The sequence below is a fragment of the Pelophylax lessonae genome (genome assembly GCF_965119305.1).
Source record: "Pelophylax lessonae genome assembly, chromosome: 3".
NCBI lineage: Eukaryota > Metazoa > Chordata > Amphibia > Anura > Ranidae > Pelophylax > Pelophylax lessonae.
In genome coordinates this window covers 84,811,588-84,875,506 of record NC_138770.1, presented here as the reverse complement: position 1 = coordinate 84,875,506, position 63,919 = coordinate 84,811,588, and the positions used below count along the sequence as shown (strand labels likewise).

The following is a 63,919-nucleotide window of genomic DNA, read 5'->3' as shown; positions in this document are numbered from 1 at the left end:
ATGAAAATTCATAGAAAATCAGAATCAAGTGCCACTTGATTCTTGATTAAAATTCAATGTAAATTAATGAGAGCCGTCTTAATATGCACTACTGAAGTCGCTCCGACTTCAGAAAAGGTTCCTGTACTACTTCAAGGCGACTTCTATCCGACTTGTGCCAATAGACTTCAATGGGAGTCGCCTCTAAGTCGGATCCTTATCTATTTTCAAGCAACTGTGATCAGACTTTCCAGGAAGAAGAAAAAGATTATCCAGGCATTCCTCACAGACGAAGTCGCCTATCATTTAAGTCACTTCAAAGTAATGCACAAGTCACGCTCCTTCATGGGGCGACTTTCTGGTCGCGGTAGTATGAACCGGCTCTTACCAATTTGCATACGGATGTTTCAGGCTTATTAACCACCATCAGTGCAGGACAGACTTCATGGTGTGGGACTTGTAAATCCAGGGGAACAGTAGAAGTGGGGTGATACAAAAGGAACCAAAAAGCCCATTTATAAAATATTGTAAAATACAGATTTGCTATATATAAAATCACTCCCATTCAAATTCATTTTGCACATGGACACAAAATTATTTCTTCAGAATAACAAAAGATAGGAAACTGTATCAAAGCTTGTTAATTCCTTGCAATGTATAGATCACTAAAAAAAAGGAATGTTTTTTTCCCTCAATAAAAAGGGAGTTGCTGCCTACATTACTTATAGTTATTCCCCTAAGCTAATCACTAAGCCTTCGATAGCTCAGCTGGTAGAGCGGAGGACTGTAGAGGAAATGTACAGACATCCTTAGGTCGCTGGTTCGATTCCGGCTCGAAGGAAGTGTTTTTCCTCAATTTACACATGCAAAAGTATGCTGATGAATTCATTGTTTTGTGTATTTTTGGTATTAGGCCTATGGTCTGTGTTACTTTGTTATCTATATTATATGGTGCTGATCTTCTTGTAGGATAATTACAGTCCTGCCAGTGCCTGCAGTGGAAATACAAAATACAGCCATTTTAGACCTCTACTGCGTGTCTGCACACTGTACAAGAGCAAACTTCAACATGAGTCCCATATGGTCTAGCGGTTAGGATTCCTGGTTTTCACCCAGGCGGCCCGGGTTCGACTCCCGGTATGGGAAGCTCTCTCTTTTTTTTAATATAAAATTACAAATACGTCAACTGACTTAAAAACATGGGTGTTTTCATTGAAATTTCTGAATATAAAACCTCAACGCTGTATCATGTTGCTAGATGATTGCCTGTTTACGTGCTGAATTAAGTGTTTGCATATTAACTATTAACCCTTTCACTGCTGAGCCAAGCGTTTTTTGATTTTTTTTTTTTAAATACGTTCAATGAGAATTATGGGCCTAAAGACTGATTAAAGCCCACAAAGCATTATATATTTTCTGTAAGCAGAGACCTTAAAGAATACAATGGTAGTTCCTATTTTTCATGTTACATGATTTTAAGGCAATGGTTTATCAAGTGAAAATTTACAGTAAAAATACACTTAGGCCTCGTTCACATGGTCATACTTAAAAGTACACCCTTACTTAAGCATACACCCATTTGAAGACTGTGTTTCACCACCACGGGATGAAGATTTTTTTTATACAATCTGCAGAATTTTCCTATTTTCACTACTTATAACTGTAGTTAATAATTAGTAAAGGCCAGCAAATGTATGAAATATGCTTCATTATTTTACAATACTTATCCTGTTTCCTTTCATAGGTTTTGTTTACACATGTATATTAATGTATGTATCCTTATTAATTTAATAATATAATAAAAATACTTAGATCCGTTTTGCATAGGAGTAAATTCTACACTGAATCCTTTTTTTTTTTTTTTTTTTTTTTTTTTAATATTTTAGCTATAGACCTATCATCTTTAGCTGAGGTTTTATTGGAAGTTCATCCTAAAGCTGAACTAAAACAAGCAGAACTTGTGAGCCAGCAGGCTCTCTATTGCAGAGAAGGCAGGCTATGGGGGAATTAGGAAATCATTTATGTACTGGTCAGAAACAGGTATAAGAATCTGTCAGTGCCTACAATGAGGTTGGAGTGTCCAGACTGTCTACTCCTTCCTCAGTGCTCCTGGCTACCCCCAATCAGATACGCAAGAACAAAAATAGAAGGGGATCCACTCCTTTCCATCTTGCTGGATCAGATCCATCCATTCTGCAGACTTCTCCTTGATATTCCTTACCACTATGGACTAATTCTTACCTAATTTGTTTTAAGAATATCTTTTTGTTTTTTGTTCCCCTGCCCCTGTTATTGACCCGTTATGGTCCACCTTATAGCTGTCAGTGAGTGCTGACTCACACATTACTTGCCAGTTCTGTGTGATATATTGCTTGTATTCCTGTTCTCTTTATACTGCTCGCTTTGTGTGAAATCCCTGGTGTTCCTGCCAGTCCCTCTGCTTTCCTATTAAAAACTGACCACACTAAGCAGGAGAGCCCAGTGTGGTCAGTTCTCTGGCTATGCTGGGAACTCAGTGTACTGTCCTTCAATGATTAGACTTGTCCTGACACGCCCCCACTGTACAGTCTGTCACTGGGAAGCTCAGTGTGATGCTTCTCCTCCCCCCAGCTACTATGCAGCTGAAAACAGAGGGAATGTGATCACTTAAAAAAAAGGGAAAAAGGATTTTTTTTTATATCTATATAAAACATGTTTTGCCTTTCATTTCTATTTTTAACTGAATAGGTTGTTTTACAAGGTGATCATTTACAATCACTTTAACCACTTGCTGCCCAGCCGCCGCACATACACTGCAGCCGATCGGCTCTCTGGCACAAAACGACTTACCTGTACATCGATTTGTGTAATAGCCAGTGGGGACCCGTGTGCCAATTGGCCAGAGGGGGAGCCAATCAGCAGGTCCGACAGACACGATGTCTGCCGGCCACCCGCGAACGTTCCCCATAAAGACAGAACGGCGGTCTGCCTATGTAAACAAGGCAGACTGCCGTTCTGCACAGATGGACACACAGGGATCCTGTGTTCCTGCTATTCAGTAACACAGATCTCTATGTTCATCTAGTGAGCCCATCCCCCACACAGTTAGAAAGCACCCCCTAGGGACACATTTAACCCTTTAATTGCCCCTGGTGTTAACCCTTTCCCTGCCAGTGTCATTAGTGTGCATATTTTTAGCACTGATCACTGTAGTAACGTCACTGGTCCCCCCAAAAGTGTCAGTTAGGGGTATGATCTGTCCGCCACAATGTCGCAGTCCCGCTAAAAATCTCTTAACGCTGCCACTGCTAGTAAAAAAATAACAAAATAAATAAAAATGCCATAAATCTTTCCCCTAGTTTGTAGATGCAATAACTTTTGTGCAAACCAATCAATATACACTTATTGGGATTTTTTTTTTACCAACAATATGTGGCAGAATACAATTTGGCCCAGTTCAATAAGTACAATAAGTCCCAGTTCACATATATGCGATGACAGACATCGCATGTGATTCGGCGAGCACTGCTCTGAAAATCACATGTGATGTCTGTGCGATGCAAATACAGATTGTAAGGCTAAATTCACATTGCATTCGGACACAACTCACACAGGACCCTTTTTTGGGTCTGCACCAAAATCCGATCACATGGGTGCTCACACCTATGTGATCCGATTCATGTCACTGACAGTTCGCACTGCAATATGCGAACTGATCTGGGGGTGTTGTTAACCTAGTATTAACACCCTCAGCGATTTGCATATGGCTGCGAGTTGAATGCGATACGGCCATTCACAGGGTTCACGCAGTGGATTCACAGGGTTCCCGCATCGCATATGTGTGAACCAGGACTAAATTGATGAAAAAATTTTGATTTTTAATTTTTTTTTTTATTGGCTGTGTTATATAACAGAAAGTAAAAACATTTTTTTCGTCGCTCCTTTTTTGTTTCCAGCGGCAAAAAAAAACAAACGCAGAGGTGATCAAATACCACCAAAAGAAAGCTCTATTTGTGGGGGAAAAAGAGGACGTCCATTTTATTTGAGTACAGCATCGCACGTCTGCACAATTGTTAGTTAACCATTTACGGACCGCCTGGCACAGTTTTACGTCGGTACTTTGGCGTTAAATACCGGGGTTATGGCAGCAGATAGCTGATATTTTTTTAAACTGCGGGCGGTCCGCTTTAACATAAGGGTGGTCCCAACGGCAGATTACCGGAACCGCCGGCAGCGGGGAAAACTATCTGGTCTGCTGTCCCCTCAGGCAGAAGGACTCTATGGCCTTGGAGGACGTCATATGTCGCTTCCTAGCAATGGATTTAAAAAAACTTTTTTTTTTTCAAGATAAAAAAAATAACTTTTTTTTTTTCTTTTTTAGTGTAGATGTGAGATCTGATGTCTTTTTGACCCCAGATCTCACATTAAAGAGGACCTGTCCTGCTTATTTCTATTACAAGGGATGTTTACATTCCTTGTAATAGGAATAAAAGTGATCAAAAATGTAAAAAAAAGTGTAAAAATAAAAGATAAAATAAATAGGAAAAAAAATTAAAGTGCCCCGTCTTTAACCACTTTAGCCAAGGAGGATTTGGCTGCTCAATGACCAGGCCCTATTTTGCGATTCGGCACTGCGTGACTTAAACGGACATTTGCGCGGTCGTGCGACGCTGTACCCAAATGAAATTGACGTCCTTTTTTTTCCACAAACAGAGCTTTCTTTTAGTGGTATTTGATCACCTGTGCAATTTTTATTTTTGCGCTATAAACAAAAAAAGATCGACAATTTTGAAAAAATAACAATATTTTTCACATTTTTTTATATGAAATTCTAAAAAAAAAAAAGTAAAAATCAAAATTTTTTAACATTTTAGGCCAATTTGTTTTCTGCTACATATTTTTGGTGAAAAAAAATCGCAATAAGCATATTTTGATTGGATTGCGCAAAAGTTATTGCAGTTACTAACTACGGGAAAGATTTATGTCATTGTTATTGTTTTTTTTTTTTTACTAGTAATGGCGGCGATGTGCAATTTTTTTTCCGGGACTGCGACATTGCGGCAGACAGATCGGACCCCTAACTGACATTTTTGGGGGTACCAGTGACATCACTACAGTAATCAGTGCTATAAATATGCACTGTTACTGTAATAATGACACTGGCAGGGAAGGGGCTAACTATACTGGTGATCAAGTGGTTAAATGTATCCCTAGGGGTGTGATGCTAATTGTCAGGGGGCGTGGCTTGTGAAGTAATCACAGAGACATGCAATCCTATATAACAGGATCACATGGCCTCTGTGATCACTTCAGGGAGAAGGACAGACGGCTGTGTTTATATCAGCCATCTGTCCTTCTCTGTCAGCGGGGGGCGAGCGCTAGTGGCCGGGGGCGGGGGGCGGGAGTGCGCCGCCGGTGGCGCGCGCTCGCCCCTTACAGTCTCCTGAGCGAGCGACGTAGTACTACGTCACTTTGCCCAGGAGCGGCTGCCTGCGGTGGGCAGGGTGGAAGTGGTTAATGCAAACGCATACGCAAGTCGCCCCCTACATACTTCTTATTTTTTAATTCAATTAAGTGAATTTTTTCCAAAAAAATTGCGTTTGTAAGATTGCTGCGCAAATATTGTTTGAAAAAAAATATTGCAACGATCTCCATTTTATATATATATATATATATATATATATATAAATATATACAATGTTTGGGGTTCTAAGTAATTTTCTAGCAAAAAAAAAAAAAAAAAGATTTTAACTTGTAAACAACAAGTGTCAGAAAAAGGCCCGGTCCAGAAGTGGTTAAAGTAACGCAGTGCCCAATTGCAAAAATGAGCTGGTCATTAAGAGGGTAAAACCTTCCAGTCCAGAAGTGGTTAAAGCATTAAAGTTAAAAGCTAAGGCATAAAGTCTCCTTTAGAGAAGACAACATGAAGGCTCGGTGTTCAAATTACCTGTATCCCTAGTTTTCCTGTCTGGTGATATTACAGAACATTGCTCAGTCCTCAATGAATGGATCTCAGCTGAGGTAATTGTCATACAAAGGGTTACCAGGGAAGGATCCAGTCAGACACCCTCCTCCTGTTCTCCTCACAAAGCTCTGAGAAGAACAGGAAGTGATGTCATCTATCAGCCCTGCCCCCCTTCCCTCTGCTCAGCTCTAGTACAGCCTGGCTGCTTCCATTCAGTGTTTGCAAGGAGAAGCCAGCATGAGTTTTGTAGCCAGAAGAAAAGCCCGGGCAGCCCTGGCTATAGCCATGGTGAACTGCTACAAGAAGCTGAAGAAGCACAAAAGGCACAGGGCCTTCTGGACCAAGGACTACCTGGCCACCCGAGACTCCATGCCCCAGACGTCCATCCTGCCGGAGATCCGAGAGAACGATCCCGACGACTTCAGGAACCTGCTGAAGATGTCCGACGACAACTTCAATTACCTGCTGCGTAAAGTCACCCCGCTCATCCAGAAACAGGACACCTGCATGAGGAAGTCCATCTCGGCCGAGCAGAGGCTGGTGGCGACTCTGCGTTTCCTGGCCACCGGCAGGTCGCTGGAGGACCTCAAATTCTCCACGGCTATTTCTCCGCAGGCGCTGGGCGTCTTAATTCCAGAAACGTGCCATGCCATAATCCAGGTGCTGAAGGGAAAATACTTTAGGGTAAGTGGTCTTTGCATCTATTTTAGGGCACATTCACACGTGTCGGGGGTGGGTAAAAGCAGGCGGTGGAGCCATGGTTTTACTAACCACTCTAAGGCTTCATGTACAGGGGACATTTTAAAAAGTCCCTGGAATGCTTGGAATTTAAGGACGTTTAATATGTCCGTTGTGTCGCGTTTGCACCTGCGTTTTGCGGGCGTTTGCATTCAGAATCGTTTCTAGAGGTCAAAAAATCATTCCTCTTTAAAATGGAAAATGGCTTTTGTGTTTGAAACGCCGGGAAACACACGTTCGAACGCAAATAATTGCTTTCCAAAAAAACGCCACTGAACTCAACTGCCTGTAAATGACTGCAAACGACCCTGTGTACATGGACAGATAAGATAACATAGAGGAGGGTTCAGGGGCTTCTGGAAAAAAAAAAAACGCCCAACTGCTCCTAAACGGCCATTTACAAGTTGCAGTGTACATGGACCCTAACTAGGGAACAGGGATGTGTTCGAGTTTGTACGTGCTCGATCCGGCCAGGAAGCCGGAAGCCGACACTGCACTCAGCTAATCGAGACATTTCCCGATCTGCAGCTGCAAAGATTGGAAAATGTCTCTGCCTGGGATTAGTTGAGCGCAGTGTCGACTTCCTGGCGGGATCGGGCACGTACAAACACGCCCGAGCTCATCCCCACTAGGGAATGCAGATGTTCAGGGCTGCAGTCATGGTGCTTTGCTGCTGCAACAAAAATTAAAGCGGTTGTATACCCCGCTTTATTTTTACCTATAGGTAGAAAAAATGAGTAATACTAGAATAAGGCTTACCTGTAGGTGAAATGAATATCTCCTAAATGTACACTGTGCATGCAGCCATTGACGTCAGTGGCACGTGTGCTCTGAAGGTCCGGCATATCGTGCCGGAGCTTCCTGCTGGAACAGAGGGCATGCATGCGGGAGTGACGTTGTCGTGGCTCTGGCCACTCACAGCGCCAAAGCCCATGAACCCCGGAAGAAGCTCCAGGGGAACATGTCGGCTGGGTATACAACCACTTTAACCATTTTACGACCACCCGCCGCAGATGTACTGCGGCAGGCAGCCCCTCCCAGGCAAATCGCCGTACATGTACGGTGCTCGCTCTCGGGAGGCTAGGGGGCACGCGCCACTGCTGCAACCCCGCTCCTCAGCCGGGAAGCTGATGCAGGTGGCTCCGATTGCTGCCTGACACCCGAGATCGTTCCCCACTGAGAGAAAATGGTCAGCTATGTAAACACAGCTAACCGTTCTTCTCCCTGGAATGATCAGAGCCCATGTGATCCTTCTATATAGGCTCACATGTCTTTATGGTCATTTCAGAAGCCACGCCCCCCCCACAGTTAGAATCAATCCCCTAGGCTCACATTTAACCCCTTGATCACTAGGGCTGTGCATCTTCACTTACCTCACGATTCAATGCGATTACGATTATTAGGGTCGCGATTCGATACGATTTGATTCCGCGATGCATCACGATTACTGCCCAATGCCCATGCCCAGCCCACTGCCCAATGGTTTTCAAAACTTTATCAAAAAAAACAAACAATCAAGCAGTCACAAATAAAAGAATCCTTTTTATTTTCATTTGCTTCAAAGGACACTTTCCTGGACCCTGTCATGGCCTGCAAGCCCTGCATACTTTAGTGCACTTGCACTGCAAACATATAGGAAGGTCTGAAAATGCAAACAGCATAGCAGAGACAGACAACAACACTAGTATTTTACTAGAAGTAACAGTAAAATTAGTAAAAAACTGTAGTAGTGCAGTTTACTGCTTCATAAAAGAAAATATTAATATAAGCCAGGCCTATCACCATTTAAAGTACAACTAAAGGCCAAACTTTTTGGATTTTGGATAAAGTTTGGCCTATAGTTGTACTTTAAGGCAAGCAACATCTTTCATAAAATATGACTGTCTGTCTGTCAGACTCCCTTCCTTGCATGCACTGAGCCAAAACCCCCGGGGCCCCCCCTTACCCCACAGCTGCCTGTGACAGTGACACTGACAGGGACCCCCCACAGCTGAGCTGACTGCAGCCTGACACACTGACAGAGACCTGGGTGGATGTCCCACACCTTCCCCAATCCCCCACAGCACTGACAAACACTGAGAGTGAGTCCCCCCCCTTGCCCAGACCCCCACACTGACAGAGACCTGGATGTCCCCCACACCTTCCCCAATCCCCCACAGCACTGACAAACACTGAGTGAGTCCCCCCCTTGCCCAGACCCCCATAGCTGACTGACACTGACTGACCTCCCTGGCTGCCAGACTGCCACAGCAGAACAGTACTCCCGGGCCCCGACCGACCGTCCCCTGTCCCAGGCCCCCCCCCATCACAGACATCCCCCAGAGATACAGACGAGAGACCCCCATGAATGATTACACAATTATTTGTTCGGACATACCTGCTGTGTGACTGTGTGGCTTGTTGTGCACTGCATTGCAGAGGAGGACAGGTGCTGTGCTGCTCTCTGGGCTCTGTGGCGGGCGGCTGGCGTCACTCGCAGTGGCGTGGCGGCTGGGCCTCCAGGGCCTGTCGGCTACGGTGAGGTGAGGCTGGCGGCGCTGGCTGGCTGCGATGGGGACGCACTTGGGGTTCCTCGCTCCTGTGTGTGGACTCACTGGACTGGCGGCTTCTGGCTTGGCTGGCTGGCTTCTAGGCCGCAGGTGGGACGCCGATACACGCGGGGGATGTCTTGCTGCGCCTCGGCCCGGGTCAAAGAGGCGGAAGGGGAGGGGCGGAGCCTTTTTATTAAGCTCCCGCCACTAACCCACCAATCAGCTGCCGATCCTGCGATCTTGTGATTTTTTTTTTTTTTTTTCCCTTGCGCGATAGGGCGTGGCCGCGGCTGATGACGTCATTTCGTATAATCGATTATGCCGGCAGCCCGCATCGATGCAGAATCGCGAAGGGTCGAATCGCGATGCATCGATCTTTCGATTATATTCCCCAGCCCTATTGATCACCCACGGGGTTAACACCTTCCCTGCCAATGTCATTATTACAGTAACAGTGCATATTTTTAGCACTGATTACTGTAGTTATGTCACTGGTCCCCCCCAAAAGTGTTAAATGTCAGTTAGGGGTCCGATCTGTCCGCTGCAATGTCGCAGTTCTGCAAAAAATCGTGGATTGCTGCCATTACTAGTAAAAAAAAAAAAAAAAAAAAAACACAATAAAAATTCCCGTAAGTAGATGCGATAACTTTTGCGCAAACCAATCAAAATACACTTATTGCGAATTTGTTTTTTACCAAAAATATGTAGCAGAAAACAAAATGGCCTAAAATGTTAAAATATTTTATTTTTTACTTTTCTTTTTTTGAGAATGTCATATAGCAGAATGTGAAAAATATTGTTGTTGTGGTTTTTTTTTTTTCTTTTTTTTTTTTTTTTTTAATTGTTGCTCTATTTTGTTTATAAAGCAAAAAAAAAAAAAAAAAAAAATCGCAGAGGTGATCAAATACCACCAAAAGAAAACTCTATTTGTGGGATAAAAAGGACATCAATTTTATTTGGGTACAGCGTTGCACAACTGCGCAATTGTCCATTAAAGTAACTCAGTGCTGAATCGCAAAATAGGGCCTGGTCAGGAAGGGGGTGAAATCTTCCGGGGCTTAAGTGGTTAAAGGGGTTGTGAAGTCAGGTTTTTTGATCTTAATGCATTCTTTGCATTAAAGTGATTGTGAAGTCTCGTGTGTTTTTTTTTTTTTTTTATAACAAACATGCAGTTAGGCCCCTTTCACACAGGTGGACCGTTCAGATCCGCCTGTCCTTCTTCTTCTTCTTTTTTTTTTTTTTTGCGGATCTCAACGGATGCCCCATGCAGCTCTATGGGACATCGGATGTCAGCTGAGACATGTCCGCTGACATCCGATCTGCCAAATCTGGACAGATGCAAACCCTATTTTGACAGCTCCATCTCCGCACACAGAGTGGAGACACAGCTGCCATTCGCCTGCTCAGCGGGGGATCGGCGGATCGATCCCCCGCTGAGAAAAAGGGGGCCTTAGTTTTACACAGAGCGGCCCCGATCCTCCTCTTCTCGGGTCCCTCTTCAGTGCTCCTGGCCCCTCCCTCCTGTTGAGTGCCCCCCACAGCAAGCAGCTTGCTATGGGGGACCCGAGTCACAGCTCCCAGTGTCAATTCAGACATGGAGCTGTGGCCATGCCCCCTCTCTCTCCCGATTGGCTGACTGACTTTGACAGCAGTGGGAGTCAATGGTGCTGTCATGCGACTTTGAAGTCCCAAGTCGCGGAAAAGTCGCACAAGTGTGAAAGGGGCCGAAGGCTAAGTTCACCTTTTAATAAAAAATCGATGCACATCTTTTGGCAGGTAAAAAAATTGCTTTTTTATTTTCTTTTACATTGCAGCCTTTAACCACTTGACCTCCGAAAGATTCCCCCCCTTATATGGCACTATTGTTTTTTTTTTTTAAACTGACAATTGTGCGGTAATGCAATGCTGTATCCAAATTAAATTTATTTTTGATTGCTGTTCCACAAACAGAGTAATAGGGATACATACAATCCTCAGCACTCATTTAAAAAAAGGGCTTCCATTACAAATGGTTTTGCATAAACTATGAAAGTGTGCGTTACACAAAGTGAGGAGGGTTTCAGGAGCGCGCTCAGTGCAGTGTGGAGGGCTTCAGGAGCGTGCTCGGTGCAGTGTGGAGGGTTTCAGGAGCGCGCTCGGTGCAGTGTGGAGGGTTTCAGGAGCGTGCTCGGTGCAGTGTGGAGGGTTTCAGGAGCGCGCTCGGTGCAGTGTGGAGGGTTTCAGGAGCGCGCTCGGTGCAGTGTGGAGGGTTTCAGAAGCGCGCTCGGTGCTGTGTGGAGAGTTTCAGGAGAGTGCTGTGTGGAGGGTTTCAGGAGCGCGCTCGGTGCAGTGTGGAGGGTTTCAGGAGCGCGCTCGGTGCAGTGTGGAGGGTTTCAGGAGCGCGCTCGGTGCAGTGTGGAGGGTTTCAGGAGCGCGCTCCGTGCTGTGTGGAGGGTTTCAGGAGAGTGCTGTGTGGAGGGTTTCAGGAGAGTGCTGTGTGGAGGGTTTCAGGAGCGTGCTCCGTGCAGTGTGGAGGGTTTCAGGAGCGTGCTCCGTGCAGTGTGGAGGGTTTCAGGAGCGTGCTCCGTGCAGTGTGGAGGGTTTCAGGAGCGTGCTCCGTGCAGTGTGGAGGGTTTCAGGAGCGCGCTGGCACCTTTTTTCTCCTGCCAGCAATGTACAGATTCCTCTTTCCCTATGCACTTGTTGCTTGACAAAGAAGGCGAGTCTGGGTAGCTCCTTTTTTTGTTTATAGTGCAAAAAATAAAAATCTCACAGGTGATCAAATACCGCCGAAAGCTCTATTTGTGGGGGAAAAAAGGACATCAATTTTATTTAGGTACAGTGTTGCACGACCGCGCAATTTTCAGTTAAAGTAACGCAATGCCAAATCGCTAAATATGGCCTGGTCATTAACCGGTTGCCGACCGCCGCACGACTATATACTGCGGCGGTCAGCCCCGGCCAGGCAGAGTGACGTATCGGTACGTCACTCACCTGTCACTGACTTGCGAGCCTATAGCGGGCGGGCGCGCGCCCGCCGCGGCTCGTTCACAGACAAGTCAGTGCGTGTGACCGGCGGACTCGATGTCCGGCAGTCACACTGGATCGCTCGTGTGAAGTGAGAAAGACAGAGCAGCTTGTGTAAACAAGCTGCCTGTCAGTTCTCCCTGTGTAAACGTGAAGATCTGTCCGTTCTACTATGTAGAACGGTTGATCTTTGCTTTTACACCAATAGGAATGTCCCTACACAGTTAGAATCACGCCCCTAGGACACACTTAACCCCTCCCTGTCCAATAAAGTTAACCCCTTCCCTGCCAGTGTCATTTTTGCAGTAACAGTGCATATGTATAGCACTGATTACTGCAGTAATGTCACTGGTACCCCCAAAAGTGTCAAAAATGTCAGTCAAGGGTCCGATCTGTCCGCCGCAATGTCGCAGTACCGAAAAAAAAATCGCAGATCGCAGCCATTACGCGTTAAAAAAAAAAAACACCAAAAATGACAAAAATCTTTCCCTTTGTTAGTAAACGCAATAACTTTTCTGCAAACCAATCAAAATACGCTTTTTGCGATTTTTTTTTTTTTTTTTTTTTTTTTTTTTTTTTTTTTTTTTTTTTTTTTTTTTACCAAACATAGGTAGCATAAAACAAATTGGCCGAAAAATGTTAAAAAATTTTGATTTTTACTTTTTTTTTGGGGGAATTTCATATAAAAAAATGTGAAAAATATTGTTATTTTTGCAAAATTTACGCTCTTTTTTTGTTTATAGCGCGTGATCAAAAAATCGCATAGGTGATCAAATACCACCAAAAGAAAGCTCTGTTTGTGGAAAAAAAAGGACGTCAAATTCGTTTAGGTACAGCGTCGCACGACCGCGCAATTGTCCGTTAAAGTCACGCAGTAAAAAATCGCAAAAAAACCCCTGGTCCTTTAGCAGCCAAATCCTCCGGGGCTTAAGTGGTTAAGGGGGAAAATCTTCCGGTCCAGAAGTGGTTAAATGAAAAAATATTGAGACTTTTTAGTATTACTTTAACTGTGTGCCTAGCCTGTGTTTGTGTACTGTATTGGGTGCTTTTACTAAGGGAAAAGATGGATTTCGTTCCCTGCAAAGAACACAAAATCCATCTCATCCCCCCTCCACCCCATCAGAGTGGAGATCTGCCTTGTTTAGATACCTTCTTTGCATGAAGGTAACCCCCCCAATACGTACCTAAGCCTGATCTCAATCCAGCGATGTAAGGAAGGGTTACAACCCCTGTCAGTTTTTTATTTTATTTTCTGTGTCCCATTGGGGAGATTTACCTTCACTTCTTGTCCATAGCCAAAGCAGGAAATGGAAAAAAATGCCTGAATGCTATCAGAATCTCTTGGAGCCCCCCAGAGCACCAGAACTAGTGTCCCCCATTGGAAAACAAGTTGCTTTGGGTTGGGGGGGGGGGTGCAGAGCCCCCCTGTCCCAAAGCACCCACCTCCCCATTTTGAGGGCATTGTGGCCTGGTATGGTCTAGGAGGGGGTGGGGCTGCTCGCTTGTCCCCTCTTTTTTTCCTGACATGCCGGTGTTCCTTGAGAATTACCTACCCCGTGGGAAAAACCTACCCTCGTCACTTCCGGTGCACGGCAGTGTGTGTAACGCAGCGGTTACATTAAAACAGCTGTGCTGCAATATGAGTCATCTCCGCTCCTACCCCTGTCACTTCCCTGATCTGGGCTAGTAAATATAAAAGCGGCGGCGGGTGTATGAAAAGATAAATCACGGAGCCTAGAGCCGCTTTTATATTTACTAGCCAAGAACAGGGAAGTGACAGGGACAGGAGCGGAGATGACTCGTATTGCAGCACAGCTGTTTTAATGTAACCGCCGCGTGGGTAGGTTTTTTAACGGAACACCGTGATCATTTCATACTAGTGCGCATGCGCACTAGTCAGCTCCTCAGCTGCTCCATTACGTAGCTGGGGCTGTGAGCATGCGCACTGCTGCGCTGCTCAGCTGTACCTGGCAGGAAGTGACGAGGGTAGGTTTTTCTCACGGGGTAGGTAATTCTCACGGAACACCGGGCTGCATGCTCGGATAAGGGTCTGGTATGGATTTTCGGGGGGACCCCATGCCATTTTTTTGCATGGGGATCCCCTCAAAATCCATACCGGACCCTTATGAGAAAAACCCCACGCCTTTTTTTTTATTTTGGCGTGGAGTCCCCATCAAGATTCTCAGAGCGTAATTCACACCACAAATCAGATCACCATGATCTAACTTGGATGCAGCTACTATTCAAATCAATGGGCTCCCATAGGGAACCATTGATTTTCACATAAAAAATTAAATAAAAAAAAACATATGATGTGGCTTAACACTGTATAAGCAACGTTAAGCAACATTTAGCAGTGTCAGACATTTTTACAGCTGTAACGCCGGTCCTCAAAACACACTATGCCATTTACAGCTTCAAAACATCCAGCCTGCATGAGGCCAAAAAATAACATGGAGGCCTTCCAAGCATGTGAGGGATGTACCCACTCTTGTGAGGTCCTGTATGTTGTTGGGACTTCACTTATTGCCCTGATGTTTATTTACATGCAAGGTGGCTGAGTATACTACCACTTTACCTAGTCTCATATGACAGATGACGATGTGGATGAACAGTGTGAGAAGCCTTAGATTTATGCAGCCCGTGGTCAATGCTATTCATGTTCACATGCTCCAGGTGTCCATGGTCACTGGGGGGAGAAAAGGAAACGCAACATTCCATAAACTAGTGTAGGGCCCCTTTCACACGGGCTGTCCGATCAGGTCCGCCTGTCAGTTTTTCAGGTGGACCTGATCTGACCCTCCATTCACCCCTATGGATCAGTGGATGTCGGCAGCAACATGTCTGCTGACAGCCGCTTTATGATCCGATCTTGTCTGCAAAATCCAAACCAATGGGCGTCCTATTTCTCTTTCATTCATTGACAGACACGGCTCCTGTTCTTTTTATCCATTGGGTTATACTGCCCCCTACAGGAGTAGAATGCTTGGCTGGCTTCGCCTGTGGGCAGTCCCAGGGGGTATATTCCCTCTCTCTGCTATAGGTACTGTTTTTTTCCTGCCTAGTCAGGAGTAAGGGCCTAGTTCCTTGCTGGGATCTCTGGTCCTGGCAATTTTTTCTTTTAGATTGAATATTTTTTTTCTCTTTTTTTTTTTTTTTTTTTTTTTTTCCTGTGAGATCTACAATCAACTGCCGGACTGGGTGATCGGCTGGATAATCTATATCCAGTGGTCACCCCAGTCTGGCCAGCGAGCATGCACAGACCTCAGCCTCCATGCTGAGTTGGCCGTGACATAGCCCCACCGGACGAGGGCTAGCGTGCTAGTTAAACGCCTTGTGAGGTCTCAGGGTCTCGGTTCAAGTCGCAGTGTTCCTCCTGGCTGACAGCCCCCCATTTTAGATTCTGTCTGGAGCAGTGCCCGCCTGGTTCCTGGTATGGTGAGTAGCTTTCCCCCCTCTTCCCCCTTGGAGGGTTCCCCTCATTCCCATCAGACAACCCCCTTCATCTGTCCCCTCCATCCCATACCCCCCTACACTTATGCTGAGGCTGTGTGGGTGGTCTGGTCTGCCTCCAGGGATGGGGGCATTCCGCTATGCTGGTGCCGGGGGGTTAGCCATTAGCGGCCGGACGATCAGCTGTGTGGAAGGGTTGTACCTGGTGGGGGCTCCTGCCAGGGCCCCCCATCCTGCCTGGGTCTGTCCTTGAGGCCTAGGGATCCCTCCTTGTGATGCCATGCAGGGCCGCCATTTTCTTGTAGCCTGTGTGCTCAATGCGTGACGGCCATGTTTGTGTAGTGCGACGGCCATTTTGTTGTGGTTTGTCATTGAAAATAGTGGCGGCAATGATAGTGGAACCCTCTGGGCGGTGATTTTAGCGGTGGGAGCCCCTCCTCATCCCCTGGTGCTGACTACTGGGTCCTTTCATTTCCTGATTGCTGCTCATGCAGTGCAGATTCTCCTGGTGGCTTCGGTGCCTGGTTTCTGTGGGGTGGCGAGTCTGGTGGGGTCCTCTCCCTCTCTGCTGAGGATCAATTGGTGCTCTGTGACTGGCAACCAGGGTGGTGCTGCCAGTGCAGTGGGGGTTGTCCCTTAGCAGTGTTTTACACTTTGTGGGGTCCCCCTGGTGACTTATGGAATCTTTGGAGCACATATCCCCACCTGATCCCCTCTCTTGGGCTGCGGGCCCTCTGGGTCCCATCCATCGATGCACTGATGGTGGTCCTAGAGTCCCTTGTGTCCTGGGTGGAGGTGGCTTTTGGGCGACAGGCTGGCATTAAGTGCCCCTCCCCCTTGCTTTTCCCTTCATCTGTCTCCCCAGATGCAGAATCTGATTTGACCGCCGCAGACGTGAGTGAGCCTACTGGGTCTGCGATAACGCGCCCTGAATCCTCAGGCACTGGTGAACGCATGAATTGTTATCTGTGCTTGAGACAAAGTTGGAGGACACAGCTGCGAGGGAGGCTTAGGTTCCTTTTGGCACTCACAACCCATCCAGAGTGGCAAAGGAGTTCCTTTTCCCCTCCTATTTTGACCAAATTGTCTGTAAAGAGTGGGGATGACCAAAGCGTCCCATTGGGGTCCCTAAGAAAGTTGCTAGGTGATACCTCTGAGGTCTCCGTTCTTAACCACTTAAGCCCCAGGAGATTTTATCCCCCTTCCTGACCAGGGGGTATTTTGCGATTCGGCACTGCGTGACTTTAACGAACAATTGCGCGGTCGTGCAACACTGTACCCAAATTAAATTGACGTCCTTTTTTTTTCCCCCACAAACAGAGCTTTCTTTTGGTGGTATTTGATCACCTGTGCCATTTTTTTTTTTTTTTTTGATCATGCGCTATAAACAAAAAAAGAGCGACAATTTTCAAAAATAACAATATTTTTCACATTTTTTTTTTTTATGTGAAATTCCCCCAAAAAAATTTAAAAATCTAATTTTTTTTAACATTTTAGGCCAATTTGTTTTCTGCTACATATGTTTGGTAAAAAAAATTGCAAAAAGCATGTTTTGATTGGTTTGCGCAAAAGTTATTGCGTTTACTAACTAAGTGAAAGATGTCATTTTTGTTGTGTGTTTTTTTTTTTTTTTTTTCTTTGTGGGACTATGACATTGCGGCGGACAGATCGGACCCTTGACTGACATTTTCTGACACTTTTGGGGGTACCAGTGACATTACTACAGTAATTAGTGCTATACATATGCACTGTTACTGTAAAAATGACACTGGCAGGGAAGGGGTTAACTTTATTGGAGAAGGAGGGGTTAAGTGTGTCCCTAGGAACTGTGCAAGGATGTGGCTTTTCATGTAATAGTAGAGATCTACGGTCCTACATAGCAGGACCGTATGATCTCTGCTGTTACACAAGGGAGAGTGACAGACGGCTTTGTTTACACTAGCCGCCTGCCTTTCTCCCTCTGTAACTGACGATCGCGAGTGACCGATGGACATCGGGTCCGCCGGTCACACGTGCGGGGATCAGAGTGAGTGAGCGAGCGGCGGCTCGCTCTCGCCCCCTACCGGTATGTCACTTTGCCTGTACGGGGCTGACCGCCACAGTATATGTACTTGTGGCGGTCGGCAAGAGGTTAAGAAGTGGACATTTCCACCGGTGGCGGACCCTCCAGTTTCCAGATTAAACAAGGCAACCATGATTCCAGCTGAACAGTCCCCGGCCTTTAAGGACCCGGCTGACAGGAAGGCGGAGGCTGTGGCACGCAATTTGTACACCCTGGCTGGTTCGGCACTGCATTCCTTGCATTAAGGTAAAATATGTTTAGGCATTGGCATTCCACCCCCCCCCCCCCCCCAGCCGCCATCTTAACCGGTTGCCGACCGCCGCACGACTATATACTGCGGCGGTCAGCCCCGGCCAGGCAGAGTGACGTATCGGTACGTCACTCGCCTGTCACTGACTTGCGAGCCTATCGCGGGCGGGCGCGCGCCGCGGCTCGTTCACAGACAAGTCAGTGCGTGTGACCGGCGGACTCGATGTCCGCCAGTCACACTGCGATCGCTCCTGTGAAGGGAGAAAGACAGAGCGGCTTGTGTAAACAAGCTGCCTGTCAGTTCTCCCTGTGTAAAAGTGAAGATCCTTCCGTTCTACTATGTAGAACGGTTGATCTTTGCTTTTACACCAATAGGAATGTCCCTGCACAGTTAGAATCATGCCCCTAGGACACACTTAACCCCTCCCTGTCCAATAAAGTTAACCCCTTCCCTGCCAGTGTCATTTTTGCAGTAACAGTGCATATGTATAGCACTGATTACTGCAGTAATGTCACTGGTACCCCCAAAAGTGTCAAAAATGTCAGTCAAGGGTCCGATCTGTCCGCCGCAATGTCGCAGTACCGAAAAAAAAAATCGCAGATCGCCGCCATTACGCGTTAAAAAAAAAAAAAAACACCAAAAATGACAAAAATCTTTCCCTTTGTTAGTAAACGCGATAACTTTTGCGCAAACCAATCAAAATACGCTTTTTGCGTTTTTTTTTTTTTTTTTACCAAACATAGGTAGCGTAAAACAAATTGGCCGAAAAATGTTAAAAAATTTTGATTTTTACTTTTTTTTTTTTTTTTTTGGGGAATTTCATATAAAAAAATGTGAAAAATATTGTTATTTTTGCAAAATTTACGCTCTTTTTTTGTTTATAGCGCGTGATCAAAAAATCGCACAGGTGATCAAATACCAGCAAAAGAAAGCTCTGTTTGTGGGAAAAAAAGGACGTCAAATTCGTTTAGGTACAGCGTCGCACGACCGCGCAATTGTCCGTTAAAGTCACGCAGTAAAAAATCGCAAAAAAACCCCTGGTCCTTTAGCAGCCAAATCCTCCGGGGCTTAAGTGGTTAAGTTAGCTGAGCCCTCATTTGATCCAGCACTGTGCTCGTATGCAGCTCTTCTATCCCTTCACTTCCAAGTCTCACTGGCTTTGCTGGGGCACTGGGATCCATAGGCTTCCACTGCTGTCAATCAAAGCCAGTCATGAGGGGGGGCGGGGCTGAATCCCACTGTCTGTGTCAATGGATGCATTCGTGGGGCTCTGGAGCAAACTCGCACTAGTGCCCCCATGGGAAACCGCTTCCAATGGGGGAAATGGACAGATAAGAGGGGCTAGGAGTGCCAGCGGGGGACCAGAGATGTGGTTTGGGGCCTCTCTGTGCAGTTCTATTGCACAGAGCAGGTAAGTACAGAGATGTTTGTAATTTTTTTATTTTTTTTTAAATTTAAATTTACCTTTAGGCTCCATTCACACTACCGCGACTTGTCAGCCTGACAAGTCGCGGTCCATGCACTGTTACAGGACCCGTTCTAATAGGAGCGACACAAGTCGCTCCGACTTAGAAAAAGGGTCCTGTGCTACTTTGGGGCGACCTGAAGCGACTTGCATTGACTTCAATTATGTGAAGTCCGTGGAAGTCGCGCCGAAGTCGCGGTGCACGGGACTTCACAGGTCGCCCCCGAAGTCGTGCAGGAGTCGTGCCGCTTAAGTGTAAATGCAGTCTTACAATCGCCTAAACAGTGACTGCAATGGGTTGAAACTCCTATCGCTCTTAGCCAGGCCTCACACGGACATCCACCCACATAGTAAAATGCAATGTTTTTCTATAAAAAGTGACTTTTTTTTTTTTTTTTACAAAAGGTGGTCAACATGCGCTGTTTTCTGTGGGGGAAAAAAAAAAACCCTCCACGGCTTATTTCTCCACTAATTCCATAATCTGATGTTTGTATCCAAATAAACTCCTCCACTCCACCATAAGAACTTCCGGTCACAAAAGACGTCACTTCCGGTTTAGTAATTGGAATGCACGGCGGCTCCAGGGTAGTGAGTAGGGATCGACTAATATAATTTTTTTCAGGACCAATACTGATTTTTCTGGCCACCCTTCAGGCCGATAGCTGATATTCTCCACGTTTTAAAGTTTTTATTTTTACACTGTCCTTAAAAAAAAAATAAAAAAACCTTTTATTGCTGTCCACAAGGAATGTAAACATCCCTTGTGACAGTAATATGCAGTGACCGGTACTCATTATGCAGACCCCAAGCCCCTACTCTGCACTTAAAAGCTTTTAAAACGCCAAGTATCTGGTACCTTTAAGGCTCCAATACCCAAAAGTGATGTCACGACATCGCCTACGGGTTTTTACATTGGAGAATGTGAATGCGGCTTTGTCCAGCTCTTCGGTCAGCCGGCGGACGTGCTGGCTGGTCGCTCTGAACGCCCAGTTGGACGGGAGACCTGGGCGAGTCACGGGAGGGGGGATGTCCCCTCCCACTCCTTGTAATGACAATCAAGCGGCTTCATCGGTTGTCATTACAAGAAAGCCGACCGTTGACTCTAAACAATACTGGGGTGATGCCTAGTAGGTATCACTCTGGTACAACCACTTGAACAAATATCGGTCATATTGGCAAGTTTGTGGCCAATACCGATACTCAAAAAAGTGAATATCAGCACCACCGATAATCGGTTGATCCCCAGTAGTGAGCTCAGTGGCGGCATTTCCTTGCTCTTATTGTTTGTTGTTTTTTTTTTTCACAAAGTGGGCTATTCGTGTGCCAGGTTGGGCACTTTTTATTGTGAGCATTTTTTGTAATGTTTTATTTGTATTGAAACATTTTTTACAATTGTAGCAATGTTTCCAGGCCTTGGGCCTGAGGTGGGTCTGCCATTAGCATCGGTAACACTCCCAACACATTTAAGTTGTGAGCCCAGGTGTAAGAACTGAGACAATGACCATTCCGGCATCTTTGGTTTGTTTTGTTTGTTGTATATTGGGGATGGGAGAAGAGAATGAGTGGGATACTCCTCTGGCTCTTCTAGGCTTAACTGGAACTTTGTACAAAAATGCCCACTAGCACTGTCTTGACGCCAGCTGAATGCCGACCAGCACTTCCTGACACTTGCAAATACTGCTTGGCTGAATTAGTGCTGGAACCTTGACTTTATTTTGTTAAACTCAGAAGATCCAGGACTGTAGAACTCCTGACACTCAATTTAGCTCAAAGGTCACTGAACAGCTCCCTCCAGCCCTTCACTGGCTGAGGTAGCTCCTTGTCACTGCTTGTGCTGCTGCAACTCTTAACTCTTTACACAGCACACTGACTCTTCAGGGCCCAACCACTGGTGCCCCCTTTACACTTCAGGGTCCTCTGACAAGGCACCCCCTTTACAGCTAGCTGATTCCTGGATCCCTGAAACCTTCTCTGGAGTGGTCCCCTCTACACTTGGCAGACCCCTAGGGTCAGTTCACAGTACTCGCAACCTTGGCAGGCTTTCCTGGAACTGGACCCCTCTTGCTCCACTGGTCCTCGGCACACCGGATCCCCTCTGCAGCTCAACTCAGCACTCTCTGGATTCCCAGGCAGCTACCCGGAACACCCGATCCTTCTGACAGGAGGAGAGACAGCCGTACTCTCCCTCCTGGGACTCTGCTTCCCGTCAAAGACGCTGCGTCATGCGTTCCCTCAAAACTTATACCCACTCCCAGAATCCTCTGCGAAAAGAATCTGCCTTCTGGGGTAGATACAGGCCTGAGTGTGTCTGATTGGGTTTCCTCCACTGCCCAGTGAGAACCCTCTCATGGAGCCAGTGGGGAGACTCCCCTCTCAGCAGACACGCCTGGGAGACATGACAGCCAGCTGAAATCATGGCCCTGCGGTTAGGCAGCCAAGGCCCACTATACTTTTACTTAGCACCTACCTGTAGGGTGCTACACAATTGAGGCAAAAAAGACAACCTCCTACAAACCCCAAAGACATTTGACTATTCATAAGAAAAAGGGAGGGTGTGGTTCATTAACCTTTTATATACTGCAAGGTAGAGATTCCCAAATACACAATAAGCGAAGTTCAAAATACAAAAAAAATTGCCTCCCTTTATGAACTAGGAGACTATAAAACTCTTATTCAAATCACTGTGCTATAATGGATCCATGGTTCACCTTTAACCACTTTACCACTAGAGCATTTTGCTGTCTTTACGTCTGGGCCACTTTTTGCGATTCGGCGCTGTGCGACTTTAACTGACAATTGCGCGGTCATGCGACGCCGTACTCAAACGGAATTTACGTCCTTTTTTTCCCACAAACAGAGCTTTCTTTTGGTGGTGTTTGATCACCTGTGCGATTTTTACTTTTTGAGCTATAAACAAAAAAAGTGTTTATTTTGAAAAAATAACAATATTTTTAACATTTTATATGAAATTCCCCCCAAAAGGGGTAAAAACCAATTTTTTTTTAAATTTTTGGCCAATTTGTTTTCTGCTACCCATGTTTGGTAAAAAAAATCGCAATAAGCATATTTTGATTGGTTTGCGCAAAAGTTATTGCGTTTACTAACAAAGGGAAAGATTTATGTCATTTTTGGTGTTTTTTTTTTTTTTTTTTTTTTAACGAGTAATGGCGGCGATCTGCGTTTTTTTTTTTTTTTTTTTTTTTTTTTTTTTTTTTTTTTTGCGGGACTGCGACATTGCGGCGGACAGATCGGACCCTTGACTGACATTTTTGACACTTTTGGGGGTACCAGTGACATTACTGCAGTAATCAGTGCTATAAATATGCACGGTTACTGTAAAAATGACACTGGCAGGGAAGGGGTTAATTTTATTAGAGAGGGAGGGGTTAATGTATGCCTGGTGCTTACTGACGTGTGGGGGGGGAGGTGACTGTGTGAGACAGGGACAGATCGGATGTCCAGCTATGCTGAACACTCCGATCTGTCACTGAGGAGATCCGCCCGCTCTGTTTACACAGACGGGCGGATCTCCAAACTGGATTCCCCGACGATCGGGGCAGAGCCCGACTCCCGCTGTGAATGAAAACAGCGGGAGCGCGCCTCAGGTGGCGCGCGAGCGCCGCCTACAGGGGGAGGAGTCTGGCGACGTAGGTCTACGTCGTTAGACCTACAAGAGCCACTTTGCCACAGTAGTACTACGGTACTCAGCGGTAAAGTGGTTAACCAAGCTCTTCTAATTTATTAGTATAAGTACAGATACATTTCTTATCCTCAATTTTGTTAACTTTTTTTCACCCAGTGTTCTATAGTAGGCACTTGTGGCTTCTTCCAAAAGGCCATGATTAGTCCTTTAGCTGTATCCAACAGGTGTGAGACTACTCATATGACCTGATTAAACTTTGAGTGCAATGAAAGGGGTATTGCACAGGACCATCCTAAATTGAGGCGGCGGCTGTTTTAGATATTAAATTCCTGAGCTCAACCCAAAATGTCCTAATCTTGGGACATTCACTGTTTTTGTAAAATTGCGATCCAGCACGGTTTCCCACTCCCCGAAAAATCTAAAGCCTCGTACACACGCAACGATTGTTGGCCGTGAATTTTTGTCCAACTTCCGATCGGCCGATTTTCGGCTTGTTAGTATGATGCTTCCGACAACCGACTCCGACTTTTCGGCCGAAACAAAATCTGGTGTGCATGCTATAAAATTTTTGTTGGCCGTCAACAGAACGGCCGATTTTCCGTCAGTCAGTACAGATTTCGGCAGACAAAAATCAGATGAGAAAGACTGGGCATGCTCAGAGAAGAAAAAACACACGGAAAGTTAACTAGCACATGACATCACTTCTGAAGTTGGTTTTTGTTGGCCGAGAAAATTTGTGTGCAGTCTAGAGCACATTCCAACCAACACAACAACACTGGACAAAAGACGGCCGATCGGTCGGCCAACAATCGTTGCGTGTGTACGAGGCATAAGGGCTGTGGTAACGTTGTATATATTCAGCAATTTAAAAGGTAGATGGCAAACATCTATCCATAAGCTGTTTATGCCACAGAAATTCAAAATTGGTGAGGTTCCGCCAATCTAATAACCCATAAATTAACAGTACAAAAATGCTGTAATTGCTGATATCTCCAGGTATCCATTGGAAACTTGTCCTATTCCTCTCTAATGTTCCTCAACAGTACAGCAGTCTCCCATTCTGCATAAAATTGAGACAGCTAGTGTCTCCATCAGTCACCCAAGATTTAAAAAAGGACAATGACTCACCTGGGGGAACCAACAAACACCGCCCAATGGTAATAGTGGAGAGGTTAATTGAGAGAGGGCTCCTTGTTTGTGGACTCAAATGTGAGCATTTTTGATGTGTAGTTTTAAATGACAAGGTAAAATAAACATACTATATTAGTTTTTCTTCCTTGGTGTCTGTGGTGGAGCAGAGAAGTATAATATAATACAGACCTCTGATTAAACTCTCAAAGTTCTTTAGGTGGCGTGGAGGAGTTTATTTGGATATAAATGTAGCTGGATTTCTAGGCATTGGGCCTGATGTGGGTCTGCCATGGTTACCGGAGACTAGGGCTGCACGATATTGGGGGGGAAAAAAAGTACATTGCGATATTCGTTTTTCAACTATATATATATATATATATATATATATATATATATATATATATATATATATATATATATATATATATATATATATATATATATATATATATATATTGCGATATTTAACTGGGTGGAATGCAGAAGACACTGACAGTGTGGATTAGGCAGAGTCGGGACTCACAGTGGTGGTAGGAGGTAGAAGAATCCCCCGGAGTCCCAACTTCTCCCTGCCTAATGCTGTAGAGCAGCTGCTAAGAGTTCTATGCAAGGGGGGATTGCTGAACAAGGTGAGAGAGTTGCAGTCTGCTGTGGATCTGCGTCCCCCTGTGCAGCCAAGATGGCGGTCGGCACAGCTTGCTGAGGGATATGAGTACACTGGAGTCCTTTTTGTTAAGATTAGGAGGTCTGTGTATGGCTTTGGGGGCACCCGGGGGATGGAGGCAAGTCCCGAATGAGTGCGGAGTAATTAGGCCTTACCGGCAACCACAAGCACGCGATCGCTCTCCGATCTAGGCAAGGCCACGACTTCTGCGCCTGTGTAGGCCTCAACTCTGCGCTCCTCAGAACGGAGTCTTTCCTCTGCAATATTGGGCAGTATTAGTCTCTGGTGCCTCGATGGGTCTCCCCAAGCTGTTTTTTCTCCCTGAATAGGGGAGATTTAGGAGGATTGCTGAGGATTCTGTACGGCGGTATCGGAGCTCTCACAAGCTGCATCCGTCCCGCACGTCTTCCGGCTATGCCCCTTGCCTAATGCTAAATATTGTGTCTTCGGCGATGTGAATATCGCCCACGCCCGCAGAACGATAGTCCATATCATATCGACTATCGTTCAGCCCTACCGGAGACCCCTTCAGCCCATTTAAGCTGAATACCCAAGTGTGAGATTTGAGTGAAAGACTGGTCCGGCATCTTTGGTTTGTTTTTGTTTTTTTTATATTGGGGATGGGAGAAGGGAATGAGTGGGATACTCCTCTGGCTCAACTAGGTACAAATGGGACACTTTGGAGAAAAAATGCCTTTCAGTGCTGTCTTGACACCGGCTGGATGTCCAACGCTTGCTGGCGCTTGAAAAATACTTACTGAACTTGAACTTCTGACACTCTGGTTAGCTTAAAAGTCACGAATACTGCTCCCTCCAGTCCTTCCTGACTGAGGTAGCCTCTGTATGCTGCTTCTGCTGCTGCAACTCTAAACACTGCACACTGTACACTTTGACTCTTTAGGGCGCAACCACTGGTGCCCCCTCTGTACTTCAGGGTCCTCTCACTAGGCAACCCCGCTACTCTTTAGGGTCAACACTGCCCCCCCCTTTACACTTGCTCCTGCACTGGCTATCTAGCTCCTGGATCCCTCTGACCTTCACCGGAGTGGTCCCCTCTCTCTAGGCAGACCCACAGGGGCAGTTTGCAGTACTCACAAACTGGGAATGCTTTCCTGAAACTGTACCCATCTCAGCTCCGCTGGTCCTCTGCCCCGGATCCTCTCTGCAGCTCAGCTTAGCCTTCTGTCCCCTCTCACTAGGCAAGCCTCCTGGTACACTGATTCCTCTGACAGGAGGAGAGACAGCCGCACTCTCCCTCCTGGGACTCTGCTTCCTGCCAAAGATGCTGTGTCATGTGCTCCCCTTAAACTTATACCCACTCCCAGAATGCTGTGCGGCAGAATCTGCCTTTCTGGGGTAGATACAGGCCTGAGTGTGCCATTGGCTGGGTTTCCTCCACTGCCCAATGAGAACCCTCATGGAGCACAGTGGGGAGACTCCCCAATCTCAACAGCCACACCTGGGAGACATGACAGCCCAGCTGAAAATCATGGCCCTGCTGAGAAGCAGACAAGGCCCACTATACTTTACCTTGTAGGGTGCTACACAAACGTCCTTATGGAATAGGCTGTGGAGGAGTAAGCCATGAGTTTTTTTCACAGAAAAGTGAATTTTGACCTTATGTTAAAAAGGTCAGTTTGGTCTGGTAAATAATTTAATTCAAATAACAGCATCACAGATTTATGGTGGTGGAGAAGAACACCGTTTTGAATTCACGTGTTGAATGGACTTGATATCGTTTTTTTATAGCATTGTACAATTCACTATGAAGAATTGTGTTTCAGTCTTTTAACAAGAAGCTTTGTTTTCTAAGAAGGAATACAAAGCCTCCCCCGACTGGCTGAGACGGAGTTTGTGAAGTCATCCACCTACCTCTCCAACTCAGCCAATCAGAGGAGGCTTTGTATTCATTCATAAAATACAAAGCTCCCTGTGAAAGACTGATCAGCGACTCTATTTTGTTCCGGGAGTGGGACAGGAAGTTCCCTTCCCACTGCCGCAACCTAGTGCTGTATACTGTATGTAGCTGAGGATACATACATTTCATACAGTGCTCAGAGCCACTGCTTGTCTTATTTAAGCAAATAGTTTATTTAGACCAGCTTGGTCTATACTATTTAAACTTTATTAAATGTTGGAGATCAGCTTTAAAGGGTACATTCACATTGGAGGTGGGTTTGAAATTCAGCTGAACTCGCACAATTTCAAACCTGCATTTCATTGTGAGTTTGAGGGCGATTTGGAAGACATCTATGCAGCTTCACTGCACAGATGTATATTGAAATCGCCCCCGAAGTCACCAAAAGTAATGCAGGAACTACTTTTGGAAATCGGTACAGCGCCACAAAGCCTGCATTGCAGCAATTCGGACTGTGCCATTGCTGGTAAAAGGCTGCAATTTGGGAGGAGATTTGACATGTCAAATTGGCCCCATGTGAACGGGGGGCTAAAGGTATATTTGCACAGGTATTAGCCCATGCTGCGAATCCCAGCCACAAAAATCTACTGATTCTTGTGTCAGAGGTTGACAATGGTGCGGACAGCTGCAGCCACGGATTTGTGTCGGTTTGCTCAGGCAGTCATTACCCAAATTGATTGTGGTTAGATATACTTTGTGCGTACAAAGACACTTTAGTCAAATGCGCACTTCAAACCGTGTGGTAACAGTTTGGGGAAGGTACTTTATTCCTCGAGATGACTGTAACCCTGTGCATAATTATGGATCCATAAAGACATGGTTCGATGAGTTTGTTGTGGAGGAACTTAAGTGTCCTGTACCCTGACTTAAACCCCACTATACCCAGACCTCAACCCTACTGAACACCATTTGAATGAGTTGAAATGTTGATTGAGAGCCAAGTCTTCTCATCCAAAATCAATCATTGACCTCATGAATGCTTTTTGGCTGAATTAACACAAATTTCCACAGACACACTCCAAAATCTTCTGGAAATCCTTCCCAGATGAGAGGGGGGGCAGGCAACTCCATATTTATTACTATAGTTTAGGAATGGGAAGTCCAACTAGATGTGATGGTCAAGTGTTCACAAACTTCTGCCCATATAGTATGTACTTGAGAGACTGAACATATACTAAAGCCCCGTACACACGAGAAGAAATTCGGCCGGGAAATTTCGTCCGACGACCGATCTTCCGATTTTCGGCTTGTTAGTATGGTGCTTCCGACAACCGACTCCGACTTTTCGGCCGAAAAAATCCTGGTGTGCAGGCTATATAATTTTTGTCGCCCATCAAAACACGTCCGATTTTCATCTCTTTGGTACAGATTTAGATGGGGAAAAGTCTTATGAGCAAGACTAGGCATGCTCAGAGATGAAAGAACACTTGCAATCCAACACATGACATCACTTCTGAAGTATTTTGTCGTGCGGGAAAATTCGTGTGCAGTCTAGAGCACATTCCAACCAACAGACACCACTCTGGACAAAAGACGGACGACCGGTCGGCGGAAATTCGTTGCGTGTACGAGGCTTTACATTGAAGAAAGGAGAAATTGAATCCATGTTACTTAGAGCAGAGATACAAAAAGATAAAAGGAGATCCTGACACTGAATATTTATACTGGAGATGAAACTGAGATGAATGACTGTGTGTGCATGTGTGTGTGATATAGATATAGAATGTGTGTGTATATATGTGTGTGTGTGTTATGTATGTATGTGTGTGTATATATATATATATATATATATATATATATATATATATATATATATATATATATATATATATATATATATATATATATATATATATATATATAATTATTTATATTATACACATTTTAGCTGTATCTAATAAACCACTTCCTTACCATGTTATAGCCAAAAGACAGCTGCAGCAGAGCTCTTTTCTGGGAGGACATCCGTGGATGTCCTCTAGTAACTACTCCCCTTTCATGCCCCCTGGGGTGGGACACAGCCAATCACAGATAGTGGTAAAGGGCCAGTCACAGCAGCCCTTTACCACTTGATCAGCTCTGTCCAGTCCCAGCTGATCACAGTGAAAACCAAATTGCCGGTTATAAGCAGTATTTTTCTCACGCACTGCCACAGCATGAGGAGAGGAGATCCGGTAACTGACAATCCTGACAGGGGACATGCACACAGATAATCAGAGCACTGATTATCAGTGCTGCCTATCGGTGTCCATCAGTGCCACGCCGCCTCATTAGAGCACATCAGTGAAAGAGAATGACTTATTTACAAAATTTTACAACAAAAACTAGTTTTTTTTTTTTTTTTTTTTTGTCCAAAATGTTCCATATATTTTTGTCTAGCAAAAATATAAAAAACCCAGTGGTTATTTTTTGAGACTGAGCTTTTTTTCGTGGTTTTTAACCACTTGCCGTCTGCTCACATTGAGCCTACTGCGGCAAAGTGGTTCGTTATCGTCTGACGACGTAGACCTACGTCGTCAGACACTCCCCTTTCTCGGCGGCACGTGAGCGCCGCCGGAGGCTCGCTCCCGCTGTATTCAGTCACAGCGGGAGTCGGGCCAGGGGAGGAGCAGTGGTGATCGCCGCTGCTCTTCCCCGATCGTCTGGGAATCGAGTGTGGAGATCCGCCCGCCTGTGTAAACACAAGCAGCGGATCTCTGAAGTGACAGGCATGGTCAGATTGCAGGGTTCAGCATAGTTGAACCCTCGATCTGTCCTTGTGTCACACAGTCACCTCCCCCCCCCACACGTTAGTAAGCACCAGGCATACATTAACCCCTCCCTCTCCAATAAAATTAACCCCTTCCCTGCCAGTGTCATTTTTACAGTAACAATGCATATATATATATATATATATATAGCACTGATTACTGCAGTAATGTCACTGGTACCCCCGAAAGTGTCAAAAATGTCAGTCAAGGGTCCGATCTGTCCGCCGCAATGTCGCAGTCCCGCAAAAAAAATCGCAGATCGCCGCCATTACGCATTAAAAAAAAAACACCAAAAATGACAAATCTTTCCCTTTTGTTAGTAAACGCAATAACTTTTGCGCAAACCAATCAAAATACGCTTATTGTGATTCTACCAAACATAGGTAGCAGAAAACAAATTGGCCAAAAATGTAAAAAAAAATTGATTTTAACATTTTTTGGGGGGGTGAATTTCATATAAAAAAATGTGAAAAATATTGTTGTTTTTTCAAAATAAACTCTTTTTTTTGTTTATAGCCCAAAAAGTAAAAATCACACAGGTGATCAAATACCACCAAAAAGCTCTATTTGTGGGGAAGGACGTAAATTTAGTTTGGGTACAGCGTCGCACGACCGCGCAATTGTCCGTTAAAGTCGCACAGTGCCGAATCGCAAAAAGTGGCCCAGACGTAAGACAGCAAAATCCTCTGGTGGTAAAGTGATTAATCAAGTCCTATGGGTACAGTGTTGCATGACTGTGCAATTGTCATTCAAAAGTGCAACAGCGCTGAAAGCTGAAAATTGGCATGGTCAGTGTGTTTGGTGTAAGTGCACAGTAAACAAGCTATTAAAGGAAAAATGGAGTGTGTGTGTGTGTGTGTGTGTGTGTGTGTGTGTGTGCGCTTATACAGGCGGTCCCCGGGTTAAAAACAGGATAGGAGATTGCAGGTTTGTTCTTAAGTCGAATTTGTTTGTAAGTCGGAAAACAGAACATTTTTTTTTAACTGTAGCTCCAGCCAAAAAAATAATTGTTTTTTGGATAGCATAGGGAAGGGTTAACACCCCTGAACCATTTGTTTTGCTGTCTATACCCCTGTTCACTTCACTTTCTGTCACTATGAGGATTGGATTTTTGACAAGGATTGGTGATAAAGCTTCAGTGGAGACACCTTTTTCCCATGAGAACTCTTACAGGAGTGAATTTCCCTTCCTGGGGCTAGATTTCTCCTCACTTCCTGTTGTCCCCCTCAGTTTGTAAGTCCGATGTTTGTAACCTGGAGACCGCCTGTAGTGGGTTTCCCAGCCATCAGAATCATTACAGGCGGCAGCAGTGATCGAACAAATTAAAGCCGATAGGCTGGTTGTACTGAAGTCGATTGATGGATTAACTTCAGTACAACCAACCTGCCCAAAGATGGATTGAATGTTAGCCAGTTCCTGCTGAACCGGCCAAACTTCGATCCATCTGTGGCTGGCTTAATATTGTTTTTCACCTGGCTGTAGCAGTATAATGTAGTGGTTTTCTGGTTAACGTGGGCCTTTTTTGGGCATGTTTGTAGTCATTCCATGTTTATCATGGTATTTATTCTGGGTCAAATAGTTATCATCCACTGATTGCAGTAGTTTCTCTCTGTCTTGGGGTTCTGCCAAGTGGGACTTTTAGGGATGCTTTACAAATGATGCTGTATATGGTGGTAAATGAGTTTGCTGAAATAAATTGTTACACTGTGAAATTTTTTTTGTTTTCTAGTTTCCTACCAACTCTGAAGACTGGCAAATAATTGCGAACCAATTTGAAGAAATGTGGAACTTTCCAAATTGTGGTGGAGCGATAGATGGGAGGCATGTTCGTATCAACCCTCCTCATCACAGTGGATCACTCTACTACAATTACAAAGGGTTTTTCAGCATCATAATCATAGCCATCGTCAATGCCAACTGCGAGTTCATAATGGTCGATGTCGGCAAAAATGGCAAGTTCTCAGATGGTTCAGTCATCGAGCAAACTCATTTTTATGAAAAGTTGAAGGATAACCAGTTGAAATTGCCAGAAAATCATGAGACAAAAGAGGGCCTTAATTTTGCGTTCGTAACAGACGAGGCCTTTACCTTACATGACCACATTCTAAGGCCTTATTCACAGGAAGCTTTAACGAAAGAACGAAAGGTCTTCAATTACCGCTTGGCCAGAGCAAGACGTGTGGCAGAAAATGCCTTTGGTCTGCTTGTAAACCGCTTCAGGATCTTCCGCACAACCATCAACCTATCGCCACATAAAATTGAATTGGTTGTAATGGCTTGTTGCCTTCTCCACAATTTTTTACGGCGGAGCAACACTGACGAATATTCCCCTTTAAGCTTGCTGGACCGGGAAATCACAGAAGACTCAACGTTCATTCCTGGCGACTGGCGGACTGAAAGTGCAGGACTTGTGTCATTGCAGTATATGGAAGCACAGAAACCTGAAGCCAATGCCAAGCGCAACAGACTAAAGTATTTGGAGTATTTAAATGGACCCGGGGCTGTGGAATGGCAGGATGCCATGGCATTAAATGATTATAATATTGAGTTTGAAACCTTTGACGTGTGAGACTGTCAATTCAGTATTTTTGCACGGAGTGACGGGTCCTGGACAAGGGAGCCTTGTAAGCAAAGGTCCACCTATTTACTGAAGCCCACCAATGCTAAAATTCTGCAGAAAAGTGCAAAAAGACTGTAGGTCAAAAAGTTAGTTTATATACTTATCTTACGCCTAGTTTCCATACTCCAGGGGGTGACATCACCATCCTTCTTGCAATATCCTTGGGAATGTAAGTTGCTCCAACACTTTGCTGGAGTCAGTGGTGTATTTGGGTTTTGTGCTGCCCTAGGCAAGACTACAATTAAGTGCCCCCCCCCCCCCCATGTAAATTTTCCCCACTCCTTTTTTAAGGGATGTGACTCCCTCCAAAATTGAAGCACCTCAAGTCCCAGCATGAACCCCTGAGATCTCATGAGAGGGGGGGGTGAGAGAGAGAGAGGGGGTGGGTGAGGGAGAAAGAAGGGGGTGGGTGAGGGAGAGAGAGAGAGGGCAGGATGAAAGGGAGGGGGGATGAGAGAGAGAGAGAGAGAGAGTGAGCGAGAGAGGATGAGAGAGAGGGGGAGCTAGTGGGGGATGAAAGAGAGGGGGGGATGAGTGAGGATGAGAAAGAGAGATGGAGGAGGAAGATGGCTAAAGAGAGAGGGGGTGAGAGAGAGAGAGGGGGTGATATATAGAGAGAGGGAGGGAGAGAGGGGGTGAGAGAGAGGGGGTGAGAGAGGCGGCTCTAGCAACCAGTGGCCAATAGTCACAGGTGGAGGGGGCGGATTTTTTGCTGCCCCCCCTGCAAAGTGCCGCCCTAGGCCTGGGCCTTGTTGGCCTAGGCCAAAATACAGCACTGGCTGGAGTGTTATCTTGCTAGATATGGGATCTTCTACATTTCCAAGGATCTCATTGGAAGGATGGTGATATGTCACCCTTGCTCAAGTGCCATGGGTGGAACCTGAAGGAAAGCCTATTAAATTTACTAACCCTCACCCAACAGTTTTTTTTTTTTTTTTTTTTCCCTATGGTGGAAGCGGGGTTAGTAAAAATAAATAAATGAAAATTAAAGCATTTTTGGCTTAACCATTTTTAGGTTAGCCATCGCTGACTTCCCGCCAACCTCCCTCCGACTTCCTGGCTGTTATGCTGGCTAAACTGGCATTAACAATTGCAGAATGTTCTCTAAGACTTCAGTTTTTTGGATGTATTGATGTAGTATTACTATTCCAGATTAATTGCAGGAGATTGTTACCAATTTCCTTACATCTGAAAAAGTTAAGCAAAAAGCAGTTTTCAGTTTTATGGTTTTAATGTGCACACACATGTGTTTTTTTTTTTTTTTTTTTTTTGTCTTTACAATGTCTGTAATAATCAAAATAATAAAAAAAAAATCTTACAAGTCATGTGAATACATTCTTCACCTTTTGTCTAAATTGTGTTACATAAATGTTTTTTGGCTAAACAGCAGGGCCAAGGTGGATAAAAATTGATTTAAAAAAATCATTTTGTTATTTAAATTGGATTTTTTTTCTCAAATTTTTCTTAATAACATGCTTTTGGAGTAAAACTCTATCTAAAGATAGTTTTCTATTTAAGATTCCTTCATAATTTCATTTATTTAGCATGAAATAGAGCTTAGTTATGAAGCATGAGGCTGTATATTCTGCAATTGAAAGTCAACTCATTTAACCACTTCCCGACCACCCGCAGCTTTTTACTGCGGCACGGTGGCTCTCCTGCTCAAACCGACATAGCCCTATATCGGTTGCGTGCAGGAAGTTAGGGGGTGATCGCTCCCCCCTGAGAGGGAAGAACGGTCAGCTTTTGTAAACGCAGCTGACAGTTCTCTCTAAAATGATCATAGAGCCCATGTGATCCTTCTATATAAGATCACATGTCTCTATGGTCATTTCAAAAGCCACGCCCCCACCCCACCAAAGTTAGAATTACTCCCCTAGGCTCACATTTAACCCCTTGATCACCCACAGGGTTAACCCCTTCCCTGCCAGTGTCATTATTACGGTAACAGTGCATATTTTTAGCACTGATTACTGTAGTGATGTCACTGGTCCCCCCAAAAGTGTCACAAATGTCAGTCGGGTCCGATCTCTCCACCTCAATGTCGCAGTCCTGCAAAAAATCGCTGCCATTACTAGTAAAAAAGAAAAAAATTAAATAAAAATGACTTAAATCTTTCCCGTAGTTAGTAGACGCAGTAACTTTTGCGTGAACCAATCAAAATACACTTATTGTGATTTTTTTTTTTTTTTTTTATCAAAAATATGTAGCAGAAAACAAATTAGCCTAAAATGTTTTTGATTTTTAATTTTTTTTGAGAATGTCCTATAGCAGAATGTGAAAAAAAATATATATTATATAGATATCTCTCCTTTTCTTTTTTTTTTCTCTTTTTTTTTTTTTTTCTTTTTTTCTCTTTTTTTTTTTTTCTCCTTTTTTTCTCTTTTTTTTCTTCTCTTTTTTTTTTTTCTTTTTCCTTTTTCTCCTTTTTTTTTTTTTCTCTTTTTTTTTTTTTTTTTCTCTTTTTTTTTTTTTCCTTTTTCCTTTTTTTTTCTCTTTTTTTTCCTTTTTTCCTTTTTTTTTCTCTTTTTTTCCTTTTTCCTTTTTTTTTCTCTTTTTTTTCTTTTTTTTTTTTTTTCTCTTAAAATTGTCGTTTTTTTTTTTTTTATAGTGCAAAAGAACAATTGTACAGGTTTCAAATACCACCAAAAGAAAGCTCTATTTGTGGGAAAGAAAGGACATCAATTTTATTTGGGTACAGCGTCGCACAATTGTCTGTTAAAGTAACGCAGTGCCGAATCGCAAAATAGGGCCTGGTTATTAAGGGGGCAAATCCTTCCGGTCTTAAAGTGGTTAATGACTGCAAGCTGAGATAACATGCACTGTATTGATTCATTTGCACGAACTACCAGCAAGAATGATTCCTTACATTTAAAGAGCACCTGTCGTTTTAGATCCATCATGGCAGTGCCTGTTAGCGGGCATCCACTCACCTGCTGCCGCCACGTCCCTCACCTTGTGTCACTGCCACATCACCAGCCGTCCCATTAAAGTGAAAGGGACTGTTGGTGCATCAACAGCGGGTCAGAGGAGTCGTCGCTGTGAGACAGAGATGACAGTTGCTCTTCAAAAATTATGATTTAAATCGAGCCTTTTTACTAGTGGTTTATTTCATGATTTAAATGGACTTGATTTCAATAATATCCACCCTGCTAGGCAGCCAGGAAGAATCAATCTGATTAATAACTTGTAACCACTTAAGCCCCGGAAGATTTTACCCCCCTTCCTGACCAGGGGGTTTTTTGCGTTTTTTTTTTTTTTTTAATGTGTGACTTTAACGGACAATTGCGCGGCCGTGCGACGCTGTACCTAAACGAATTTCACGTCCTTTTTTTTTTTTTCCACAAACTTTCTTTTGGTGGTATTTGATCATCTGTGCGATTTTTTTTTTTTTTTTTTTTTTTTTTTTTTTAACATTTTCGGCCAAATTGTTTTATGCTACATATGTTTGGTAAAAAAAATCACAATAAGCGTATTTTGATTGTTAGTAAACGCGATAACTTTTGCGCAAACCAAAGGGAAAGATTTTTGTCATTTTTGTTTTTTTTTTTTTTTTTTAACGAGTAATGGCGGCGATCTGCGTTTATTTATTTTTTTTTTTTTTTGCGGTACTGCGACATTGCGGTGGACAGATCGGACCCTTGACTGACATTTTTGACACTTTTTTGGGGGTACCAGTGACATTACTGCAGTAATCAGTGCTATATATATGCACTGTTACTGCAAAAATGACACTGGCAGGGAAGGGGTTAACTGTATTGGACAGGGAGGGGTTAAGTGTGTCCTAGGGGTGTGATTCTAACTGTAGTGGGACAATGCTATTGGTGTAAAAACAAAGATCAACGGTTCTACATAGTAGAACCGTCTGATCTTCATTTTTACACAGGGGAGAATGACAGGCTGCTTGTTTACATAAGTCGCTCAGCCTTTCTCCCGCTGTACCGACGATCGGCGAGTGACCGGCGGACATCGGGTCCGCCGGTCACACGCCCACACTCCTCCCTGAACGAGCTGAGGCGGGCGCGCGCCTCAACGGGCACGCGCTCACCCGCTATTGGCTCTAATAGCAGTGACAGGCGAGCGAGGTAGACCTACGTCACTCTGCCTGGCCGGGGCTGACTGCCGCAGTAAATATACTGTGCGCAGTCGGCAACCGGTTAAATTCCAGTTTTCAAAATCTAGGCGCATGAAAAGGACAGCGGTGCAAAATGCAGTTTGTGTTTTTTATGAAAGCAGCCATAGCCTGAGTGAAAGTCTGTCTCTTTCCAGAAGATGCCTTGTTCTCTGTAGAGAAGCAGAGGTCAGACATGCCAAGCCAGAGCTAGAACTCTTTAATTGGTAAAGCTCATGTTTCCCTTTTGTGATGCGTTTAGTGCATGTAAAAAAAGCCCATGTAAATTAATGCAACACACATTACTGCAAGGCACCCGGAAGATATACAGTATCTCACGAAAGTGAGTACACCCCTCATATTTTGGTAATTTTTTTTTTTTTTTTCATGTGCCAACACTGAGGCTGCATTCACATGTCAGCGTATAATCGCGGGCAGAACCGCCGCGGTTCCGCCCGCGATTCGGAGATTTATTGTAAATTGCGGGACGCCTAGCGTTGCCCATTGATTTGCAATAGCCCCCCAAACGCCGAGCGATGTTGCCGCGATTTACGCCCGCCGAATCGCGGCAACATCACGCAAACAAAATCGCGGGACGCAATACGCTCCAAAAAAGTACAAGAGCTTCTTTGGAGCGTATTGCGTCCCGCGATTTTGTTTGCGCGATGTTGCCGCGATTCGGCGGGCGTAAATCGCGGCAACATCGCTCGGCATTTGGGGGGCTATTGCAAATCAACGGGCAACGCTAGGCGTCCCGCGATTTGCAATAAATCTCCGAATCGCGGGCGGAACCGCGGCGGTTCTGCCCGCGATTATACTCTGACATGTGAATGCAGCCTTAAGAAATTACACTTTGCTACAATGTAAAGTAGTGAGTGTACAGCTTGTATAACAGTGTCAATTTGCTGTCCCCTCAAAATACCTCCAACACACAGCCAATAATGTCCTAAAATGGTGGCAACAAAAGTGAGTACACCCCTAAGTGAAAATGTACAAATTGGGCCCAAAGTGTCAATATTTTGTGTGGCCACTACTATTTCCCCAGCACTGCCTTAACGTTCTTGGGCGGCGAGTTCACCAGTGCTTCACAGGTTTCCACTGGAGTCCTCTTCCACTCCTCCACAAAGACAATAAAAATGCACTCACTTGATAAAAGTAGATCAAGGCTTTAAAAGCCTTGATCTACTTTTAACTAGTAGTGAGTGCATTTTTTTTGTATGACTGACTGTCAGAATTCTTTATCATTCTTCCTGATCTGTAACTCAAGAATGCTGCCTCTGCAAAAAAAAAAAAAACCTTTGCCTCCCCGTCGGGGAATCGAACCCCGGTCTCCCGCGTGACAGGCGGGGATACTCACCACTATACTAACGAGGAATACATGAGAAATACATGAGAAATACATGAGAAATACATGAGAAATACATGAGAAATACATGAGAAATACATGAGAAAATTCCTGCATACAGGTCTTCTAACAAGAAGAGACGGCAGTGTGAGGAAGCTGTAGGGGACATCTGCTTCACTAAGTTAGCAGTCCCTTGCACCAGGAAATAATATTGGTGACATACTGGAAGGACAGACAAAACCTCTTGCCCACTAAGACACACATGTTAACATTTTTTCTCTATCGCTCATTGACAGACGTAGTCCTCGGTGATACAGCACCTTCGGGTTATGTTGCCTCCACAGGAGTAGGACTAGACAGGAAATAAAATGCTCTGGCCACACCCTAGGGGCAGTCCCAGAGGGTATATCCTCTCTCTCTCTCTGCCTCAGCAAATCAGTTTTTTTCTGTCTAGTCAGGAGTAAGGACCTAGATACCTTGCTGGGATCTTCGGTCCTGGCAGGATTTTTTTCTTAGAAAAGAATTTTTTAAGACAGCTTTTTTTCCTCCAGTGTTCCTGTGAGATCTTCAAGCAAGAAAGCTGAACTGGGCGACGGGCTGGATGTTGAGATCCAGTGGTCACCCCAGTTCAGCCTACGAGCGCGTGCAGGCCATAGCTCCGCGCTGGGTCGGCCGCGACATAGTCCCACTGGACGGGGACTGACCCTGCGAGTTAAACGTCTCGCTGAAACGCCAAAGACCATGAGTCACGGCGCCCGTATTGGTCGACAGCCCTCCTACCTCGGTGGAGAGGGGTACTGTCAGGAGTTGGCGCCCGCCTGGTTCCGGTATGGTGAGTAGTATGTTCCCCCTTTCCCCCTGATGGGTCTTGTGGTGAACGCGGGCCCCTCTCTGTAATGGTAAGGATGGGTTCCCCTCTATCCTACAACATGTCACAGATCCCCCTAATTGAGTGTGATTTTTGTGTACAAGAAGCCAGGAGGCTTGGTTTGGGAGCTGACAATCTAATTGTAAAGATATGTAAATGATTGTAGTCAGTGGCAGTACTAGAACTTTACTGTGATAGTATAAGGTATCCTACCTGTCAGTAGCCACAGGGCGATGTCTATACATGTATACTGCATTCCAGATCATTCCTCCAGCTAAGCAGCGGACCGCATACGGCCCGCTGGGGTCTGGTACCTCCGACCACGCTGACCACCATGAGGGTGAAGGGTTGTGAGGCCGAGATCCTTCTGCAGACATGCCGCTATTCTGTGCAGGCCGCCGCCATTGTCTGGTAGATCGCACGAGGCCGCCATTTTGGTGTAGCCTCGTGTCTCCAGCATGGGGGCGGCCATGTTTGAGGTGACTCAAACACCTCATGGAGCCAGGGGGAGGAGCTGGCAGGCGTGTTAAGGGGCGGAGCCACCTCTTTTACCCAGGAAATAGGGCCAAAGACTTCCTGTCTGTAACAAGACAAGCACTGAGCAAGCTGATGTAAACTTCTGTGCATCAGGGATGAGCCTTGGGGTCTGTCTCTCTCTCTGTGGGGTCCAAAAAGGCAGGTAACACTGAGGGGCGCTTTTACTTTGTCATTTTTTGTCGCTGGCAAGTGTCTTGTATAATCATTGACCCTGCCGCATAGGTATCCCCACCTGATCCCCTCAAGGTGGCCGCAGGACCCTCCAGTACCCCACTTGTTTTTAATGCATTATCGGCAATTTTGGAGTCTTTGGTATCCCGGGTGGAGGTGGCCTGTCAGGGACGGGGGTCAAGTAGCGACCCCCGCCTACCCCTATTGTTTATCAGATACTTCAGATACGGATTCGGAACTGGTCAATGCAGTTGCAGGTCCCTCTTAGGGGGCTGTTGTCTCAGGTAATATCTCCTCAGCAGTGAGGAGCACGTTTCTGCCTCCGCCATAGCACAAGAGTGGTGGATGCACTAGTTGTGTCCGTCCGGGAAACCTTTAGTCTTGAGGTTACACCGGCAGAGGTAGCTGAGACTGAGATTCCTTTTTGGTACTTGTTAGCCTACCAAAAGGGCGAAGGATTTTCCTTTACCTAAATGGGGTCGTTTTGAAACGAACCCCTGTTATTTCCAAACGCATGGCTAGGTGCTATCCGTTTGAGGAATTCCTCTTTATAGGATAGACGGTACCACCTGCTGTCTTGCCACAGACTGTTAGGATAAAAAGACCTCGTAACTAACGAGGACCTTCCTTTTCTGCTCATATAGAGTTGTTCGTTCCGCGAGGGCGGGCGATAAGCCGAAACCCTCCAAAGCCCCTTTAGAGGGGTTTCAAAGGGCGCTGGTCGGGTAAACAAAGAGTCCGGCTCAGCCAAGCCTGAAGAATATAGCCTGATGCGCCCCTACCCATCTCTGGGGTGGGGGGGATGTCTTCACCGGTTTCTGGAGGACACAGGATCGAGTTTCGATCACTTCCACCGGTGCGATTCTGCCCTTCTAACATTGAACGGTTTCAGGGGTTCTATTCGAACCTATTCACAATGCCCAGGAAAGAGGGCAAGGTGCGTCCAAATCTGGACTTGGGAAGAAATAGAGTCCATCCGTACAGTGGTGGCCTCCCTGCATAAAAGAGATTTCCTGGCGTCCATAGACATATAGGATGCCTATCTTTATATCCCAATCATCGCAGGACATCAGCGTTTTTTCGCTTTCCCAAAGATCATCCCTGGTTCCCACCAGGAGACTGAACTATCTGGGCCTAAGGTTGGATACATCCTGGGCAAGAGAGTTTCTCCTTGCTGGGAAACTCCAGAAGGTTCAGTCAACAATTCGGATGTTGCTGTCCGTCAATTGGCTGGGACTGATGGTGGCCTTCTTAGAGGCAGTACCGTATACCCAGTCTCATACCCAAATTCTCCTGAAGGAGATTCTTTTTTAATGGAATCAGAATTCCGATTCCCTGGACAATCGGATCCGGTTGAGCGAGCGGACCAGGAAGTCTCCGATGCTCAACCAGGGGAAGTCATTTCTTCCGATAGTATCCAGATTACCAATAAGGGTATCGGAACTGAGAGCGATCAGATTTTGTCTGATTTACTGGATCGAGCAGCTCTAGAGCAGCCCGATTCGGATCCAATCGCATATGGCCTCTTCATCCAGAGGTTTTTTCCCTAGCTGTCCCTTCATTGGGACATCCCGGATGTGGATCTGTTGGCACCTTGGCCTAACAGGAAGGTGCGGAGGTTTGTAGCTCGCGCCACGATCCTCTAGCGGACGCAGCAGAAACGCTGATCGCCCCGTGGGGGCAGTATCAGCTACGGCATGCCTTCCATCCTCTCAAGTTGCTGCGGGAACTTCTTCGCAGGATAGAGGTGGAGGGAATTCCAGTTATTCTGGAAATTCTGGATTGACCTCGTCAAGCCTGGTACGCCGACTTGGCGAGGCTAGTCGCGGACGCTCCTTGGAGACTTCCTCTCAGGGAGGATTTGTGGTCTCGGGGACCGATCTTCCATCTTGCTTTACAGTCGCTGGCTTAATGGCCTGGCCATTGAGACCAGGTACTGAAGGACAAGGGAGTGTCAGTTTCAGTTATTCCTACCTCCAGTTAAAGCAAGGAAAGCGACTTCCAGCACATGGAAGTCTTATATTGCATGGTGTGAATCTATTGGATTTCCCCCACAGACCTATTCGGTGACCCGAATTTTGGTCTGTCTGCAACAAGGGGTTGAGCAGAAACTATCCTTGAGCACGATCAAGGGTCAGGTTTTCGGCGTTAGAAATCTTCTTTCAAGAAACCTTTGGCTAATCATTCCTTGGTGCGGAATTTCATCCAGGGGGTGCGACATCTGGCTCCGCCAGTGCGCGCACCCTTACCGCCTGGTATCTTAATTTAGTGTGGTCGGTTCTTCAGAAACTTCTCTTTGAAGATATTAGGGAGATTCCCTTGCTTACATTCCCAGAAGGTGGCCTTCTTGGTGGCCATTACTTCTCTACGCAGGGTGTCAGAACTGGCCGCATTATCCTGTCGTTCCCCAGATCTGGTGGTTCATAGGGATAAGGTGGTTCTTCTTCCGAATCCATCCTTCCTTCCTAAAGTGGTTTTCGTAAGACGGACTCACTTTTTGTGATCACGGATAGCCCTTGAAGGGGGTTGCCTGTGTCTGCCGCGACCATATCTACATGGATCAGTCAGACGGTGGTACAGGCTTATTCTATTAAGGGTCGGAATCCTCCGTTCCCTGTTAGGGCGCACTTCACTCGAGCGCTCAGTACTTCCTGGGCCTTTCGCCATCAGGCGTCAGTGGTCCAGGTATGTAAAGCGGCCACCTGGTCGTCGGTACATACCTTTACAAAATTTTATAAAATTGATGTGATGGCATCGGCGGATGCCTCATTTGGCCGCAAGGTTTTGCAGGCCGCAATTTGAGGAGACCGGTGGTCTACCTCGAGGGTTTTTTTCTGTTTGAAAATTTTTTTTTGTTGAGTCTCATCATTAAGGATGAGCATTGTAAACTTCTAGTTGGCACCGGTTGGGCCTTCTAGATTTGGATTTGATTTCCATTTTCCCACCCCTCATTTGTGATACTGCTCTGGGACTTCCCGAAGGTGCTGTATCACCGAGGACTACGTCTGTCAATGAGCGATAGAGAAAAATGGATTTTTGTAAAATCTTACCGTAAAATCCTTTTCTCTTAGCTCATTGACAGACGTAGTACCCGCCCCTCTGTTTTTTTGAGTTGGGTTGGGTTAAATTCTCTAAAGACTGCTTTTATGACATAACTGATTTGCTGAGGCAGAGAGAGAGAGGATATACCCTCTGGGACTGCCCCTAGGGTGTGGCCAGAGCATTTTATTTCCTGTCTAGTCCTACTCCTGTGGAGGCAACATAACCCGAAGGTGCTGTATCACCGAGGACTACGTCTGTCAATGAGCTAAGAGAAAAGGATTTTACGGTAAGATTTTACAAAAATCCATTTTTACCAGAAGTATTTTCTGAAGGCAGAGACCCTGGAGAATAAAGTGGTGGTAGTTTAACCTCTTCCTGACTGCCCGCCGTGTATTTACATTGCTAATTTTGACATTAAATACTGGTGTTACGGCAGTAGATAGCTGCCATAACCCAGGTGTTTTCCTACACGGCTGGCGGTCCTCTTTCACATGGGCAAGAAGGCCCCCACTCAACTCTTTGCTCTTGGCAAAACGTCTCCTGTCGTTCTTCACATACACTGCCTTTTATGGGGTGAATGGGTAGGGGTACAATGTACCCCATACCCATTCACATAGGGAGGGGTCCGGGATCTGGGGGGGCCCCCTTGTTCAAGGGGGCTTTCAGATACCGATGAGCCCCCTGCCCGCAGACCCCCCACAACCACCGGCCAGGGTTGTGGGGATGAGGCCCTTGTCCTCATCAACATGGGGACAAGGTGCTTCGGGGTGGGGGGGTGCAGAGCCCCCCTGCCCCCAAAGCACCAACACCCCCCCCCCCATGTTTAGGGCATGTGGCCTGGTGTGGTCCAGGGGGGGTGGCGCGTTCGCTCGTCCCCTCTCCTGGCCTGACGGGCTGCATGCTCGGATAAGGGTCTGGTATGGATTTTGGGGGGGGGGGGGGGGAAATCCCATGCCGTTTTTTTTAAGCGTGGGGCTACCCTCAAATTTCATACCAGACCCAAAGGGTCTGAGTTAAAGCGGAGTTCCGGGCACAAAATCGATCTTTTTTTTTTTTTTGTGCCTGTCCGCTTGTTCTCATTCACCTGAAAAGGAATTGGATAGTTTGTTTTTTTTTTATTTTTTTACTCACCTTGTACTTGGAGATCGAATATACTGACCTATTCTTCACTTCCTCCCTCTGCGCTGCGGCTTCGCCGTCACTTCCTGGCTTGCACTGATTCCTGGGAGCTGAACGTCATCGCTCCCAGGAATCAATGTGACGGCACCGGCCCCACTCGTCACTTCCGGGGCGACGCCGCATTCCATGCTAAACAGCTTCTGGGCATGCCCAGAAGCTGTGGAGGAATGCGGCGCCGCACTGTAAGTGACGAGAGGGGCCGGTGCAGGCCCCTCTGGGAGAAGAAGACGCCGAAGAGGATCGCGCCGGCTTCAGCTGCCCACAAGAGAGATGGCAACGCTGTGAAAGAAATTTTATAAGTGAGTATTTCTTCTGGCAGATAAGTGCGAACCGGGACAGATCAGAGGCTAGCCATTGTGGAATGTACTAGCCCTGACTGTCCCGGGGGTATGTTCACTGAAAAATTTTTCTGTGCCCGGAACTCCGCTTTAAGCAGCTGCTGTAAGAATGAGTAAAATGCCAAAGGAATGGTCTTGTAAAAAGACCAAAATACAGCTTGCTAATTAAAGAATCTATAAATTACAGTTCCCAATGTGAATTAAACCTGTGCTTATAAAGTGCCAATGTGACTCAAATACCACATGAATAGTAATAAGTAGCATAAAATTAAATGTAGTTCCGTATTAAAAGGCATAAAAAGTGACAGTGAATCATAATCTAGTGTGCATAAGTGACTGTGACTATAAATAAATAAGCATCAATCAACAATAATCCTTGGAAGAGATGTAGAATATATAAAAAAGTCCAACAATAAATAATGACTTAATGCTCAGGAAATTAATGTCCTCAATGAAAGTGGTTATCCACAAAAAGTGCATGTGCTCTGGCTTGATTGTTCAAAGTGTCGATTCCTTGTCCCAAGTATAAATGAATAAGATGGGTCATTTACCAGATGACGTGGGTCTTATGTGTCATATGATACTAAGACCATTCAGGCTTTTTTTGGCCCCCTGGGCCAAATGGCTTCCCCTTTTAGGTGGTCCTGTGGGCTAATATTGATTCCGGGATATAACGGTCAAATATAGTGGAAAAGGAGAAAAAAGGCTCCAAATAGCGTAATATAGTCTCTAAAAGGTTTTATTACCCATACATCGGGTTCAGAAAGGATAAAAACCAAATACACGCTATCCCTGGTGGTCAGCGGTGCGGGCTGCGCGTCCTCCTCGCGGAATCACGGGCTAACTTCCGGCTTGCATTCCAACTAGGGTAGCGTAATGACGTTATGCGGTACAAACTGAAGCGTTTCGTCACTTCTGGTGACGTCTTCAGAGTTTAGACAGCATAGCATTGAACGTCTTAATATAGTGCAGGTTCCTTACGGGCGGAGATAGGGGTGGAACCTGCACTATATTAAGACGTTCAACGCTATGCTGTCTAAACTCTGAAGACGTCACCGGAAGTGACAAATTTTTGGGGGGGCACAAACAGAAAAATGTATTAGGCATTGCTTTGCGGCAAAAAACGCTGTAAAAAATTGCGTGACTTTGAGGTCACAAAAGTGTGAAAGGGGCCTTCAGTAATTAAGATATAGCATGCCCCCTTTCAATGCACAGAGACCAGCGTGCCCCCTTTAAATGCAGTGACCAGCGTGCCCCCTTTCAATGCAGAGATGCCAGCGTGCCCCCTTTCAATGCAGAGATGCCATCATGCCCCCTTTCAATGCAGAGATGCCATCATGCCCCCTTTCAATGCAGAGACGCCAGCATGCCCCCTTTCAATGCAGAGATGCCAGCATGCCCCCTTTCAATGCAGAGATGCCATCATGCCCCCTTTCAATGCAGAGATGCCAGCATGCTCCCTTTCAATGCAGAGATGCCATCATGCCCCCTTTCAATGCAGAGATGCCAGCATGCCCCCTTTCAATGCAGAGATGCACGTTATCTGACACAGGGCTGTCTAATAATATGGGCAAACATTTTCTTGGGCCCAAGCCCAGCGCCAGAATGTAATTTCGCTCTCCGTCTGGTCTGAGACATACAGCAAATGTCAGCTAGACTCAAAATCAGTTTGCAGATCAGGTAGCAGTTGCGATTGGTTTCAGAGGTTACAGCACACACTCGGCTCATTGATTAGTTGCTAGAGATTACAGCACAACATTTCTGCTCACTGGTTGCTAGAGTTTACTGCTCATTATTACCACTCACGGATTGGTTGCCAGAGGTTACTACACATAATTACCACTCACTGGTTGCTAGAGGTTACTGCACATCATTATTGCTCTCTGGTTGCTGGAGATTACCGCACATCATTACTGTTAACTGATTGAATGCTAGATGGATTATGCTACAAACTCACCCAGCAGTCCCTTTGCCAGACTAGAAGTGTTGTCTCCAGCAGAATTTAACATGTGGCAGAAAAGATGAGGTTAATGAAGTATTACGTTCAAAACGGTAATGTCAATGAGCATAGCAAGCAGAGAGGCAAAGATAAGTGACTTTAGCAGCTAAAGCACTGAAAATTCAATTTGCTAATCACAGAACATAGCAGCTGACTGCTCATCCATGCCGACCAGTGTGTGTACATACAGGCATTCCCAGTTATGTTAATAGCAAGCAAACCTCAGTTCCAACAAGCACATGTTCTGTTTCAGATTGTAAATTCCTCACCACTTTTCTTATCTTTGCTGCCTTAGGAATGTCATTGTCTATGCGATCCACTCCTCACTCTTCTCTGCCTCACTCGTTCTCTACCTCTGCTTGTCAGCGTGTCTCTCCACTCGGTCAGCTCTGGACACCTCCGATCACCGCTTCCTTTTCCCTTCAGCTACAGCTGCACTAATGATAGGACCCATGGCAGTTGCCCCTATTTGCATCTCCTTAAAGCGGAGTTCCACCCTAAAATTAAACTTATCTCCATCTTCATGCCCGGGGTCACCTGAAAAACAAATGGATAATCACAATTTTTTTTTTTTTTACCTACCTTGTTTAGAAGAAAATATACTTACCTTACTTCCTCTTCCTCCCCTCTGTGGCCACGGCGATTCATCACTTCCTGGCTTGCAATGATTCCTGGGAGCTGAACGTCATCGCTCCCAGGAATCAAAGCGCCTGCACCAGCCCCGACGTCAGTTCCGGTGCAGGCGCGTCATACCTTGCTAAACAGCTTCTGGGCATGCCCAGAAGGTGTGCAAGGATGACGCTGCGGCACCAGAAGTGACGGCGGGGCCGGTGCAGTGCATCGTGGGACCGAAGAAGACGGAAGAGGACACAGAAGAGGATCGCGCTGGCTTCAAGCTGCCCACACCTGAGATGGCAGCGCTGGACAATACTTTTTCAAGGTAAGTATTTCTTCTAAAAGGTAAGTGCAACCCGGGACAGATCAGAGGCTAGCCATTGTGGAATGCACTAGCCCTGACTGTCCCGGGGGTATTTTTATTAAAAAAAGCTTTCCCAGGGTGGAACTCCGCTTTAAAGACGGCCCTGATCTGACAGAGCAGAAGTGCAGAGAAAGTGGAGGAGGCTGGGGACTGCACCGTACGGCTCCTGCACTGACATGGGCTAGACTCGCCTCTCTGTACATCGCTCACACACACCGGCATGGCAGCGTCCAGCAACTCCAGCCTGTCCAGATCTTCCACTCTACACGCTGACAGGTTCACCCAGCCTGCCAGCTGTCTATTACTGGGCACCAACATCGGACTCTGTGCAGGAGAGGGACAGGCAGGGAGAAGTTACCAGGAGGGGGGTACATGCATGGGCACACTCTTCCAGAAGGGGGTGGGTATACTGTTACCTTACCTCACTCACAGTCCACGGACGCCGGACGGTGACCTGACCTGCGTGCTGCTGCTGAGCTGAGTCGGCCCGGGGCGGCTGGAGACAAACTCTTTTACCGATCCGATCCTCAGTGTGGCTCTCCTCTCTGACTGGAAGGTGCTGGCGGGAAGGTGATCACGTGACGTCACCCGGGATGTCCTCCTGTGTGATTGGTCCAGGCTGGAGTCTGGACCAATCACAGCCAGGACATCACAAAAGTGGGGAGTGTCGGGGCGCATTGCTCTGTGCCCCGATGACCCCCAGAAGGCCGCCAATCGGTGCCTCTGCCCGCCGCGCGTGGGGTGGAAACCCCCCCCCCCCCCCATAGCCACCACTAGGTCCGGCGCCCTAGTGGGCTAAAAATTGACTTTTTTAAAAAAAAAAAAATCTTTTTTTTTTTGGGGGGGGGGGGGGGGGGGCTGGCCGCCACTCAAATACTCTATGGCAAACTGTGGCCCTCCTGCTTTTGCAAAACTACAAGTCCCATCATGCCACTGTCTCTGGGTGTCATGCTTGTGGCTATCAAGCGTTTTGCTTTGCCTCATGGGACTTGTAGTTTGGCAACATCTGGAGGGCCACAGTTTGCATATCCCTGCTCTAGAGGGAAAATACTGTAATGTACCCAATAACTTTAAATTGTTACTAAACCCAGGAGCCTGCATTCTCTATATCTGGTGTCCCACAGTACACAGAACATGGAAATGTAAATATAAACGGCTAAATACCTTTTCTCATCAGCAGTATATAGCAGTCTTGTGACTTCTATCACTGTCCCTCCGAGCACTGGTTAAAGCTTGTAGGAAGAGTTTCCGTTATCCTCTGACTGTCCTGTGAGGCTGCATGACATGACTGACCCTCTTTTTGACAGTGTTGATTAGCCCAATCACATGTACCCTCAAACTATTTGCAGAGTGTCCTCAAGGCTCTGCACTATTAGGAGATTGATTGGGGACTGTGGAAGAAGGGGAGGATTAAAAAGGCAGGATCAAACAGTCTTTCTACACAATGTGGAGGATTAACCCCTTAGGTTCCACTGTGAGTTAAACAAGCATGCTTTACTCCATAATCAGTGGGGATCAAAAGTTTGGAAAAGATGGAAAAATCTCCAAAAGTCATCAAATTACAGATTAGACATTCTTATAATATGTCAACAAAAGTTAGATTTTATTTCCATCATTTACACTTTCAAAATGACAGAAAACAAAAAAATGGTGTCTTCAAAAGTTTGGGCACCCTGCAGAGTTAATATCTTGTACTTCCCCCTTTGGCAAGTATCACAGCTTGTAAACACTTTTTGTAGCCAGCCAAGAGTCTTTCAATTCTTGTTTGAGGTATCTTTGCCCATTCTTCCTTACAAAAGTCTTCCAGTTCTTTGAGATTTCTGGGCTGTCTGTCACGCACTGCTCTTTTAAGGTCTATCCATAGATTTTCAGTTATGTTGAGGTCAGGAGATTGTGAAGGTCATGGCAAAACCTTCAGTTTACGCCTCTTGATGTAATCCCCCGTGGATTTCGAGGTGTGTTTAGGATCATTATCCATTTGTAGAAGCCATCCTCTCTTTAACTTCAGCTTTTTCACAGATGGCATCTGTGACAGTATTCACCGTCACTGGAATTTAAAGACAGATAAGTAATGATTTGGATTGCTTCCGTTGGTCAGACTTGTGACAGGTGCATGTCCTCAGCTCAAACAGCTGTCTTCCACGCATTGTAAATTATGCTGATTTTCTCACATATTGTTTACGGTGGGTTCTCAGTATTTACACTGTAATATTGTATATTATATCTTGTTTTACCTTTGGTGCCGGCAGTCTGGGCTTCCAGGCTGACTTAAGTACGCTGAGTTAATTAGCATGTGAATAATAACCTTGTCTAGATGGGATTAGCCATGAGTCAGCTGTACCTCGTTATCTCACCATTGTGTGATGCTTTATTTAAATATTCAGGTCATTGTTCATGTAGTGACTGTCATGCTTCTCAAGTGTATAAAAGTCTGCTACTTGTTTTAATAAAAGAGTTAGTTGTTTCCAGTATACAAGCTAATGCCTCGTACACACGTGCAGATCGTCGGCCGAACGATCGGCCGTCTTTTGTCCCCGGGCTGTCATGTCTGTTGAAAAGTGCAAAAGACTGCACAAGAATTTTGTCCGCCGACTACAGCCGACTGCAGAAGTGATGTCATGTGATGGTTAACTTTCCCTGTGTTTTTTCTTTTCTGAGCATGCCCAGTCTTGCAAATCTGCTGTCTGTCGGCCGAATTCTGTATTGACTGGCGAACAATCGGCCGCTCTGGTGTCGGCATACAAAAATTTTAATGCTTGCACGACAGATTCTTTTCGTCCGAAAGTGCGCTGTCGGCTGTCGGAAGCATCATACTAACAAGCCAAAAATCGGCCGAATCTGCACGTGTGTACGGGGCATAAGTGTCAGGCTAGTTTTGTATGACAGCGGCTGGGATTTGATATCTATGTTCATGACTGCGAGGAAGCCGTATACTGACGGAAGACCACAAGTACAATGTGGGTCTGAGGTTCCATCACAGCATCAAGTTACCATCCAAAATTTGCTGAAATTTGATTGAATCCATTTTTCCTTCTACTTGTGAGATGTTCCCAGTGCCACTGGCTGCAATACAACCCCAAAGCATGATTGATCCACCCCCATGCTTAATAGTTGGACAGAGGTTCTTTTCATTAAATTCTGTGCCCCTTCTTCTCCAAACGTACCTTTGCTCATTCCGGCCAAAAAGTTCAATTTTAACCTCATCGATCCACAGAACTTGTTTCCAAAATGCATCAGGCTTGTCTATATGTTCATTTGCAAAGTTCAAACGCTGATTTTTGTGGTGAGGACGTAGAAGAGGTTTTCTTCTGATGACTCTTCCATGAAGACCATATTTGTACAAGTATCTCTTTATAGTGGAAAAGTGTACCACAACTCCAGTGTCTGCCAGATCTTTCTGGAGGGATCATGCAGTCAAACGTGGGTTTTGAATTGTTTTTCTCACAATTCTGCGAGCTGTTCTGTCTGATATTTTCCTTGGTCTTCCAGATCTTGCTTTAACTTCCACTGTTATTGACATCTGAAAACGCTTTGCTATCTTCTTATAGCCTTCTCCAGCTTTGTGAGCGTCAACTATTTTCAGTTTCAGTTTTCTAGACAACTGCTTAGAAGATCCCATGGTGCTGATTGTTGGGGCAAGGTCAGATGAATCTGGGCATTTAAAACCTTTGAGATTGACATCACCTGGTCTTCCCAGACGATGATTGAGAACAATCCATGACACTGGCAGGTCCCAGCCTTACAAAGGGGGCAGTGCATGCTATAAATTCTGCAGGGTGCCAAAACATTTGCAGACGCCATTTTTTTGTTTTCTGTAATTTTGAAAGTGTCAATGATGGAAATAAAATCTAACTTTTGTTGACATATTATAAGAATGTCTAATCTGTAATTTGATGCCTTTTGGAGATTTTTCCATCTTTCCTTGGCTTCTTTATGCACATTAATACAAATTTTTACCTGGGGTGCCCAAACTTTCGATCCCCACTGTACAGACTGATTTTACTGTTGTGGGTTTAGTAACACTTTAAGTGCATAAACCATAGCCATCAGGTTCACATTACAGTTTGTCTCTTAAATGATCATCTTCTGTAGTACAACCTAAGTACATATAATGTACAGTAATGATAGTCGTCTGCATCTAGCAGCCGATGTGCACGCTACTTAGTTCAATGTTATCCCACTAGAGCTCATGCATGAGAAACCTCCAGAATTTTGTGAAGGGAGCCCCAAGATTTTGACTGCCTAGGGGACTCCACAGAGTTTAATCAAACACAGGTCAAGCCTTAAAATTGTTCATGCCCGTAAAAAAAAAAAAAAAGTGCCCAAAATTCTAAATAGACAACACATTAACTACTTGCGTACCAACCCATGCACATATACTACAACAGGGCTGCCACTCTGCACTGGATCATGTACATGTACTGTATGTAAACTGGCGTTTCCGGGTAGTGGGCGTGCACATTATTATTATTATACAGGATTTATATAGCGCCAACAGTTTGCGCAGCGCTTTACAATATGAGGGAAGACAATACAGTTACAATACAATTCAATACAGGAGGAATTGGACGGCATGCCTGCTGCCTCATCTGTGCTGTGATTGGGTACAGCAAAGGTCAATCATCATTCTCCAGGACCTGCTGATCTGCTTAGTGAATCACAGTACAGAGCCCTGTGTTTACTATCAACACAGGTCCCTGCAATGTAAATGAAGCAACAATGTGGTTGTTTTTTTTTCCTCCCTGCAAAGTCACATTGTTTAGTAAAAGCAGCACATATTACATACATTGTTAGGCCCACAGTTAACCCCTTGATTGCCCCAAATATTAACCCCTTCCTACCCAGTGTCATTAGTACAGCCACAGTGTATAGTATTAGCACTGATCACTGTATTAGTGTCACTGGTGAAGTCAGTGTTAAGCCTCGTAGACACGCGTCGAATATCGGCAGGGAATTTTCGTCCGACGACCAATCTGCCGATTTTCGGCTTGTTAGTATGATGCTTCCGACAACCGACTCCGACTTTTCGGCCGAAAAAAATCTGGTGTGCAGGCTATAAAATTTTTGTCCTCCGTCAAAACACGGCCGAGTCAGTACAGATTTCCACAGGGAAAAATCTAATGAGCAAGACTGGGCATGCTCAGAGAAGAAAGAACACAAAGAAAGCAAACCAACACATGACATCACTTCTGAAGTAGAATTTTGTCAGGCGAGAAAATTTGTGTGCAGTCTAGGCACATTCCAACCAAGAAAACACCACTCTGGACAAAAGACGGGACGATCGGTCGGCCGATAATCGTTGCTTGTGTACTAGGCTTTAGTTAGTGAGTTCCAACCCAGTGTCAGATTGGCTGCCGCATTTTAACCACTTAACGACCAGCCACGTAGATCTACGGCGGCTGACTTTGAGTGGTTATATCGGGATGATGCCTCTAGCTAGAGGCATCATCCCGGTACCGTTGTTTGAAGCCGACGGTTGGCTTTCCGTCGGTAACGACTGATGCGGCTTTGCTCGGGGCTTCCGTGGCTTTGCTCGGGGCTCCCGTCCCACCGGGAGCCCCGAGCACCCAGCCGGCACGTCTGCCGGCTGGATGGAGTCCCGATGAATGCCGAAAACGGCATTGATCGGGTCTCCGATACGTAACCCGGAGGCGGCGTCCATGACGTCACGTCCGGCTTACTGTGCTGCAAAAGGCGGGAAATTTGAAAAACGGCTGTATGCAAAAATGCCGTTTTTGGCGTTTTGCATACAGGGAAGTGTAGTGGAGGGGTCTAGGGTCTTTTAGACCCTCGATCCCTCCATAAAGTGTACCTGTCACTACATATTGGTGTCACAAGGGATGTTTACATTGCTTGTGACAGCAATAAAAGTGATCACATTTTTTTTTTTAAAAAAAAAACCTGTAATAAAGTTAAAAAATAAATAGGAAAAAAAAAAATTTAGCCGCCCCCGTCACCGTTAGCTCGCGCACAAAAAAAAACGTATACGCAAGTTGAGCCGCAAATGAAATCGCTGTTCAAACCACACATGTGAGGTATCGCCGCGATTGCCAGAGCGTGGGCAATAATTTAAAAAAAAGAGCTACACTCTAACTCTAAACTGGTAACCGTTAAATTTAAAGCGTCGCAGATTGAGATCTCTATTGACCGTAGTTTGTCGCCATCCCACGGGGGGCGCAATTTTAAACCGTAACATGTTGGGTATCTATTTACTCGGCGTGACATCATCTTTCACAATATACAAAAAAAAATGGGCTAACTTTACTGTTTAGTATTTTTTAAATGCAGGGAATTGTGATTTTTCAATTTTTTCCAAAAAAATGGCGTTTTAAAGACCGCTGCGCAAATACCGCGTGACAAAAAATTTTGCAATGACCAACATTTTATTGTCCAGAGTCTTTGCTAAAAAAATATATATAATGTTTGGGGGTTCTAAGTAGTTTTCTAGGAAAAAATACTGTTTTTAACTTGTGAACAAAAAGTGTCCGAAATAGGGCTGGGGGTAAAGTGGTTAAGTCACTGATCACCACCATTACTAACATGAAAAATAAACAAAAATTTCAGTATATATACTATCATTTGTAGATGCTATAACATTTAATCAAACCAATTAATATACACTTTTGTCTTTTTATTTTTAGCAAAGACATGTAGCAGAATACATTTTGGTCTAAATTCATGAAGAAATTTGATTTAATTTTTTTTATTGCATATGTTTTAAAGCAGAAAGTAAAAAATATTGTTTTTTTTTTATAGGCAGTTTTTTTTTCATTCATTTTCATTCTTTTCATGCCCAAGGCAATTTTAAGGCTTTCAGCACTGTCACTTTGAATGACAATTGCACAGTCATGCTCAACTGTACCCAAACAACATTTTTTTATCTTTTTCACACAAATAGAGCTTTTTTTTGGGTGGTATTTAATTGGCACAGGGTTTTTAATTTTTTGCTAAATAAATGAAAAAACAAAACAAAAACTTTTTCACATGTTGTTATAAAATTTTGCAAACAGGTAATTTCTCTATTTCACTAATGTATGCTGATGAGGCTGCACTAGTGAGGTGGCACTGATGGACACTAATGAGGTGTCACTGATGAGTCGGCACTGATAAGTGTCACTGATGGGCACTGATAGGCTGCACTGATGGGCACTAATGAGGAGGCACTGATGAGGCTGTTCTGATAGGTGACACTGATGGGCACTGATAGGGGAACTGATAGACTACACTGAAGGGCACTAATAGGCAGCACTGATAGGCTGCACTGATGAGGTGGTGTTATGATGAGGTGGTGTTAATGTGGCGGCACTTATGGGCCCTGATAGGCTGCACTGATGGACACTAATGAGGAGGCACTGATGAGGCTGCACTGATAGTTACCACTGATGGGCACTGATGAGGCTGCACTGATAGGTGACGATGATGGGCACTGATAGGGGGAACTGATAGACCGCACTGAAGGGCACTAATAGGCGGCACTGATAGGCTGCATTAATGTGGCAGCACTAATGGGCATTGATGGGCACTGATAAGCTGCACTGATGAGCACTAATGAGGCTGCACTGATAGGTACTACTGATGGGCACTAATGAAGAGACACTAATAAGGTTGCACTGATAGGTGACACTTATGGGCGGAACTGATAGGCCACACTGACAGTGGTGTATTTTGGTTTGGTGCTGCCCTAGGCAAGACTAAAATTGGGTGCCCCACCCTCCCCCACCTATGTAACTTTGCCCCACTCATTTTTTAATGGATGTGGCTCCCTCCAAAATTGAAGTCCCAGCATGAAACCCTGAGATGTCACGAGAGAGGCGGTGGGTGAGGGAGAGAGAGAGGGGGGTGGGTGAGGGGGGATGAGAGAGAGAGAGGGGGGGTTGAGAGAGAGAGGGGGGGTGAGAGAGCAAGAAAGGGGGGATGAGAGAGAGAGACAGAGAGAGGGGGATGAGAGAGAGCGAGAGGGGGGGTGAGAGAGAGAGAGAGGAGAGGTGAGAGAGAGGTGGGGTGAGAGAGAGGGGGGTGAGAGAGAGAGAGAGAAGAGGGGTGAGAGAGAAAGGAGAGGTGAGAGAGGAGGGGTGAGGGAGAGAGAGAGAGGGGGGTGAGAGAGAGAGAGAGAGAGAGGGGCGGTGAGAGAGAGCGGGGATGGAGAGAGATAGAGGGGGGTGAGAGAGAGAGAGATATGGGGCGGTGAGAGAGAGGGGGGATGAGAGTGAGAGAGAGGGGGGAATGAGAGAGGAGGCTCTAGCAACCAGTGGCCAATAGAGTCTCAGGTGGAGGGGGGGGCGGCTTCTTTGCTGCCCCCCTGCAAAGTGCCGCCCTAGGCCTGGGCCTTGTTGGCCTAGGCCAAAATACAGCACTGCACACTGAAGGGCACTAATAGGTTGCACTTGGGCATGGAGTTCACCAGTGCTTCACAGGTTTCCACTGGAGTCCTCTTCCACTCCTCCACAAAGACAATACAAATGCACTCACTAGATAAAAGTAGACCAAGGCTTTAAAAGCCTTGATCTACTTTTAACTAGTAGTGAGTGTATTTTTTTTGTATGACTAGGACTGTCAGAATTCTTTATCATTCTTCCTGATCTGTAACTCAAGAAGGCTGCCTGTGCAAAAAAAAAAAAAAAACCTGTGCCTCCCCGTCGGGGAATTGAACCCCGGTCTCCCGCGTGACAGGCGGGGATACTCACCACTATACTAACGAGGAATACATGAGAAATACATGAGAAATACATGAGAAATACATGAGAAATACATGAGAAATACATGAGAAATACATGAGAAATACATGAGGAAATTTCAGCATACAGGTCTTCTAACAAGAAGAGATGGCAGTGTGAGGAAGCTGTAGGGGACATCTGCTTCACTAGGTTAGCAGTCCCTTGCACCAGAAAATAATATTGGTGACATACTGGAATAACAGACAAAACCTCTTGCCCGCTAAGGCACACATGTTAAAATTTTTTACCAGAAATTACAGTAAACACTAAAGTATTTTCTGAAGGCAGAGACCCTGGAGAATAAAGTGGTGGTAGTTTAACCTTTTCCTGACTGCCCGCCGTGTATTTACATCGCTAATTTTGACATTAAATACTGGTGTTACAGCAGTAAATAGCTGCCATAACCCCGGTGTTTTTCTACACGGCTGGCGGTCCTCTTTCACATAAAAGTGGTCCCAGCGGCAGAATCGCTGCAGGATCACACTTATGGGCCCCCCCCCTCCCCCCACTGCTTCCCCATCATTTTACTCCGCTTACTGGAGCTGTCAATAGCAGGGAAAATTATCCAATCCCCTGTGGTGCTGGGCAGAAAGTCGAGTGAGGGCAAGAAGGCCCCCACTCAACTCTTTGCCCTTGGAGGACCGGTGCGTGTTCAGACCTACAACGTACTTTTTTTTTTTTTATAAAAAAAATAATAATATATTTTTTTATTATGGCTTTTAAGTGTAGATGTGAGATCTGAATTCTTTTATACCCCAGGTCTCACAATAAAGAGGACCTGTCCTGCTTATTTCTATTAAAGCGGAGTTCCGGGCACAAAATCAACCTTTTTTTTTTGTGCCCATCCACTTGGTCTTCTTCACCTGAAAAGGAATTGGATAGTTAGGTTTTTTTTTTTTTTTTTTTACTTACCTTGTAATTGTAGAAAGAAATACTCACCTTTCGTCACTTCCTCCCTCTGTGGCCGTGGGCCGTGCCGTCACTTCCGGTTTGCCATGATTCCTGGGAGCTAAACGTCATCGCTCCCAGGAATCAATGCGACGGCACTGTCCCCGCTTGTCACTTCCAGGGTGACGCCGCATTCCCTGCTAAACAGCTTCTGGGCATGCCCAGAAGCTGTGGAGGAATGCGGCGCCGCACCGGAAGTGACGAGAGGAGCCGGTGAAGGCGCATTCTGGGAGAAGAAGATGCGGAAGAGGACGCAGAAGAGGATCGCGCCGGCTTCAGCTGCCCACAACAGAGATGGCAACGCTGGGGAAGAAATTTTAAAAGTGAGTATTTCTTCTTGCAGGTAAGTGAGAACCGGGACAGATCAGAGGCTAGCCATTGTGGAATGTACTAGCCCTGACTGTCCCGGGGGTATGTTTATTGAAATTTTGTTTTTGTGCCTGGAATTCCGCTTTAAAAAGAAAGTTTAGATTACTTGTAATAGGAATAAAAGAGATAAAAAAAATGTTTTGAAAGGGACAGTGTAAAAAAAAAAAAAAGTAAAATAAAAAAAAAATTAAGCACCCCGTCCCTTTGACCTCGCTCGCAGAAGCGAACACATACGCAAGTCGCGCCCATGTAAACGGTGTTCAAACCACACATGTGAGATATCGCCGTGATCGTTAGAGTGAGAGCAATCATTGTAGCACTAGACCTCCTCTGTAACTCTAAACTGGTAACCTGTAAAAAATGTTAAAGCGTCCCCTATGGAGATTTTTAAGTACCAAAGTTTGTCGCCATTCCACGAACGTGCGCAGTTTTGAAGCATGACATGTTGGGTATCAATTTACTCGGCTTAACATTATCTTTCACATCATAAAATAAATTAGGCTGGGGGAGTGTCAGTGTGATCATGTGAGCGCACGGAGGCGGACTCGCTCTCTCCTCACCCAGCTGGACACGCCGAACACACGTGGACTACGAAGCTCCCACAGACCAGGTTCTAGGCACCCAAAGCCCTGCGAGCTATGCGCCCGGCTCTGCAAAACTCCATCCACTGCAGTCGATGAGCGTACCGCATTTGGTCCCGAAGCTCGGGGACACCAGTACTCGCAACCCTCCCAGGAAAAGGGAAGGGGAGGCAGTGACACGGCAGCATCATTACAGAGGAGGGAGAGACAGCGCCAACGAATACTATGGACGGAAGACCGGAGCTTCCTCCCCTCTGAACGGCGGTAAGCTGGTGGAGCATAGCAGAGCAGCGGCATAACAGTGAGTTATAAATCACTAAACCTAGAGGTACGATAGCGGGATATACCTGTCAAATGAAGTATATAATGTGCAAAACAAGCAGGTGCCATAGTTAAACTACCTTGGGAAGGATTCCCTAACGGGGACAGTGAGTTACGCATAGCAAAGCAGGTGAAGAAGGGCTGAGAAGGGTGCCCTGGGTCTGAAGCTCACCAGCCGTTTTAGTGTTGGACAGAGGCCCTAAAGGGGATTAACAAACCCCTCGTTTGAACCTAACCTAAAACTGAGATATGTGACCGGGATGCAAGATACAATTAAAAAACCCAAAACACGTTCAGTTGTAAAGGGGCTGACAAACACCAAGCAAGTGGGACTCATACATTCTTATTTCCCCCCAACACACGGGGCTGTCCCTGATAGAAATATAGGTCCTCCAATTGATATAAGTAAGGAGAATATTCAGTCTCCTCTTATAATGACATCAGCCTCCAAAAATCAAACACCTATTCATTTAGATGGAGAGGAAGGCCTACCAAGAAAGGGGGAAGAAACTAAATCGGATATGATCTCTAACACAGATATAAGAGACCTTATACGGGCCCTACCAACTAAAATGGAAATAGAATCCTTGATCCTTAGATTGGAGGAGAAATATCAGAAGGATATTCAAGAAGTGAAGGAGGAGCTAAAAGAAACCTCCAGTAGAATACAAAATGGGGAGAAAAATACATCAGAAATAGCCAGGAGAGTAGTGAAGCTGGAGGAGTTCAGTGAAATGAATATGGAGCATTCTACCCTATTACAGATACAAATGGAAGAGATGGAAGATAGGAGCCGTAGAAATAACATCAGGATAAGAGGACTGCCGGAGTGTAAAGCAGGGGAAGGGGAAAACTTAAGAGGAAAAGTAAAGGCTATAATAGTGAAGTTATTGTCGGATGAAGACCCCGTAAATATTGAAATAGACCGGGTACACAGGGTCAACGGCCCCAGACAATTGGAAGGGGGTAAAATTCGAGATGTATTGTGTCGATTGTTAAGATACCAACAAAGAGAAGAGATTTTACGGAAAACATGGGAACTGGGTAGAATTGACTATGAAACAGCAAAAATTAAGATACTACCAGATATATCAAAACCCACCCTACAACGTAGAGCCTTACTACGTCCCCTACTGGACAAAGTGAAAGCCAAAGGCTATACATACAGATGGGGATACCCGTTTTCGGTATCCATACGGAAAGGAACTAGGTATTTTACCTTGAGGACCCCAAAGGACCTAGATGGGTTTTTTAAATTTATGGAAATGAACCCCGAACAAGTACCTAACTGGCTCATGGATATCCCCCAGGGATCTTTTTCTGCTAAATTTGGATACCACAGACAAGGGGAAAAGACACCTGAGTGTTAATGGAATAAGTGATAGAAAATTTCAAGGAAAACTTTTTTTTTTTTTGCGTACCTGGAAGATTCCCACTCACCATATGAGGGGGGAAGGGGAATTATAGACTGTACGGTTTTTTGGGGTGAAATGAGCAAGGAGAGGAAAGCTTGATGATGGATAGAAAGCTGATGGACCCCTCGGGAAAAACTCTTTGATCCCACCCCCCTGCCACTCTCTCCCATTTTTTTTTTTTTTTTAAGTTTTTCTCCCCTTAAAATGGGGGGGAAAGGAGAATTATAAATTATAAAGCTAGAGGATGTTGTATGTGTAAAGCTAAGATAAATGACGTGGAGAGTCGTCCGGGGACGGAGATGGGAGAGGAAAGGGTTGGAGGTTTTATATAGACTGCATTTGTAAAATGTAATTCACTTATACTGTTTACATGACATATATGACTTTTGAATTTTTTTTTTTTTTGCCCCCTGTTTCTCTCTCACCTCCCCTGGCGACTCTCCCAGTAAAGGGAAAGAGGGAGGGGAAATGCTATGACTATACTTTGAAATGAACGCCATTTGGCGAAATTGCACAGTTTTTTGGAATGGAATTCCTTTTTCCCCTCCCTCCCCTTTTTTTTTTTTCCTGCCTTCTTTTTCATTAACTCGGTACCATCCACCAATGGGAAGAAAAGGGGCTTTGCCCAAACCTAACACAATTAAAATTACCCCTGGTTTTGTTTACCCCCCTCCCTCTTTTTTTCTTTTTTTTCTGTTTGGTTTGATTATACACATAGGATTATTTTCTCCTGGATCCCTTCTTTAAAAGTTTTTTTGCACATGAAAGTGCCTTATCGCTAAAAATATGCACATAAAATAAAAAAGCCACAACTACACTTTTTTGCTTTCAAGAATTAGTAATTTCACACCCCACTAATTTTACTCTTTTTGAGATCTCACACATTGGGGTCAGATGGGTATAACCCCCCCCCCCCCCCAGGAAACTGAGAGGGGACCCCCCTCCTTTTTTTTTCTCAAGGAGGTTTTTTCAAACACTGAGGTTTCATCACATTAAACACTTTTATAATAATTACAATTATACACCCCTCCACCTTATTTTCACCTTCCCTCGTTCCCCCTTTTTTTTTTCTTTTTTCTCTCTCTTTTACCCCTGGTGGATGGGAATAGACGGTGTGATTGTACCGATATATAACGTCAGGAAGATTTCTAGTCTGCACTATAATCTCATCGCATACACATAAAGTTTGATGGCTCCCTACCCCCCCCCCCCCTTAAATAATACATTTTTTTTTTCTCTTCTTCATTGAATCAATGTCCATTGATTATAGTGTGAAAGGGTGCCATAGTATAGAAAGGAAAAATAGTGGAAGCTATAAATATATGGGAACGAGTCCGGTGGGTGAGGAGGGGTGAGGTAGGGGCGAGCTGCCCTGATCATATCTGGCCCTAAATCCCAATTAGGAAACAAGCTCTAGATAACAGGAGGAAGTCAAAGAAGGGAGCTTCATAACAAGGGTTAAATAAAGAGCAATCCAACCTCTTTTTAGGGGGGTCTCGAGGGGTTAGAACCCCCGAGAGTTGGTGTTTGTGTTTTAGGGAATTTTTTTTTTTCTTCCTTTTCTCCTTTTCCCTGTATTGACCCAGGGGAGGAATATGGAAACAGTACGTATCTTAACAATAAACGCGAAAGGTCTTAACATACCGGAAAAAAGACGAATTTTGTTAAATGATCTTAAAAGTTCTAAGATAGATATAGCCTTCATACAGGAGACGCACTTTCGAGACGATAGACTACCAATTTTAAAAAATAGATTCTATCCAACAGCATACCATGCAACAAATGAAGAGACTAAATCCAAGGGAGTTTCGATTATCATTGCACACAACATGCCATGGAAATATGAACAGATGACCAAAGACCCCAACGGGAGATCACTTTTCCTAAAGGGAACCATAGGTAACGTCAAGGTTACACTAGCCACAATCTACGCACCCAACAGTCAACAAGATGTATTTATTGGGAAGAAGATCAGGGAACTATCAGAGTACAAAGAAGGCCATCTAATAGTGGGAGGTGACTTCAATATCCCTTTAATCCCCTCAGAGGACACATCAGTAGGAAAGTCCTCAATTTCAGCAAGGAACAGGAAACACATATCAAATACCTTGAACGACGCCCAGCTGATAGACGCGTGGCGTTTAATACACCCAGGCGAACGCGACTACATGTTTTTCTCCTCGGTATACCATCAATACTCGAGGATTGACTATTTTTTTTATACCGCATAACCAACTACACGCTATTAGGAATATCCAGATAGGCCTAATTACATGGTCAGATCACGCCCCAATTAGGATGGATTATGAACTGGGTGGCGAGCAGAAGGAGGGACATCGAATATGGAGGTTGAATGAAAGCCTACTACAGGATGAAACAGTCAAAATGGACATAAAAAGAGAACTAGAGGAATTTTTTCTAATTAATAAAACAACAGATACAGATCCAAGTGTCATATGGGAGGCACATAAAGCTGTAATTAGAGGCACTCTGATTAAACATGGCTCTAGAATGAAAAAAAACGAACAGCACAATTAGAGAACCTTCTTTTAAAACTACAAAAATTAGAGGCATCATAGATATAAACATGAAAACTCTTTAACTACGAAAGATAGCCTGATGGCAGTAAGGAAGAAAATTAATGACATACTCTTTTATAAAGCAAGATCAGCACTACAGATTAGTCGTAAAAAGGCATATGAATTGGGAGATAAGTGTGGGAAATCTCTGGCAAGGGCGCTGCGTGAACAGACGTTAAAAACATACGTCCCACAAATAACAACGAGGAAAGGCCAGAAGGTAGTACTTTCAAGACAGATTGCTCATGAATTTAGAACATACTATTCATCATTATACAATCTGCGACCTCGGAACCTGACTCCATCTCAAATAGAGAATTATTTAGAGACATCTCAGATGCCATGCCTATCAGAGAGCGAGAGAGAGGACTTGGGTTCCGAGATCACAGAAGATGAATTAAATGCAGCAATCTCCAACTTAAAGAAAGGGAAAGCACCAGGTCCTGATGGATATACAATTCACTATTATAAAATGTATACACCTCAATTAAAGAAATTTATGTTGGAAATGTTTAATGCATGGGGTAAAGGCAAGAAAATATTTAAAGAAACCCTACAAGCACATATAACAGTAATACTTAAAGAAGACAAAGATCCAGCATCCTGTTCAAGTTATAGACCAATCTCGTTATTAAATACAGATCTGAAAATATTTACAAAAATTATAGCTACTAGAATTCAAAGCCATCTAGTAAAATTGGTAAATCTAGATCAAGTAGGGTTCACACCGACAAGAGAAGCTCGTGACAATACAATAAAAGTACTGAATCTGTTATATGTAGCCCAGCATAAACAGATAAAAAGTATATTTGTAAGCACAGATGCTGAAAAAGCTTTCGATAGAGTAAGTTGGAGGTTTATGATGCCAGTATTAAGACACGTGGGTATGGACGAAACCATGTTGAACTGGATCTCGCGGATCTATTCGGACCCATTGGCAAAGGTGAGAGTGAATGGCATGTTGTCGGAAGACTTCTCGATCCAGAACGGAACCAGACAAGGTTGCCCCCTCTCCCCCTTATTGTTTATCCTGACATTGGAGCCTTTCTTATGTAAAATAAGATTAAACCCAGATATTACAGGTATTAAAATTGGCCAAACTCAATATAAGATATCAGCCTTCGCAGACGACATGCTGTTCACTCTCACCAATCCGATTATCTCACTCCCGAATCTTTTGAGAGAGTTCGATGAGTATAGAGAACTGTCCAATCTTAAAATAAACATAAACAAATCAGAAGCAATGGGAGTGGGGTTAGGACAGGAACTGTTACAACAGTTAAACTCAAATTTTAGATTAAAGTGGACCAGTAGATCGTTGAAATACTTGGGAATACAGATAACACCAAAATTCTCCCAGTTGTATGCAGAAAATTACCCTGCATTGTTGAAATCTGTACATATACTGCTGCAGAAATGGGGAAAGGGAGTGCTCTCATGGATGGCAAGATGCAATATTGTAAAAATGTCTATCTTACCAAAATTTCTGTACTTTTTTCAAACCCTACCCATATCCATTCCACAGAAATACTTTAAACAAATAGACAGTACATTGAAGGAATTTATATGGGCAGCCAAACATCCCAGACTGAGTAAGAAGGTGATGTCATTACGAAAAGAGGAAGGAGGACTGTCAGTCCCAGATATGAGGAGGTATTATCAGACCATACAGTTGGGTAGATTTGTAGATTGGTGCCGCCATAGGAAAACAAAACTATGGCCAACCATGGAACAAGCTCAAGTGGAAATTCCACTGGAAAGAGCTCCATTTTGTAGTAGCACTCAACCAGCCCCTATGAGAACACACCCGATTATAGGTCTTACAATTAAAACTTGTGCAAAAATTTTTCAACAATATAAATTGACAAGAAAATATTCCGCCTTGTTCCCGGTCCTGGGAAATCCTAAATTCACACCTGGTTACCAAGACAAAAAATTTAGAGATTTAATGGAAAAAGGTTTTTATCAGGTAGACCACTTCATGACGCCAGAGGGATGGATAACAGAGAGGGAGCTGGTGGACCCCCTAGGGGACTTTCAGCTGGATAGATGGAGAGCGATCCAGCTCAGACATTTTCTGGGGACTTTACCAAAGCCCAACGAGGTGACATTACAATACACAAAATTTGAAGAGATCTGCGTACAAAAAGGGACACTAGCACATTCTATATCTAAATTGTATTCGATGCTGGGGGACAATGGAGATAGCCGCCAGCTATTATATATGAATGATTGGGAGAAGGAATTAACCGCTTGCCGACCACCGCAA

At 45.0% G+C, this 63,919-nt stretch overlaps 1 protein-coding gene across 1 annotated transcript; it reads left to right on the top strand.

The window, feature by feature from the left end:
* Window positions 1-6,104: 6,104 nt before the first annotated feature.
* Window positions 6,105-32,222, top strand: LOC309551700 (uncharacterized protein). Its single transcript, XM_082252385.1, has 2 exons — window positions 6,105-6,607; window positions 31,264-32,222. Exons 1-2 carry the CDS (start codon window positions 6,161-6,163, stop codon window positions 32,101-32,103), a joined length of 1,287 nt encoding a protein of 428 aa, XP_082108511.1. The 5' UTR covers window positions 6,105-6,160; the 3' UTR covers window positions 32,104-32,222.
* Window positions 32,223-63,919: the final 31,697 nt, after the last annotated feature.

Coding starts and splice junctions, on each gene's coding strand:
- LOC309551700 (XM_082252385.1), top strand. CDS start 6,161: ATGAGTTTTGTAGCCAGAAGAAAAGCCCGGGCAGCCCTGGCTATAGCC. Junction 6,608..31,263: donor TGAAGGGAAAATACTTTAGG/GTAAGTGGTCTT, acceptor TTTGTTTTCTAG/TTTCCTACCAACTCTGAAGA.